We start from the raw sequence: 67290 nt of genomic DNA, 5'->3' as shown, positions 1-67290 counted from the left end.
CTAGCTCTGAACTCAATAAAACACTTTGGTTGTCAGTTCCCAGCTAGTTACTTAACTTGCTAGTTAGCTAACTTTAGCCAGCGTAAACCACACATAGCAAGGCACAAACCAAGACATCAGATACTTTGTTTCACTAAGGTAGCTACTGTAGCATAGTAGTTGGTTATTTCACCTGAAAAGTGTGTGAAAGATGCTGCAGGCAGCCTGGTGAAATTCTAGCGTTCACATTCTTCTCAAGTGGGACAACAATTATTATTTTGTTCTCCACTAGGCGGCGTCAAATTGCTGTTAAGTAAAAATTATGATTAGACTACAACTTTCTTCATATATAATCTTGCAATATCCTTCCTTTTAATGGAGCTATTTGAAGCTATTTATATATAATAATAAGTTAATATAATATTTGGATATATTTTTGCACTTTCAAGTGTAATGCAAATGCAATTCAATAAAACGTCGAGATATCTTTTTTATTTATTTTTATGTTATGGTAGTGAGGCTGACATAGAAAACATGTTACCCTGCTGTCACTGTTCAGGTCATTTCTTAACCTATTTCTTAACCTATTAGATGTCATAATAGGAAACATAAGTAATCAATAAAATGTAACTGGAACCTATACTTTCCTGTCTTACCAGTAACATTTCAGTCATGTACTGTACCTCTGAAATGGCAAGCAGTCACAATCACCTTCTGGTATGGGAACTCCTCATTCCAATCCCTGTGACTAGGTTTCCCCTTTCTTTGTCTCTATATTTTTATGACTCTCAAGACATTTATAAGGTCACTCAGTGCCTCCTCCTTCCATCTATGTTTCAGCCCTTTCTTCCACCTCTCTTCCTCTCTTACACCATGAGCATATGTCAATGTGACTGAGCAGTGTTCTGCTAATTAGAAGCTCCCATTGTGGAGGTTTCTCTTTTTAGTGCAGTTGGTCGTTGTTGTTATTGTGGTGGTGGAGTGGTGAGAGGACTTGCTGTGCAAGCAGAAGGTTTTTATAGGCCTCTTAATGAGTTCACCTGCGGGTGGTCTTGCCTGAAGATCTACCCTGTAGATGCTTGTTTGTTCTGTGCAGAAAACCTTATAGGCCATAAGGCCTTGTGATATCACCTCTTATCTTATCTGTCCTGAAAAAACAGGTGATGAGGGACCCTTGTAGAGTCCCATGCTGTAGCATACATTCATGTGACATATGGAATATGTAATAACTTTGCAAAATGTGATGGTTAAAAAGATTGGGTTGTTGTGGTTGGGACTGAGTTTAAAAATGTTGGCAGGATTCCTGCCAACATTTCTCAACCCTTGGGAGCAAAGCACGTGTTATGCATTCAAATCCAGTAAATAAGCAAGAATCTCAGTGATTCTCTGTGAAGAGGTCAGCCCTGCTCCGACACCTGCTCATGCTGGAAGAAGAAAGACAAGCCTCCCTGGGGGTTTGCCCTCTCGTACTCTGCACCTCCATAGGGTCAAAGGTTACAAAGTGACCAGTAGGGCTGTCTATTGACAATTCTGGTTCTCTCTGCTCGACCAGATCACAACCTGGAAGTGCTGCCCAGAGCCCCCAAGTTCTTCTGGAATGGTGTCAAATTTCTTTTCATCTTATTGTGTTAATTTTAGCCCCAACTTGAAGGTTTCTTTGAGAAAAAAACTGTGCCAGGAGGGATTTTGGAGAAAAAAATAAAATAGTATTTTGGATCAGATTATATCACTGGTCAGAGACTTGACACAATTGTAAATATATGGTATTAAGAAACATATTTAAATATATAATTTATTCTTTAACATATTAACTTACCAAGACCATGGTAAAATATATTACACAAAAACAAAGCAAGGTAATTATGTCTACTCTATCTCCAGACATACATATATATGTAAATGAGGACAATTGCAACAAATAAAAAAAACATTTATTTCTTTAAAAGTGTCAACTATGTTTTCCACTCTTAAGTTCAATAAAAGGCAGACAGCTGCTCACATAATATCAGCCAATTTACCTCTTAGTGCATAAGTATGGACTAATTTTCCTCACCCTCCATACATTATACATATACCATTAAGATGATTTGCATACAGATGCCAAGTTAGGCCTGTTGGTTGGATGTGAAAGGGGTGGGGGAGGGGTTTCAGCACCCCTAGTTACCAAGCTACGACAGCCTGCTGGCCCACTGGCCCAATGCCATGGAGATGAATGTTGAGTTGGAATGGCATGGATACTTTAGTGGGTGGGGCAGAGTAAAACCTAATCCAAGGTAAGGCATTGTAGGCTAGTAGTGGAACAGTCAAAGGTAAATGTATGTTTTTCATGCATTTTATAGCATTCCGCAGTGGTATTGTCATTGGAAAGGTAACTTGTCAAGAGTCCAGAAAATGTGTGCACTTAATTGGGGAGGTGTGAATAGAGATGAGAGGGGGGTTGGGGAAAGGGGGGAAAAAAGGGCAGGTGGCAAGGACGTCTAAAGGAGATGGCAAATTGTCTTAAAGGGAGGGGTGAGTGAGATGGGTGAATTAGTGGATAAGTTTAGGGATTATTGAATAGAGTTCTTTTGGCACACCCCCACAAACGCAAGTAAACCTATACTTTTGGACATCTGCTGGGCTAATTTGGCAGAATTTAATAACTTCTCCTCTTATATTTAACAAGGCTAGCTAACATAATTGTCACTAGTGAATATTTTGCTTGTGTGAATCATAAACCTCAAATTTTCAAACTGAATATTAGATCTATCTGTTGTCATTAAAGGTCATTGAGGCCACAATCTGTTTAAGGTCAACCATAGTCCTGTCAATTGGTTTGGGGCTGATGTTTGTTGTGCACCTACTACTACTAGTAACAAAAATAACCATAATAATAATAAGGATTATGATAAGAATAATGGGCATAATCGTGCATTTTATAAGTGAAACTTTTGTTTAAGTCAAGCTTTAGAGACTTTCTGTTTGTGCCAAAACCTTGGAATTGACTTGTATGACATTTTTTTATTAATCAGAGAGAAAATCACAAACAAATGATGAATTTGTAGCATGGCAGTGTTGTTCCTTTCACAGAAATGTGAAATAGAGTACTGATATTGCTCTCGAATGACAGCTGTGCCAAATACCCTTTTTCTCACTATTCACACAAATGCACACCAACACACACATTAAGACGCATGCACACACACACACACAGAGAGAAACACACTTATGGCCAGCACGGTCACATTCATGCCAGAGTCTGATTACAATAACAAAGGCTGCTCACACTTTTGGGGAGGAGCTAGCAGTATGATTTCCAGGCCATTGAACAAGAGGCTGCTTATTGTGTGTGTGTGTGTGTGTGTGTGTGTGTGTGTGCGTGTGTGTGTGTGTGTGTGTGCAATCCGATGAAACTTCACAAGTAGGCATCGAGCCCACACTCTCAGCTCCCATCTACAGTAGTTTGAAAAATATATGGGCAGCACAAAAGCAAATACATAAGCAAACAAAACTAATTGAACTTACAACATACATTTACTTTGCATTCAACATAACAATTATTGAGACACAAACAATTATGCACATAATTATATAGGTAATACAAATTATATTTTAGTTGGTATGTCTTTTAGAAGTAATGTGTGTTTACGATATGAAAATACACAAGGTATAATATCTAAAAGTGAAATGGTCATTGAAGTATAAAAACTTTATCAGAAAACCCCCCTCCCCCCAATACACACACATGCTCCCAGAGCCCCAGGCTTGCAGATGCCTGGACTACAATCAGAAACCCCCTCTAAAGGAGGTGGGGGCCGCAGTCATCATTATCTGCAGGACCATCTGTCATAGGGGTGTACAGGCGCACTCAGTCTCCAGACTTAGGCTGGGAAGAAGTACAAAGTCAGGACATATGCTGCCCTGCAAAGTTTCAGAGCACTCAGACAGAGAGGAGGGGAGTGTGAGACAGATAGACAGACAGGCCACCACGCAAACTGAGTGCAGAAAGGAGAGGACATCGTTTTTATTAATAAGGCAAAATAAAATAGGGAAAAAATGTTGTATTTATAAATATAGATTTATAGATGTAAAGTCCTTGGCATGGTTTTTGTTTTGTTTTGCCCATTTTTGTCAAATGGGCAACATTGCACAAATGAGATACTGTGGGGTCGAATAAAATAAGCTTTTTATATGTCAATATTCAACATGAAATATCCTTTGGGGTGCAATATGAACATCAGATGGGTTTGCAACTAAGTTTAAAAAATAAGTGAAATGTATAGTGAATCTGTGTTTCATTATTTAGAAGGAATCTTGATTTTAATGTTGGCCTGTTAACTGCTGATAGGTTTCTGGAGAATTAACCTTTTCATTGGTTATCTGTTAAATTCTCAAGGATCTTGAGGAGTCCCAGTCAATGAAATGAGAGAAAGAAGGAAAAGTTGGATTTTGCCATGTGACCACTGGGGATACCCCGACCCTTTTGTGTTCGTTTTCAATGGGCATTGTTTTGGAAAGCTGACTGTGTACGCCACTCTCATTGGCTAGATTTGGGGACAATGAGAAAGCTACTTGAATCTGATTGGTTTAATTTCACAGCTGCTCTGCAGCCGTACCCCAACTAATAAGTTTCTCTCTCAAACTTTCTTCAGTATGAAGTAAAGTTCCAAGCGCTTTAAATCGGAGTGGTGAACGAAAAATCACAGCCAACATGAAGCTGTGTAAAACTTTTCTGGGTGAGTTAACTTGCTTCTCTCAACTCTTTCTTAGCAGTTAAGAGCTGAACATGAGCACCTCGCACTTGTAGAACGTTTACTTTGACATATCGTCTTATTTACGATTGTTTTGTATTTTTTGAGACATTAACTAAAGTCTAAAAACAACTACTAGTCTAAAAACAACTGTAGCCTACATATCTGACGAAGATGTGTGTCTACGATTGTATAGTGTTGGATGAGGAGTTATTAATGTAATATAAGGTTATGTAGGCTATCCATGTTATCATAATTTGGTTTGTGATAGCCTGCAAACGGGCTATTTCATATGATTTGCATCGAAAACGAGTTTCTTGAACTGGGTAAAACAAACTATACTAAATGATATTTCTGCAGTGTTGTTAAACATTAGGCTATACAAAGGTAAAAACTACTTTTCAAATCAAGTGACATCTGTGGATTTTTTTTATTCCACTTGTTTTCATTATATTTTTTTTACTTAATAATTTTATAATACACACAAAAAGACCCAAAACAGAGAAACAACATAGGTTTGACAAAATAGGCTTGCCCACAAAAGGTCACTTTTCCGAACTCATACCCTTAACGGACAGTTTTTAGACAAAGGAAAGTTTTGTCTCCTCGAGGATTAGTGTTTAGCCTACGTCAGACTGCAGGCGTATTAAAAAAGTTCTGTTCATGTGGGGTGGGGGTGTCTGTCAGATTGGCCCATCTGTTTCTGCGACGAGAGTGCCTAGCCCGCAACCATGTAATATTTATAGGCTACAGCCCATCTTCGTCACAGCACACCCGGCGCTAATTGTATTCAAGAGCTACAGGGCTGTCCATCTGCACTCGTGCTATACAAGAAGTGACTGTAGAGACCCCAGCTGTTAACCGTAGAAGAGTGGAGACTCTTTAGATGTACAAAACTTTTATTCGAAGCACACTTGGAGGGCCAAACTTTTTTTGCTTTTAGTCAGTGGACTAAGTAGGCTAAGTATCATAAACCATGTAGACACCGTTATCTAAATATTCATTTGTTGACCATCCTGTCTGCACCAAGGCTATGGGTTACTGACGTATGGACCATTCATGACATTGCATTACCACGCCGGGCCTATGTCAATAAAATACACAAAAAGATTAAGTGGTGAAGTCCTAGCCTATTATTTGGTCCCCGAGGCCTAAAATGAAAACAGTGTACACGAAATAAAAGTAGTAGTAAACTCAGATGTTACCTTCAAAAGGCCTTGCTTACGTCTTTCATATGCTTATAATAGCCTATTATATAAAAGTGTCTTAAAGGGGCATTGGCTGACTTTATAGGGTATTTCACACTGTTCCTTAAGGTCTCCGAATAGGGTATGTAACATTGGTTGGGCTGACAATGGCCCGGGATTATATTCATATTTTGTGAGGATTACTGCATGTTAAAATTGATCATTGCGCAAGAAAAACTAGATCCTCTGAAGGCTAAATAGTTTTTAAACAAAATGATTTGCATGAATATCAACGAGTTTTGCTTGTTTCCAAACTGTAATCTTTGAAACATCTGATAGACCAAACCAATCACAATGCATGTCGAAAGAGAAAACTATTTCTCCAGTGAGTTAAAACTGGCTTCTCTTTAATGTGAATTTATAATCTTTGTGACAGGAGAACACAACCCTCCCGGTCAAATTTCACCAGAAAGGAAGTGCTACTGTCCATGGTACTGAAACTCACATTCGTGCGCAAGAGTGACGCTGTCCTGAGTGCTGAAATAGTTTCAACAAAACCCTCTCTTACAATGCTTAGATCCTGACTTTAATGGTAATCAAATTTATTTTTGAATGTTGTGGTCGTTGACTACAATACAAATTTACAAGGAATGGGTTAGCCGAAGCCCTGCCCCTACTATGTTGTAAGGCTTGCTTTGGTGATGTCACGGCATTGGGGGAGGGGTGAACAATGGTCCATGAGCGAAAGGTAAGGGAATATTTGTAGCTGACAAAGGCAAACGATAAATTACAGTGAATTCCGAATATACTGTTTACTTTTTAAACTGTTACAATGTTTATTTGGGGAATATAAGTGGTGTCCAAATAGCACTCACGTGCGGATTGTGTTGGATATCTGTAACAGTCAATGAAGGAGATGCAAGAATATCGTGGACCTAGACTGTTCACCGCTGAGTAGAAGTTATTGCAAAAGGGACCAAGAGGCCTATATTACGTGAGATTGAAGCTACTGAGACATTTCTTTATGGTGTATTTGCTCAAGGTGCTGTTGTAGGTCTGCTGTTTAATCATATGCAGTCAATTTACGTTTACGCTTTAGGTTGCGTTTATGCGAGCTTTCATTTCCTTCGAGTTCCATTATGGACGGTGTCTAATTCCTAAAGAAGCGGTCAGGATTTTTTTATATGTATAAATATGATTACGCCTATGCAGCATCATATATTTTATCTATGCACTTTTGTAATTCATGTAAACCGGCCTATAGGCCCGAATGCGTCTTGCTCACACAACGATCATAATATTAAGCGAATGAAGTGTGCGGTAGCAGTAAAGTGTCTGGTTTTAGGCATAATCTGCTAGGTTTATAAAATAACAATTCCTTTCTGAAAAACAACAATTATGCATACTTTTTATTGGTTACATGGATACAACTCAAATTTGATAGCCTAACATACAGCTGTTGAGAAGTTTGAAAGGTGGATATCCTGCTATGCTAAGCTGTGTGGCTTTGTAGTAGACCATTTTCGGGATATTTTCATTCTAGGATATTGTTTGTTCCGCACATCCATTCAAACACCAAAGAATCACCTGATTATGGCTGTGCGACACTACATCGGTTTGCTTTTCAAACAATAGGCCTTCAGTTATCCGGAACCTACCGTTTTATCACGACTATTGTCTTACCTTACTGGCCTATTATTTCTGTTTTTATGTGTCGCCATTGCATGTATTCATTGTATAAGTTAGCCCCATAGAAAATTGTACACGCAGTCGGCCTATAACATTGTTTCAATTAGTGGATTTGCTCTTCGAGGCCTGGTTTACTGCGCTCGCATGGGTTTGTGTGTCAAGTCACTGCTCGGAAGTCGGTGGGACATAATGGATGAAATTTCCGAATACCCATTCACCCTCATCTGTCTTATCTCCTGAGGCTATGTGCTTAAAGTGGTATTAAACAATCTTATTAATATAGTATTGATAGACACATTAAACGAAAAAGGTCTGCACTATAACCGGGTTAAAAATAAAGTGTGGGCTACTGCGTTTACTTGAATAAAGTGTGTCAGTATAGCAGGTTTTTGCATTTTCTTTTTATATCCAAGCACAAGCAATTCCATAAAGTCGCAGCACTAAAATGGAAGTGTGCCAAATTTGTGTTCCATACTTTTCTGCCGTTGGGTAGCCTACAATGTGCTTATTTGACTCTTTAAATCTGTTTCAAACCCAATTTGGCTGCACTTTACCAATAGGAATATCAGAGTATTGTCATAGACATAGAAATAATACTTACATTCTGTCTTTAAAAGCAGAACTTGTACTTTTACTAGGTAGTATAATGTTTAGCTTTGTAAACACAAGCTACTGCATTGTAAGCTGTATTGTAGTATTTTTCCTCTATATTTCTCTTGGGGAATCTTACCCACAGTCATTGTGTTTGGGGAGCACTGAGGCACCAGGTGCCCTCATGACGCAATTGCTTTCGATGAAGTGAGAGAGTAGTACTTAAACAGATGGGTCAAACAAAATGAAGACACATTTATTGATAAAATCATGGGGTATTTTACACTTAAAAGTGACTAAATTAACTTGTAGCTATATTTCAAAACACAATTTATAGAGTATTTCTGGTGTAAAAAAAAAAGGTGTAAAACATTACTTTAACGCTTTTGTGTATGTTTTGCCCAATAGAAAATGAGTTCAGAGGGCAGCTGCTGAATCAGAGGTGGACAAGAGGAGACAGAATCAGCAGCTGGGAGACCAAGAGGAGCCTTCGAATCAAAGTGAGAAGTGTGCATGTGTGCCTGTGTTATAAATGTCTCTTCATATTATCCCCTCTCTCATCCAATATAAGATGATAACATGTATGATTTTGTATTGGTGGTTCGTGGCAAGCTCTCACTTTTGTTATATATAGTAGCAGTTTCAGAATTTAGTAAATTAAAGGGATAGATGAACTGTAACTCCTTACTCTGGGTTTCAGATGAGTCAGGACATAGCAGAAACACGTACACGGACCCGCTCAAAAGGGATCCGAGGTAAGTACACACACGCATGCACGCACACACACACACACACACACACACACACACACACACACACACACACACACACACACACATAGTGACAGTAAGAGTTATGTTATGGATGTGGCTAATGAACCTCATTCTCATCTTTATTTCTATGCCCAGTTCCCTTGGAAGTTGTAGGACCAGATTTGAGGTGAGAGGACTGTATGTTGCAGTTATATTTGCAGTAACGTCTTTCATGTATTCAGATTGGTAAGAAAAAAGAAAGAGATCTAACGGAAAGCAAATGAACTTACGGTTCCTTAATGTTTGTATCCTCAAGCAGCTGCCCCACTCCTGGCTGTGATGGCTCAGGCCATGTCAGTGGAAGATACTCTCGACACAGAAGGTATGTAATCATAAATAGTAATACAAGATTCTTGATTCTTGTTTTATGTTTTAAATAATGGAATGGACAGTGTTTTGTGAACTGTACTTTTTAGTCTGTGCTGTCATTGACAAAATATATTCAATTGACTATTGAAATACCACCTTCCCTTGCCCATACAGTGTACTGGGATGTCCAATTATTAAGAAGAGAAAATTGGAAGCAGAAGCAGAGGAGAATCAACCTTCCCCCAAGAAGAGGGCCCAGCCTTTAAAAATGGCCATGGATGAAGGCTTCAATGCAGACAGTGATGCTAGCAGTGAAGCCGAGCAAAAGGAAGGGGAGGAGTCAGAGTCTGAAGAGGTCAAAGAAAAAGACAAGAACAAAAAAACTTCTCAAGATTCAACAAAAGGTAAGTTCTGGAAATAACAAATAGATGAAAGAATGCTGTAGCTTGGACTTTCAAACACAGGAAATAATATGCTCTGATGATTAGATCATACTGTATAGTGTCCCTTACAATCCAGTTGAATGTCCGTAGTGAGTATAAATGTACAAACCTTTTGTTCAGCAGATTGCTCATCAGTGGTATCTGAGGTACTAGACATTATAGACAACGCTTCTAACACCGCTGCCCCACCTGAAGTCGAGAGTCCAGAGGAAGACACTGAAAAAGCCACCACAGCCCCGCAGATTCATATAGAAACAGAGACTGAAACAGAGGTAGACAAACGCAAAGAGGGGGTAAATGTAGTAGCAGAGATAGAAGCTATTGAAAAGAAGGAAGAGGTAGTGAAAGAAACGGACAAGACAGCAGAAGAGGAGAGGACAACAGAGCAGTCTAAAGTAAACGCTGAATCAGGGAGGGTGGTGGTTGAGGAGGGGAAGGAGGGAGCTGAGGAGGTAGGGGTAGAGGAGGAAGAGGAGGGAGAGGAAGCAGAGGATAGTCAGTGTGTCACCCAGGAGAACTCTGATCACCCATACTCCAGTGGGGACTACAACACACATTTGGCCAAAGAGCACAAAGGAGAAACAGAAGAGGAGGAAGAAGAGGAGGAGGAAGAGGAGGAAGGGAGCGATGAGCATGTGACAGAGGACCATGTGGAGCCCGATGTGCATCCTATGTCAAGCCCTCTTGTTAAGGAACCAGAAGTACAGGAGACACACAACGAGGTTAAGATTTCCTCCTTGACAGATGAGGAAGAGGAGGATGAGGTAGAAGAGGACGGGGAGGACAGGGAGGCAGGCGAAGTGAGGGAAGAGGATTCTCACAAAGCCTCCCCCACTGTACTGGTGATCGAGGTCCAGTCAGAGGAGGAGTACGAGGAGGAAGAGGAGGAGGCAGACGAAGGGGAAGAAGAAGAGGAGGAAGAGGACCGTCTCTCAGAGGGCTCAGAAGTGACAGATGATTCTGAGAACTGGGATATGACGCGGGGGAACCTAGGGCTTCTGGAGCAAGCTATCGCCCTGAAGGCGGAGCAGGTCAGGGGTCCTCATGAAGAGGACGAGTCCCCCGAGTACCAACATTACCACAGTCCCAGCGACAGGGCTTCAGTCCACAGTCTGGATGCTGCTTCAGCTGTGCGCAGGGGAGGACACTATAGCAAAGGTATGACCAATACAAGTATACAAAACAATGGTGATAGTATTCCTTTGACATACCTAACCTCGAGACTTGTACATATCAGCCTTAATACCTGTGGTTAGTTCATTGTTGTTTTGTATTTTGCAAAGCCTTTAATCATGTGAGTTCCAGCAAAAACAAACTTCATAAGCTAAACCCCCCTCACTCTTACAGATAAGAAGGAGGTTAAATGCCCTACCCCTGGGTGTGATGGGACAGGCCATGTGACTGGGCTGTATCCTCACCATCGCAGTCTCTCTGGGTGCCCTCACAAAGACAGGATCCCGCCTGAGAGTGAGTACTTTATAAAAACATATGTAGGACTGACAAAAGGCAAAAAGAGCCACACACATTCCATTTTGATCAAAATGTAACATGTAGAGAATAATGTAGTCTCTCTCTCACTCTCTCCCTCTCTCTCTCTCTCTCTCTCTCTCTTTCTCTCTCTTTCTCTGTCCAGTCCTGGCTATGCATGAGAACGTGCTGAAGTGTCCAACTCCTGGGTGCACAGGCCAGGGTCATGTCAACAGCAATCGCAACACACATCGCAGGTACACACTGCCCAAAAAGTAAAACTCTACAATTCTAGTAAGCGGTGCGACACAAGCTATTTTTAAAATGTATTCCTTTGTTTTGGGTTCATCAATGTTGTGGGTTCCCTTTTTATCAATACCTCCTACTTTTTCCTTGACAGTTTGTCGGGCTGTCCCATTGCAGCAGCAGAGAAGCTCTCCAAGAGCCATGAAAAACCAGTTTACCCTCAGTCCTCAGTCAGTGAGCCTGCTGGAAGCCCCCACTCAGACAGAGTGCTCAGGTGAGCACTCTCCTGTCCTTCTCTTTTAAACCTCACCCTTTAATCTATTCAATTTGTATCCTTAATTCTCCTCTCCCCCTTTTCCCCTCTGTCCTCTTTTCCTCCTTTCCTGTTATCATATAATCCACCCCTTTCTGGCTTATGTTTTACGAATCAATTTTTCATTTTCTTTACAACAAGTATTTACTCAACGTGTTTCTTTTCCCCTTGTTTGTCTCTAGGCCCATGTGTTTTGTCAAGCAGCTGGAGATCCCTCAGTACGGCAGCTACAGACCCAACATGGTTCCCGCCACGCCTCGTGCCAACCTGGCCAAAGAGCTGGAGAAGTACTCCAAGGTGTCCTTCGACTATGCAAGCTTTGACGTCCAGGTGTTTGGCAAGCCTATGCTTGTTCCAAAGATGCCCACCAGCGATACTTCACCCAAAGCCTTCAAATGTAAGAACATTATAAAAGTTTTGAATGGTTTAAAGATTTAGAATCTATGAGATATGATCAAAGTGAAAAAGAATCTGGACCATGTTCCGACAGCCAAACCATTCCCCAAGGCTTCATCCCCGAGCCACAGCCTGTCCGGAGGGTATGCCAAAAGCAGCTCCTCCTCTTCCTCCAGCGGGTATGATTACACCCACGATGCTGAGGCAGCTCACATGGCGGCCACGGCCATTCTGAACTTATCCACACGCTGCTGGGAGAGGCCGGAGAACCTCAGCACCAAGCAGGGAGACCCAGACAGCAAGGTAAAGGTTCAAACCATCGCTATGGCCGGCAAAGGGTCTCATACCTCCAAATGAACTGATCTTATCTTTATAGTTATTTAGTGCTGGACCAAAATTTCAAGCCACCTTTAGAAAATGTTAGAACTGGGTCAATCCTGCTGGTATAAACAGGTTTTACAGCCTGATGGAAATAGTACTATTACAAACAATAGAACATGTCTCTCATGGCTCCTCAGGATCCAGATATTGAAGTGGATGAGAACGGCACACTGGACCTGAGTATGAAGAAGCCTATCAAGAGCGAAGGGATGCAATCACCAGTCCCATCTTCTTCCTCCTCCTCTTCCTCTCAGAATCTGGGAGGAAGGACCTCCACTCAGAGCCACACACAGGCAGAGTGGGAGGGACCTCTGGACTTTACCAAGCCAAGTGGCCAGAAGGAGGAGGAGCAAGATGAGGTGACCATTTGTCAGTTGCAACAAAAAAACACTAAAAGAATTTCAAGTTTGAGCTGTACTAAACTGCATAACTAACTCATCTCTAGATGGAGTACGTGGCTCATTCTTACACCTCATCTGACGTTGAGGATGATGAACTCAATCAAGAGGGTATGGAAGACAGGAAGTACCCAGGGGAAGTCACCACTTCCAGCTTCAAGGTCAAATTCCAGCCCAAGGACTGCAAAAAAGAAGTTCTACTGTAAGTCTGTTCAAAGATTCTCGCAATGCCAACATATTCCACAGCTAGAAAACATGAACAGTCCATGAGCACAGACACATTTATAGTTCTCATCCAGCATGTCATTCCCTCCACTAGTTGTCCTACCCCAGGTTGTGACGGCAGTGGGCATATAACTGGAAACTATGCGTCACACAGAAGGTGAGTCAGAAAACCAAATCTTTTAGACACGCTACCTTTTAGTTTTTGGTGATGCACGTGGAAACTAATCACCAAATCTGGATTACACGATTCGATGCTGACATAATTGTCACTACCGTCTGTTCACTCTAACGCTACACTAAAATAAATCCTGGAAACAATACTTATTATGGGGTGGGTACTAATTTAGTCCTTCCTTTATTCTGCTTTAACTAAGATCTCAACACATCCTTCTCCCTCTTTCTCTTTGCTCTCCTCTATCTTATCTTAACCTTCCTCCCTGTCTGTCTCTTTCTCTCTGTCTCTCCAAATGTCTCTCTGGTTTTCATATCCTCCAGTCTGTCAGGCTGTCCTCTTGCTGATAAATCTCTTCGGACCCTCATGGCTGCCCACACTGCTGAACTAAAGTATGTCTGCGCTTAGGTTCTTTTTTCCTTCTAAACTAAACTTACTGAACTTATTTACCCACTTTGTATGTTGTCTGTCTCGGAATTTATTTCATGGATCTGGTACCATATTTACTGGCAACATACTGCTCTGTTCATTCTGGCCATAAACAACCCCTAGTCGACACTCTTGACCCTTGCAGTTCTGAATGGAAAAGATTAACGAAACATCTCTTTGTAAACCCATCTTTCAGGTGATGGGCAAAGGATTTGCTTTCAGACAAGTCAATTATTTTTAGAACAAAAGAGTGGCACTTAAAAGATCTTCAATTTACATATTAGGGATATAAAGTAAGTCGGTTGAGAAATGGGGTTAAGAGCAGAATACTATGTTCAGTCATTTCAGCTGTGCTGCCTTGTGCTATGATTTGCAGTGGCAGACTGCAGTCTCATGCAAAACGATGCTGTCATGTAATAGTCTAATCTCTGTCTTTGCTGTCCTTCAGATGTCCCACCCCAGGCTGTGATGGATCAGGACACATAACAGGGAATTATGCCTCCCATAGAAGGTAGATCAAATGTGTTCATTTTTTTTGTTTCATGGTCAGGATTCCATTTGAAACATCTTCCCATGTTGCAGCTACATGCTCATGAGATTTTGGGTCTGGGTCTATTTCTTTGCTGTCATCTGTCTATTTAAGTTGCTGAGCTAGCAATAATATTCAGTTTCTTACTCTCTGACAGTCTGTCTGGATGCCCTCGTGCCAAGAAGGGAGGGGTGAAATTAACACCCACCAAAGATGACAAGGAGGACTCTGAGCTACTGAGGTTGGTATCAATGAGATAACATTAGCTCAAAACACCTTTTACACAATTAGTCCTTTGTACTATTGGCCTGACAACAGATAGGACATGTCACTAATGCATATAACCGTCCTCAGTAGATGCCCAGTGCCCGGCTGTGACAGCCTGGGCCACATCAGTGGAAAGTATGCCACCCACCGCAGTGCCTATGGGTGCCCCCTGGCAGCACGTCGCCAGAAGGAGGGGCTTCTGAATGGCTCGCCGTTCTCCTGGAAGGCCTTTAAGACGGAGGGTCCCACCTGCCCAACTCCTGGGTGTGATGGCTCAGGTCATGCCAACGGAAGCTTCCTCACACACCGCAGGTTGGGCGCCCACTATCTCTTTTAATTGCAAGTCTAGGAAATTGCATTACAACTTTAGAGTAATTTCATGGTTTGTTGATTCTGGGGATGTATTTCTCTTAACAAAATGATACTAGACTATTTTCTTTACACACTATATTTTACAACTTTAGTCTATGAAGTTTCATTTTAAAATTATTGCATTGAGCTGGTATTACAATTGCAAGTTTTGTAACAATCTATTTAGATTGTACCGCACAAGCCTGACCTCCCTTTCTCCTTCTTCTACCTCAGTCTCTCAGGTTGTCCCAGAGCGTCAGCTAATAAGAAAAGAACCCGTTTCCCGGGAGACGAGTACATCACAGCTAAATTCAGGGCCAGTGATGGTGAGTTTGGGCAAAACACATTCCGCCTCACAGATGTGTTATATTAAACACAGGTGCTTAAGCTTAAACTCCAAGTCATAGTAAAGTTTTGAAAGAAGTTTGTTATCCATAACAACTCTGTTGATAAAATGGAGCCTTTCTGTGGTCAGACAATTTACAAAACAATTGTATTGCTTTTCCTCTCAGTTCTGGACAATGATGAAGATATCAAACAGCTCAACCAGGAGATTAGTGAGCTGAGTGAGTCCAACACAGAGATGGAGGCAGACATGATGAACCTACACACCCAGGTCAGTATGGCACGTCAGAAATAACTTAGACTTGAAGGCATCTTTAAATACCAATAAAGCTGTTTAACAGTCAGGCCACATAGGCAGGTCTTGAGAAAATGCTGAATATTTTCTGTTGCTGTGCTCTAGATTTCATCAATGGAGAAGAACCTGAAGAGTATGGAGGAGGAGAACAAGCAGATTGAGGAGAGAAATGAAGCCTTGTTTGTGGAACTTTCTGGCCTGAGCCAGGCTCTTATTCGTAGCCTATCTAACATTCGCCTGCCACACATGGTGAGTTACACACATGAAGGGAAATCAGACACACACGTTTTTCAATGTGCATCATTAGCTAATTTTCTGTTGTGTTAATTACAGCAGGAACCAATCACAGAGCAGAACTTTGATACCTATGTGGACACCCTGACTCATATGTTCTCCAACAAAGATTGCTACCAGAACCCAGAGAACAGGGCTCTTTTGGAGTCCATCAACCAGGCTGTGAAAGGCATCGAGGTTTAATCTAAGTAGAGCGTAAAAAAGAATGTGAAAATGAGAGAGCATTGAAAGCAGAGAATGAGAAGACAGGGTGCCGTATGGACACCAATCCCACCTATATTCATCCCTATTTTAAAGCGCTTTTGGAGTATATGTTTGATAATTATCTTTTCTTTTTTTTTTGCTTTGGTGCAAATATGTTGTCTGTCTTAAGTCCCCCCTCCCCCCTCTTTTTGCATGTTGGTTTATGAGGATCAAAGGACAGACTTGTGTATGGATCAATATGGATGTGTCCATTGAATATTTAAGTGTCTGAGATTGAACTGGAGTAAAACTGTGTTGGTGTGAAGGAAATATTGATGGGTACAGTATATATTTCAAATAGGCCTAACCATCCCCGTACTATAATGGTACAGAACAGATGTAGAATGCAGTATATTGCCCATAAACCACACCATACCAGATTCTCTTAGGTAGAGTATGTATCCCGATCCCATTGAGTAATGTTGATAGTATTTATGACCATAGTTGTTGCACTTCCAGGACTAGTTTGTAGTTTCATGTTGTGTAACTATTTGAGTCTCTGAAATGACTGTTTAATATATTATTTATTAATGCTGTTGTATTAGTTTTGCTTATTTATTCTGCATCTATTTATTGATTTTTTTTTACTAAACAAAATGCTACTGAAGACGTTTTTAAACGACTGAGAGGAGGGATTTTTCCTCAGCATTGTTGAAAAAGAGGAAATATTTTAAAATATCAACTATAAATTCTTTTATATATCTTATTATTTATTTGAAATACTGGGATCTTTTTAAGTGCAAATATTTTGTAACCGACGAGTTTTGATAATTTTTTAAAAGATTATGCTTTTGTTAATATTATTTCTTTTTATTTCCATAAAAGTATTTTGAGACACTTGAACTGAAAATAATGTGATGTACGTATTTAATATTTATTTGGTGATGAAGAACAAAGTGAATGGAGATGGGTGTATATTTATTTTGTATTGTCTATGTGTTAATGATGGCCGTGTATGGATTAGTCTTTACCCACATGTTGCTGATGAAATAAAGGATACCCTTGCAGCAGTTTAAACACTGTATTATGTTTTATGTATTGTAGTATTATGAGTAACCTTTACTGGCCTCAGTTACTAAAGCATATGTGCATTATGTTCGTAGATGACACCTGTCGGTCATTTCATGTAACGTTGGGAAAAAAATACAGTGTTGCCAATCTGAGCTCGAATGGTTTCGCGTTGCAGGTTCTGTATTTCAGTGTTTAGTTCAAAACAGTTGTAATTACAGCCGGAAAGTTAAACTTTCAGTTTCGTCTAGTATCATTAGAATGAATGTACTCTATATTAGACCGATTACCGCTGTGAACATCGGAACAATCCGATGAGAGTTATGCGTTGAGCGGCGGTGCAACTCCACCTCAGCGCACATTTTGCTGTGTTTGTGTGCATGACGTCAAACTGTCAGCTGGTCAATGTTTACATCCAGAATTTAGGTGACATGTATTGAGTGCTTCTGGGGCAATACTTCGCACGACTGGTACTTTTAACATCTTTTTACCAACTAGACATTTGGAGAAACGTCGATAAAACACTCCGTATACGGTAGGCCTACAAGCAACATTGTGATTTCTTTGTCTGGTGCGGCTTGACCACATTTGCCCTTCCTTGTTGTGCACTGCGTTCTTTGCACTCGACAAATCATCAAAGACAAAGGTGATCATAGCCTATTTGTTCGTCTCATATTGCTATGGCGGATTGTAATTTTGTCACGTTAGCAAGAATTGGAAACTGTTGTCTTCACTGTTACAAAGAATGCTTGCTAAAGCTAGTTTGGCAGTGCAATAGACAGCATAAAGCAGCAGTAGTTTTGTAAACACTGGACATTTTTGGCCTTTACCACACAAAACGCTTTTTAACTCAGTGGCGCAGCTGTATTTTATGTGTGCGTTGATTGGTGGGAATATGCCTCTGCAGTTACCAAGGAATTGTCATTGGGGGAACTTATAAGCAGCTGCAGTGCCACCGCTCGGTTACTCATGCATTATTAGAACGCTGCATAAAAGACGAGAGTCTACTGTCACCGATAAATGTTTCATTTGGTCAGAATTGCTTCGGCCATGAAAACACGATTACACATTTACTCCCTGAATATTGGTCAATACATTCAAAGTGGGTCTTCTTCTATCAACTGGCTCTATTTACCACTGCCTACAGAGAGCACATTAAATACTTGCTCTCCATAGGTAGGCCTACTGGTATGTGCTTGTCAAATTCAATATGGCCTCACGTGGTTAAATTAGCCTAATAATTTAGTAGGCAATCTTTGTCTAAGAAAACCTTTATACAAGGTGTGTCTGATGTCTTGCACCCTACTACTGGCATAAGCCGTGAGTAACTCTTCAGCAAACTTCCACCCCCATTACTCCATCCCCTCCATTCACTCCCTTCTGATGTGATAGCCTGCGGATGTAAGCTACTGTACCAGAAACCCTCTTCCGGGCAGTATGGTTGTCATCACATAAGATGGATTCCCAGACAAGTGACGGTTAGGGTTTCTGGTTTGGCTCTAGTGAGCAGCGTCAACTAGGAGGTGCTGGTTTTATCCCTTTAAGACAGAATTCTGGATGTCCACTTCCCATCTAAACTGAGGGCATTCTTTCCTGTAAAACTGTAAGAAAAGTTAAAGTTATAGTAAGATTTTCTTTTCTTTTTCCGTGTATGAAAGAACAAAGCATATTTTACTCAGATATATCTACAGAGAAATCGTTTTCAAAACCTATAATTCATGGTTATCTTGGTATCAAAATAAACATAGAGATGAGACTGTGTCTCATCTAATGTAATTGTAATGGTCTGATAATGTAATTGTCTGAAAATACTGGTTTATTACATCAATTGTGTTTGTCTTTCTCTCTGTGCTAGTGCAGTGCAAAGATGGGAGGGGCAGTGAGTGCGGGGGAAGACAATGATGAGTTGATTGACAACCTGAAGGAGGCTCAGTACATCCGTTCAGAGTTGGTAGAGAGTGCATTCAGGGCCATTGATCGAGCTGACTACTACCTAGAGGAGTTCAGGGACAGCGCCTATAAAGACCTAGCCTGGCGACATGGCAACATTCACCTCTCCGCCCCATGTATCTACTCTGAGGTGATGGAGGCCTTAGACTTACAACCTGGATTGTCCTTCCTTAATCTGGGCAGTGGCACAGGCTATCTCAGCACAATGGTGGGCCTTATACTGGGTGAGTTCCCCACAACTCTAAAGCAAGTGTTGTCAGTACTAAGTGTTGATATATGGGTGAGTTTCTCTTCTGGTTTCTGACGCCATCTGCAGGTCCATTTGGAGTAAACCATGGGGTTGAGCTGCATACAGATGTCATTGAGTATGCATATCAGAAACTGGAGTTCTTCATTAAGACAAGTGACAGCTTTGACAGGTATTTTAAATACACATAATTCAAACAGTGAGACACGTACTGTTTTCTGTGGTACACTATGTACATATTTGAGTATCTGTTGCAGTTTACATGTCAGGGTATACCTTGTTGTAACATCGCTTGCTGTTTTTTACACAAGGAAACTAATATGAATAAATAAAGAGAGCAAAGAAGATAGGGCACATAAATATTATACAAATATACACGTGCTATTTACACTGTTACTAGTAAATTCATACAGTTCTGATTTATCAACCTTACTGTTTAGTATTTATCCTTTTTTTTATGTGTGTGTTTGAAGGTTTGAGTTCTGCGAGCCATGCTTTGTGGCAGGAAATTGTTTGGAGATTGCCCCTGAGAGCCGTCAGTATGACAGGGTGTACTGTGGAGCCGGTGTCCAGAAGGAACATGAGGACTACATGAAAAATCTTTTGAAAATAGGTGGAATCCTTGTCCTACCCCTTGAGGAGAAGGTCACTTTGCAAAACTCTACACTTTCATTTTACACTTACAGTTTTAAGACAGAAAACATCTTCAGTTTATCCTATATTTGAACTACACATTTGCCGTGCTTACCTTTTAGTTGACCAAGATTACACGGACAAGCTACAATAGCTGGGACACCAAGAAGATCATAGCAGTGTCTTTTGCCCCCCTGGTGCTGCCCAAACATAGAGACAACAGTAAACCAAGAGCAGTGCCTTTACGTAAGTACTCTACTGTAATGATTAGGGCATAGTGAAAGGTGATGGGTGTTGTATTTTGGATGTCAGCTTCAAACCATGATTTTCAGGTCTGTAAAGTACGTCCTCTTGAATGCAAATGCTAGGTTAAGATTGACAACTTTAATAGTACATTGGTAATTTATCAACATTTCTTCTCCAGCCGCCATGTTTGAGGTGAGGAATCTGCAGGACTTGGCTCGTATCTCCATCCGTCATACCCTGAAGCAGACAGTGGTGGGTGTAGGGGCGGGGCCTCTGCCCAGGAGGAGGTTAACACGTGGTGGTGGGGAAAGGCTCAGAAAGAGGCGGGCTCACCAGCGTGGTTCCACCTTACTTTCCAACCGCTACGTCTTTATGAGCCGTCTGATCCCTGAGCCCATGGATGACAACAACAACTTCTCTGACAGCGAAGAGGAGGGAGAGGACTGCAGGGCCATAGCAGAGCCCAAGGAAGAGGAGGAGCTCGATCAAGACGAAGAAGAGGAAGAGAGAAGGGAGGATGGGGCTCTCTTGATTGAAGCTCCAGTTAACCAGCTGAGAGAGAAGATCTTGGGTCTGCCTCTCCCTGAGCCACTAAAGATGTATCTGTTGCACTACAGAGAAAAGTAATGCAGGGCTCAAAGGCTATGCATTGCTGTTCCCTTACTCGTTCCCGTGCCCCGTCTGGATTTGTTGTGGGAAATGCAGATCAAATAGACTAGTAATACTGAGTGGCTATGAGTGTAAACCATTTACCAGAGACAGTTCTCTTTCAATTTGGAAGATGAAGTGGGTTAGAAAATTGGACAGCACCTTGAACTATCCCCAGGCCTACAGCCCTTCCTTCCCCCTGAACACTGGAGTCCTCCCTCATGTCACGGCACCAGCCACGTACGCTTCCCATTCCCCTTGTTGTCTGACACAAGAGAAACTGCTCTCATCTAGGTCCTATTTCTTTTTGTGTTTAGAGAATTTGAATTTTTCCTAAATGTTTAATTGTGGTATCATTTCACCTTAAAATGGACATAGTATGAATATGGTTGATTTTGACTTGTTTGAATCCTGGAAAGGGTGTATATTGTCTTTCTTCATGTTTATAATGTCTTCTTCTTTCTGTCTGTCCTAAATGCTTATCAAAGCAATTTTGCCGAAGGGGCCAATTCTATACAAAAAGCACGCTACCAAATAACCTTAAACACAAGGTTGCAGTAAAACAATTTTGGCATTGCCTGAGTTTCATTTTTTTTTGCATTGCCTTGACCCATAGACTGTAGTCGTGCTATTCATGAAAACGAGGTTGGCGACAAAAAAAGAAACAAGTATTTTACTCCAAGTATTGAAAAACATCAAGATTGTATTATTAGTACTTTCTTGCACTCATAGGTTTACTGTATGTGAATATTTGATCAATACATCGATCAATGCCCTGCACTTTTGTCAAACTTGTATCCCTTTTGAAACTGCCACCATTACACCCCCAACATCCTGTACCCAAGTGCTTGTAGTTTATCTAATGCAGGACAGAATTATTTTGCCATGTTGCAAATGTGAGCTTGTCAGTTTGTAAGTGAGAGCTTAAGGGAAGAATAAAATTCAACTTTTTCAACTCTCAAAAGTCTGGGGATGGGCATTAGATGTGCTAATGTGCACTCTTTTATTATGCATATATCATGCTGTTTTGTGGGAATTGCTTCCTCTTCCAGCAAAAGTAGTTGTGCTGTTGAACTTGTGTTTTTTTGCAAATGTAAATGTCTATGTGAGGGACTTGTTATTGTCCTATTGATGTTGTATTTTCTAATGTCTGATGCATCGGTGCCAAAAGATCTCTAGCACTGGATGGGTTCAAATCTTTCTTCACTTAGTGTTAAGTTCTACAGTGTGTTGATTAGTCCTGCAAATGTATGACGATCACTATTGTGATACAAGACTTTACTTTGGGGGAAAAAATAAAAATGCCTTGATTGCTGTTGATATCAAATACATTGAACTGACATACATTTTGCAAGTTATGGGTCCACTAAATGGCCAGAAATATTGTCTGTACCCAAACACTGTATTAATGAGGTAGGAATCCTGAAATGTATTTCTTGGTGATATATTTTAATTTTATCAGGAAAAGGGGCCAATACACATCTCTATTACTACGATCTGCAAAACGAATGCCATTTTTAAACAACAGACTGCTCATTCTTTGTTTTATTGGTACAGAATACTGTGCTTAACTGCAAGTTAACTGCAAGAACAGACATAACTTTGGAAGAAAAACTAAATGACAAAGCACATACAAAAAAGGAAACAATGCCATTGGCTTTAATGGTTAAAAAAATATTTCTTTGCGAAAAGAGACAAGAACAACAAGTTTCTCGAAGCCCTATGTGCCAGCTAGGAGAGAACGGAAAAACAGCCATCATTTTCACGCAATTGATGATGGGTGTGTAAAGATAAGATGAGGTAAATGTTTCAGAGAAAAAAAAGGCACAACCAACCATGCCCTGTAAATTCACATATTAAACAACAATAATAATAATAATAATAATTATAACATCAGAACGGCATTAGAAAAAAATGTGCAACAAAAAATACAGACCAATTTTATAATACAAGGCAAGCTCCTGTCCCTGTGCCTCCCCACTCTACCCTCATCAGGGTTTTGTACACGTCACACCAAACACCCTCTTCAGTCCTATTCATAAGTTCTGGGTGTTTAATACTTGAATATGTTAAATTGGTGTGTAAAGGTATACCCACAGTAGTGTAGACTGGTAGAAACACGCTTATCTGACCACCAGACAAGACACACATAGTTTGGAGGGGCCGATGCAATCGTCGTGGCAGAAGGCGCCACAGCCCTGGCACATGATCATGGCCTTGAGGCGACACGAGCACTTCAGTGCCACCTCCTCTGCAGCACTGTCGGCAAAGGCCTGGATGCTGAGAGTAGCACTCTGGGCAGAGCCATGTCGTGGGCGCAGCTGTAGGACCCCATCGGCGATGCTTCTTGAAAACCCACTGCCATCCATAACAGAGACATTGGCGGTGTAGCTAAAGCCAGGCGCATTGCCTCCACCGCCACTCCCTCCAACACCTCCACCTTGCTTGGGCAGCTTCCCATACAACTGAAAGGGAAGGGAGGAGGCAGACGAGGCGGATGATGGAGAGGAGGAGGAGGAAGGGGAGGCAGAGGAGTAGGAAGATTTGTTATGTTCCTTCTTGGCCATCCTGGCTAATGACATCTCCATGTTGAGCAGTCCCTCCATAGCGCCTCCACCCAGATAACCGTCCACTGAGTTCAGAGGCTCTTTTTTGGTAACAACCATCGGTGCCCCACTACCTATTGGAGCAGAAGGGGAGGTTTTGGCAAGAGATTGGCAAGAGGGCCGCGAGGTGACCTCATTCTTCACGCTAGGTGCAGGTGAGTGTTGCTGTTGGTGGGGGTGGGTCTGAGTGGGCAGGGCTTTAGAGGGGTGCCAGTTGATCTTGATGGTGGGCACCACTTCGGTGGGGCAGAGGTCGCCGTGAGGAGGTGAAGGGGCATCCGGAGTAGTCCGGTAGGGGGACTGCTGAACACCAGCTGGCCTATCTGGAGTGGCACCCCGCGAGGCCTGAGGCAGAGACGACTCTCTGATAACAGCCGACTCAAAGGCTGCTGTACTCTGGGAGTTGAAGTCTGAGCTGCGTCTCGAGGAGGACGACGAGGAGGACGAGGAGGAAGAAAGGGAGGTTATGACAGGCACTGCCCCCGGTGGCACAGCACCACCTGGCTGTTGCGAGAGGTACTGCTGCATGGCTGTGGCGCGGGATGAGGCCTCCTCCATTAGGCAGGCCATGCGAGATGGGGAGGGCCCGAAGCAGCGGCCCGCCCCTGGGGAGCCGCGGCCTGCAGGGGTCTTCTGCTGGCTCTGAGAGAAGGACGACAACTCTGGAGAGGGGGACTCCCCTGTAGCTTCAGGTTGGCCCCGGAGTCGAGGGCCTGGGTTCCTAGGTGGAGGACCCCTTGGCTGGGGGCCAGATAGGGGTGCACCAGGCAGCCGGTTGATCTCCAGCTTGCTGGCTGAGTGGGATTGGGGAAGGACCTTCTCCAGGGATAAACTGCCCTGTAGCAGCTGAGTGACCAGGGGATTGTTAGCCTCCACAGTGGAAACAGGTCTGCTGGAGTTGGGGAGCCTCTTAGAGCCTGTAGTAGTAGCAGCAATGGGGGGCGTCTGAGAGGGTTTGAGCCCCCCCCTACAGTCATCCTCAGGAGTGCCCCTGCTGCCTACCTTAGAGTCATCATTGGTTTCTGTTTTGGCAAACATGTTTCCACTTCCATCCATCAGTCTGTGGCCCCGTTGAGATTGCGACTGGTTTGGAGGGTGACCTTGGTGGTCTAGAGGTTGGAGGTGAGAACGTCCAGCCAGCTGTTGCTGCTTCTGAGGATGTGCTTGACTGGGCAGACCGTTGGGGAAGCGGGGTTGGATGACTGTCTGCCCGTGGCGGCTCGACACGTGGGCCTGGATGACCGGCTGCTGGTTCTGAGGGGGAGGACTGTGGATAACTGGCAGGCTGTGCAGCGGCAAGGAGCCTCTGTGTAAGTGCGTAGTACCATTGCGCTGGGCGCTGGCGAGGTGATGGTGCCAATCACTGAGGGGATTGTCTTCCTGGCTCTCATTCTCACAATCAGACGCAGTCTCAGTGGAGTCACTATGAGCCCCGGATTCGTCGACCCTCTCTCTTATCGAGACGGGAAGTTGTGTGAGGGGTGGGGTGTCTGCTTGCTGTCTTTCAGCCTGGTTACGAGCCTCTCTGCCTGAAGCAGGAGGGGCTTCCTGGGGCCCTACGTGGTGGGAGCCGTGCTGGATGACCCCGCCTCCTCCGGCCCCAGACCCTCTGTGTTCAGCTCGAGCCTGCTCTCCTTCCCACAGCTGACAGGGGGCTGCCAAGCTCCTAATCACATCCACACCCTGGGCCCCAAACCTGGGTAAAGAGTCTGGGATGGAGGTAGGAGCCAGAGACGGACTTCCACCCGGTCCATCTGTCCTCTCGGAGGCAGCACAGTTGGCTACAGCCTCAGGCTCCAGAGCTGGGGAAGCTGCCGTCTTGTCCAGAGGTCCGTTGGAGATGCTTTGGGACACTGCTGCAGTCCCTTCCTCTCCACTAAGCTCTTCCGCCTTGTCCTCTCTAGTGGGTGAAGGAGGAGTAGGGGTTTGCGGGGGCTCGGAAGACAAGGAGGTAGAAGTGGTGGACAGGGAGGGTGATGGTGCAGGCTGAGGGGTGTTTGCCGTGGTCCTCTCTGAGGGCTCTACAGTGGAAGACTGTAGTTGTGCTCCAGACGAATTAGAGTCCGCAGGCGATCCCTGCTCTTCCAAGCTACCTCCCCCTGCTCTTCCTCCTCCTCCTCCGGGCTCGACAGGTCCTGGGTGCTCTCGCGCTCGTCGTCCACTGCTGCGATCCGATAGCCCAGTACCAGTCCGCAACCCACCCCCGCCCGGCCCTGCCCCGTCGCCAGTGGCTGCAACAGCAGCAGCGGCCTCGCGCTGGGCCCTGGCTTGTTGGGCCCGGGCTTTGATGTCTGCCAGGGTGCGCGCCCCCGTGCCCGACCGCCGCGAGCCCTCGCCGGGGGGGACGATGCGGGGACAGATCTGGTAGGTGGGCGGCCCTTTGACCCAGGGCGGTTTGATCCTGGAGAGTTGAATCTGCAGAAACATAAGACAACAGAAACATGTCACACCTCAGAATGATACCTTAACATGGACTTAATCATCATGCTAATTAATGGCTTATGTCTACCCCCACAATATAGTTCTATCAAGTATTGGTCATACCCGGATAGGTGGGACCTTGGGTTCCTCGGTTGTCGGCTGTGGCTTTTCCGAGTGGACACTGTCGATTGTGGTACGAAAGGACTGACGGTCGTCAAGCCGGGGCCTTTTCTCGGGAAAGCTGGAGAAGGCCTGGGGCTCATCTGGCCTCCTCTTCTGATCCTTGAGCTGGGCGGAGGAGGGGGCAGGCGCTGGGCTGGCGGCAGGGCTGCTCTCACGGCTGCTGGTGGCAGTGCCACCGGTGACGGACGTGACCACGGAGGCGCCGTCATCCAACGGGTCGACAGCGGCTGCAGCGGTGGAGGAGGCAGACGAGGACGAGGAGGACGAGTCCAGGCCGGCAGCAAAGACCCCCGGCCTGTCGGAGGAGGGGGAGGAGGGAGAGGAGGAGGGGGAGGACGAGGAGGAGGAAGAAGAGGAAGAGGAGGATGGAGATGATGTCGAGGCCATGGCAGGTGTGGGTTCTTCAGGGAGTAGACGCGCCGTGACCTCAGGCTCCTCGTTGGCACTGATGGAAGCTGGGCTGGGGCTCGGACTGGGCACCGAACTGGGCACCGAACTGGGCACCGAACTGGGCACCGAACTGGGCACCGAACTGGGCCCTGGCACGGTGGAGGAAACAGGGGCAGGGGAAGGCACTGGGGCAGGGGAGGCACACTCCGAAGGGACCTCCAACCCAGATTCAGCCTGCAGGACCACCTCTCCTTGGACCACAGTGGCCTCAGCCATGGGCGAGCAAACAGAGACGGAAACGGCATCTAGGGGGGGAGTGCCCTCGGCCTGCTCCGGAGACTGAAGCGTTGGGGTGGTGGCCTTGCAAAGGGTGCGTCGTGCTCTGCGCCTCAGGTCAGCCCGCGTGCGCCTCCTCATCCTGCCGTCTCGCCGTCTGCGGCCTACGCTCCGACGCTTGGGTGTCCCAGCTGCCGCGGCGGCCACCTCGCTGTCTAAAACACTGGTGGCGACACTGCCATCTGCAGCTTCGCTCATTGTCAACTTCAAAGACTCCTCTCGTGTCAGGCCAGATCTATGGGAGAATATACAGAGAATATGCATAAATGCTAAATGCCAAATGCAACCAAAACCAGCTCATTGAATGTCAAAGCATATAAAAGCTGGATTAAAACTAGTTGTGTTCATGTACTTTTGGCCATGGTACTCTTCAAAGAATTTCTCCTTCCACGCCTCCACTTTCTTCTCCTTTTCCATCTCCTGTCGGAAGCGCACTTGCATCTCGTGAGTGAACTCACCTGAAAATGTCAAAAGAATGAACACAAAAAAACAGTATATTGTTTTAGTACAGTAATTCAATAGTTGAGAACATGTTCATTTACTTGGCTGCTCTTGTGCACTATGGCAAGAGCAGAGCCAGTTAGCTTTAGGTCATCATTAGGGTGCCCACTGCTCCTTTTGAGGCTTTTGTATCTATTGGATGTCCATGAAAGAGAGCTAAATGCACATGTGTGCTGTGACTTGGATGTAGGTGATACATCCTCTAAGATGTTCCATGACTGAGGACATCATCAACCCCCACCATCTGACAGGCTCATCATGCTCACCTTCTGCTAGCCTTTCTTTCCAGCTCTGGGAGGCATGAGTGAAAAACTCATTATTAAGAGCCGAGCTACTGAGACGGGCCAGACTGTCCGGTCCAGCCTGGGAGGAGGAGAGACGCAAACAAAACACAGTCAGGTCATTTAGATCACCTGGATAGGTAGAGTCCTTATTAACCACATAGATTGGATCTTGATTTGAATCCAAGTCAGTGATAATGAGAGAGGAGACACCAGGTATGTGTGATGACCTGGGGGAGGGGGGGGGGGGGTCGCAGGTCACACATGCACACACTGACCTGACGATCCACCTCGGGGAGGAGCTGCAGGAGCTGCTGTTGGGAGTGTGGCGGGAAGGCTGCGAAGGTCCGCATGTTGATGAGGGCCCGGATGTTTGTGTTGACCAGGATGGATCCCGGGGTCTCAAAGTCCACTTCTACCCCTCCTCGGCTCCTCTTCATCGGACCTGTATACACAGACAACCCTTAAGCTCAGCAACTTCAAACACACACAATGGCTTTTTATTGAATGATGCAAGTCATGTGCAATGTTTTTCCTTTGCCAGAAAATATGACGTATTTGGTTAACCAGCGGCACAACCAGGCATTTTAGTTCAGCAACTAACAGCATCAAAATAGCACTCAAAATTGAAGGTGGTTTAGTTCAGAGTTAGGCTGACTTGAAGGACCAAACACCAACCGGCTAATCCTTGTCACGTTCATTGAGCATTTTATTAATAACCAATACTGGTCTTAAAGTACCAACATCTTAGGGGTCTTTATGGTAGTCTAAATGTAATTGAGGCAACACAAAGATTAGCAAATTATACATCAACTTCAGTTCACTGTTTCAAAATGTATTTCTCAGAAGGACAAAAACAGTCTTGATTGTTGTGTAGACTAAGTCTAAATCCATCCCCATATAAACTCAGAGGATTCCTCACGTGTCCATTGTCAGTCATGAAATTAGGACAGTGATTAATTAATCGGGTGAAGCCAAGGAGTAGTTTGGGAGTGGTGTTTTAGGGGTTACTGTGGGGAGATTGAGTGGGGTGGTGGAAGTTGGGGTTTCTCGGCTCTAAGCCTTGTACCTGAGCGGTGGGCACGCATGCTCTTGAAGTGCTGGGGGCGCTTCCAGCCCAGCTCAGGGCGGGTGCGCAGTGTGGGGCCTGGACCCCCCCTAGAGCCTTCCCTGCGCCTCCCTTCTGCTCCTAAGGGGGAGAGGTGGGAGGAGGAGGGGCCAGTGAGACACTCAGGTCATGTGGAAGAAAGGAGGCTGGGAGTGATGCAGGGGCGGGTTGGCAGGTTGGCCAAGCAAGACGGGCCATAGGGGTAGCAAAGCCCTGATAACAAGGGCGAGAGTCAGGAGTCGGCAGGTGTGCAGAGTGCACACACACAAAGCAAGGGAAGAAGGTGAGTTACCCAGACCCACAGACACAGATAAAGGAAAAGAGGATGAGTTTGGGTGGGAATGGGAAAGGGGGGGAGGGGTCACACATCCAAGCTGAGCATCTGGGGCAGAGCTTCAGGACGCTTGAGCCCAAAGCATGAAAACACAGAGCAGCTGAGTGTCTCTCAGACATACGGCAGGTGGGGGGGCTGATATTCCAGGTGCACACACAAGCAGAAGGGGCGACAGACATCTCAGGTGCATAGAATGGTAAGGAGAAGTATCCTGCACACATAAAAACTGACAGACAACTAGCCACAAGGAGGGGAAAGTTCCAGGGTACTGCCAGGCATAGGAAGGCTGATTAGCACACGAGTGCAGAGAAAACCAAATAATTTGCTGGAAAGGTTTTGACGGTGTATTTGGTTTAATGGTCTAATTGTACCCATAGGAACACAACGGATTAAGGACTCTCTACAACCACAGTTCATCCAATGAACATAACGATTGGAAAAAGTGAGTTGAAGGCAGAAAATCTATTTGAAGCACATACAGGAGTGTTTTCCTGTTAACGGTTACTGTGGATTTTAAAGGAAGTCTTAGCTATCACCTTCTTATTGAAAAACATAGACAAGATCAAATATGTCGACTACCACTCTCTGACTCTACCCCATCTTCTTTGCAGATTTCATTTCCAATTTGTCGATGACGCTGAGAAGAAAGTTGGCAATGGTTATCCTGATATTGTCTTACTTTGTCTACAGTCGTAGAAGGTGTGATCCAGACATTTTCTAGTGCAACATGACACTCTGTGTGTGAGTGTGTGTACTAGGAGAGGGAGAGAGCGAGTCTGGGGCAGAGTCGGCTGGTAGAGAATAGTACATACCTGAGGGGACGTGTTCACCGTTGACCTTGAGCGGCGTGAGGACAACACGTGGCATCATCACTGCCTTCTTCCTCTGTCTCCCAGACTGCAGCAGTGACCGAGAGAGAGAGAGATCAACAGAGGAAGAACATCTCATTAAAAACTAAAGAGGAAAACACAGCAGCCATGTCAAATGTTGGAATTTCAATGATCAAACCGCATGTCATAATTTGTTATATTATTAATACTAATTCAATCTAATCTGTGTAAACTGTTCAGCAATTAGAGAGACAGTGGTTACTCAAGGGAACATTTGCATTAATCAATTATGTTTTCCCAAATTCAGTCTTGGGTTTACATTGCAGGTTTCCGTCTGACTGGATGGATAAGCCACAGAGACAAAGCTGCATTGGTTACTTGGTTAGCTAGTAGTTTAGTGTAATAGTATTAACGTCTCCAAATATATTTGTAATTAAAAAGGAAATCTCCCTTACACATCAAACTACAATGTATGCAGAGACAAAACTCCAAACACAATCGTATTGTCCATGTACACATGACTAACTCATCCCTCGTCCATGTAATCCTTATGAGAGTTTCAGATAAAGACGATGGGAGCCCGGAGGTGGGGTGGGCTCGTGCAGTGCGTACCTGTCTGGAGCGACTGAGCCTGGTCTGGGCATGCTGGGGCGGGGTGTGCTGGGTCTGGGCGTCGGAGCGTGCCTGTCCTGCTCTGCTCAGCCGGGTCTGGGGCTGGTTCTGGGGCGGGGGGTCTGTAGAGCATGAGGCACTCGAGGAGGTCTCATCTACTGACGCTGTAGGGGAGGACAGAGCTGGGTTACACAGTATACATTCATATACTGTCTTTTAAATCCTGCCTCCATCCAAACTGTATGACTTTGTTAGATAAGATGAACGGAGGGAAGGAAACTCAAGTGGGAAGAATGACTTGTGCTTGTGTTGTTTAAAAGGGGTTTGATGTATTTTGTTTTAGACATGACTGATCAAAAAAAGGCCCACACAAAAGACAAGGAATGCTCTTTGTCTTAAAATACAATACTGATAAGCAGGTTGTTTAAATGGCCGTTTATTCAAATAAACATGCCCATCACTTTTCCCATGGCTTTGTTTATGGAAATGTAACTAACTGAAAGGGACATGTTGGTGGATCCCAATCATGCACACACATTCACTAAACATATGTGATCTAGGCCACAGCTAACAGTGTCGTGCAACCATGGCAACAAACACATCTAGGGCTCCCCCCCAAAAAAACAGGCCTCTCTGGTTTGCTTTATTGCTCAAGTTCAAGCTCAAGACAGAAATTAATTTTCCCCAAGTCCAATTAGCCAGGTTAATGCAGAGTGCTTTCGAGAATGAGGAAGACCTTTTTGTTACGAATAGTTACCACCATTCTAGTTGTTTAAATGTAATGCTAATAAACTGATTTACATCTTCATCATCACAGAAGTGTGATGTTCAATACCCCTCAGTGTGAACTGGTTATAACTACCATCGTTCTCTCCACTGGCAGCAGTAGTCTCTGTGGAGTCACAGCTCTCCTGCTCGTCTGCGGGGGCAGCTGTTGCTGTGCTGGTGGTGGAGGCTGGGGTAGTGGTGGAGGCGGATTCCACTGTATCTGACTCTGTAGCACTCTTGGTCCACTGCAGGGCGTTTTTCTACAATGACAGAACTTTGTTGAGAAACACTCCTGCAAATTCGTATGTGTGTGTATGTTTACATGAGTGTATTTGAAGGGATTTGTATTTCCATACCTTTAATGTGAAGAGGCTCATCCTGCCAGGCAGCTTGAAGAAGATGCTGTTTTTGACTCGGTCTCCTCTTACTTGGGAGTGCAGCATGGTCACCAGACATGCTAGGGGTGCCGTGCCACTAACGGTCATTAAAAAGAAAGGACAGAGAAATTAGTGTCGAGTATTAACATGGTGAAATGCAAAGTGACTAATGTATGCACTGTGTGCAAAAATTTAAAAACGATCTCACCTTCTATTTCAGCAGTGGAATGCAGATCAAGAAGAAGATGGAGAAAGAAAAAAAGTTCAATTGTATCATTATTATTTATTTTAACTTTTGAATTTCTACAACGGCATCTTAGAAAGACTTGATATTACTTATATATACACTTATTTGAGGAGGCATAAGAAAGTGTGGTGCTAGACAGTTACCTCATCTCTTTGAGTCCCTTCGTCTGTATAACATGTAAGATCTGTTTTGGTGTCATTGGAGCATCAGAGAAGTTCTCAAGGACCTGAAAAACATTGGCAATAATAAATGATTAAAAATAACAAATGAATGGATTGAAAAAGAGTTACAATAGTTCTACCCTTTATGTAAAAGACTCAAAGGCAGTTACAAAAGTATCTGTTCATTAAAACGCTTCAAAACATTTAACCTAACCGCACCAAATTCACCAGCAGAAACCATGTGACTAATCTCTCCAGTACTGTATCAACAAACTGACTAGCACACATATATAAACCCAGAACTATCAACTGACGTCTAGGGGAAAACAACCAATTTAACAATGATGCAGCATAAAAACCCAATATGATTTTCTATGTTACCCTGTAATAAAAACATATATTTTACATTTTTACACAAAGGTCTACAATCAAGCCCTCCTGAATGTAGCTGTAACAGGATATAATAGAGTACTGTGATGAGAGAGATTACAATACAGCATGCATACATACTGGGAATAGCACTGCTTTAAACAAACCTACTGACTTGCAGGAAATGGGACTAAGCGGAAGGGTAGGCCTAAATCAGCCAGACACAAGCACAGAAAGCTCATGCATCTACACACACTAGTGCACACGCGCACGAAAGGCACAAAAGACAGAGTAACATGAATGTGATCATTTATACTGCAGAGAAGTTAATGTCGTACAAGAGCTCCTAGTACCAGAAGCTGGATGTGTCCTATGTTAGCACTCTTTAAACTATGGAGACGATGGCCTAACCCATCTCATCAATGAAGAAAACCCAGTGCACAGAAAGCTCTATAAAAACCTCAAGTATCAAAGCCTAGTTCAGATCTACGTTATATTTTACCAAAGTAGAAATGCTGGTGGCAAAAACTATTTAAAGTGGGCAAAGATCTTGAGTGAGTGAAGAATTTGGCTTCTCTTAAAATGACAATAAAGTGATTATAAAAATCCAATGCAATCAGACAAAAAGTCTGCCATTAACTCGAAAAGCTGTTGCTTCTTGTCGTATGTCCGGTTTCCCAATAACGATGGTCCTAAGATTTATGTAAGGCTATATGTGCCTTTCTAACGATGGAGGTAGGCCTACATCTGTTTTCCAAGTGCATAAACAATATTTATAAAGTGCATTGTAACAAAGTCGTTAAGAGGGCTGTCCAAGGTGCTGAATGGAATATTATTCAACCATCCATAGCTCAATACTATATTTGCATAATGAATCTTCAAATTCGTAGTTCAGCATTTGTCTGCTAGAGTGAGCTTGTTAATGTATATTAAATATACCTTATATAAAATATATTCATATATCAATTAAGAGAACTGCGTTTCTCGTTAAGCATATTAATTCCAGAACCTAATTTGTATACACTGCTCATGAGGTTGAAGGCGGTCACAAAATCTTCAAATTATCTAAAAAGTTGAACAACCTTATCAATTTCGGATCCTTTTGATCCAAAGTAGACTATGTTGTGCATAGCCTACTTTGCCACACAACTGAACTCCTAGCTGTTGTCACGAAAAATGTGACACCTCACTTCCTTGCATTTAATAATTGGATACCCAAATGTTTAAAAATGTATATAAAAACATTATTTTGCTTAGAGTATTGTCTGAGAATAAAAAATAAAAACATGAGTCCAAGGCTACGTAATTAGCAGATTTAGAAATATAACAACTTTTGGCTTAACAATTGTGTACAGATTTTGGACTGGTTCCAAATATCTCAAATGTAACCCTATGTCATAGAAGAAGTAAGCATGCATAAGCAAGCATGTCTCTACAAGACCATGCAGATTTGTAAAATCTAGGATATGTGAGTTAGTCTCACAATGAGCACTCCCTCAGATGGACAAATGATGATCATGTTATACAAGTCTACATAAGCACACAAAGTCAATGCTCATGTTATTCTGACGTTGATTAATAGGATTAGGCTTTCTTATTGTTTTGATGATATGAAGTTATATTAAGGTAGTAACAAGTAAAAGGCTAGCTGTCAAATGAGACCAAAAGTAGAGCTTGAGATTGTAACCTATTGTGCCAACATCCAAGACTCAAAGAGATTTTGGCTACCACAAAAGCTTCAAAGTCCCAACACAAGGCTTTGCTGCAACACATGGGCCCTGTTTATAAATACATGCAGAGGGCCACAGCCTAACCCCAAAAAGGCAAAGGGCTTTGTTGCACTGCAATGCATAGATGAGACTGACGTTGATAAGAAGCATTAAATGTAGGCTCTGGCAAATGAACTCAGACACGCTATGTCTTTTAGGAATGTGTTATCTTATTCTACACATTTCTAACATATATGACTCGACAGCAGACAACTTCAACTAAACTAATCAAATTGGGCATTGGTTGATGGGTGATACATGATGAAAGGTCTAAACAAGGTTGTATTGCTTCTTATAGAATAGCCAGTCCTGCATGAAAAGAACTCATGTAAGTGTTTCAACATAAGATAATCAAGACAGTGGCAAAAATATATTAGTTCAGCCATTCATACCTGCCTGATTTATTGTACTTCAAAGTAAGTAGGCCTCCTTTGGAAAGGGCATGCATCACAGCAAACTATGGAACTAATCAACTAGCCTTGAGCTTGACATCAACTCAACTGATAGAGATGGATGATAATTAAAAATAGAGACCACGATGATTAGATGACTAGCAAGCTAGTTGGATAGTGGAAGAGTAACTTGGTATATAACTAATGTTAGACATCAACTCAACTGATACAGATCAATGATAATTGACATTTCTCTGACAAGTGTCTCCGACCTTTCCTGACCCATTTCGGTCGAGATATTTATCATTGACTGAATATGAATCAATGTAGCTAGCAATTTTTCACTCGTAGATTAATATATCTATAGCTATCTACAGCCGCTGAAAAGCTAGGCAAATAGCACGACGCAACTGCCTAGTACAGCTAGTTTCCATCAATGTGAAACAATTTCTGGAAAGGTTAATTATTGAGAGGCATTTTCTCATGCTCGCCAGAATACCTAGCATAAGCTAAACAAAGGGGGCAAACATTAGCACATAGCTAGCAAGATATATTAGCTAGCGGTTTGCTGGCTAACCTTGTACGCTGGCAAAGTATGTACTGTCAACAATAAGTGTTAGCTAACGAGTAATTACTAATCGCTAAATATATGTATGTTGTTCGAGGATGTGCTTGTGGTTTAATTGTCAACCTTACTGTGTAGCCATTGACTCATAGTGAATTATATAATAGCCTTCTTTGCTAGCAAGGTAGAGTAGCTACCCTAACCTTAGTCAATATAGCTATATTGGTAACGAACATACAATAATAGCTAGCTAGCTAACCGCAGCGCATAGACTGAGCTCTGTGGCTGACAATCTAGCCATACATGGGGGCTGTTGTTCGTCTATGCTGGCGCATACGGGCTGTCATTACCTTACCTTAGATTCAAAAAAATAAGATCGATTATATATTTTACCATGCGAGCAGCCTCTGCCCACGTGCGCTCCTTCTTTCTCTTCTGTTTGTCCTTCATTTCCTTCTCTCTGAAAGCTTGGTACACTACTCCCTGTAGGGCTGCGTCTATCTTCAGCTGCCACAAAGCAAGCTAAATACGGTCGGTGGGTCAGAAAACCGTGCGCGCTAACTGGTTAGCTTTTTAGCAAGCTAGCTAGAGCTACCTAGCAAGACACCCGTTTTGCTAGGCTACCAACAACTGACTTGTTTTTCTCGCTCGTATTGTATTCCCTAGCCAGTTACCTAGCCAGACGTATTCATAATTTGTTGTATTCTAATGTACTCTGTAATGTTGGCTACAAAGGTTGGTGGCTGGCTAGCTGGCTAGCAGTAGTAAATACAAATGGGGCGCAAAGCGAGCGAGCCCTAGCTGCGAGCGCCTCTGGTGTACTGCAGGAAACCCTCACTTTGGAATGCAAGGCGGAGACAACACAACAACGAGGTCAAAGGTCAGACACACTGCAGGAATGCAACACAAAACAACTATCGTTTCCCCACCCCCTCTCTCAGTCGGACTACAAAGTGCTACGACGGCAGTTGAAGTGAAACCACACAAAAACACTGGAAAACGCTGTAGCGTACTTGTATTTTAAAAGGGAATTTGCGCCGCCTTCATTTCACGTAAATATATTAATATGCCTAACAGCAAAAAGCAGAACCGATGAAAAATATTCACTCAATTTCAAGACATGGTGGATGAGCTATGGCTACTCTTTTAAATTAAACTCCAACTCCTTTCTTTCCGTTTGGAAATCCTATAGTAAAATGGATTGCATACTGAAGAACCTCTGCCTTCTAACAAATTGGAACGCTTACCAAACCCTATGACCAGAAAACACAGAACATAACAAACATAAGAGAAGGTTGCAACATGCATAATAGGGCGTGGAAGCAAATGTGATTTAGGAGTGAATCCCTGGGTTAGGCAGCACTCAAAGTTTGGTTTGGCCATCGGTGGGTTCTTGAGAAAAGTAGCCTATTACTTTTTATTCCCCTTAATGTCAAATGAATAATGAAAGCAACATTTCAAAGCTAAAAAACAAGCAACATGCCAAATGGGAGTGAACAAGTACAAACATACAGAAATGAATTGCTTGCAACAGCTTAGACTGTTTGTAAGGTGATTGTAAGGTGTCTTAGAAAAGGTTACTTATCATGTGGGGTACTATTTGGGTCCAATTCCAACAGGTAAGTCAACACTAAAGGGAAAAAGTAAAAAGGGAAAGTGAAAGATATAGCGCATGTTAGCTTCAGGGTTTAAACAGTAAAGCAAGGTCATATCTGGATTCAGTTGAGTTCCATGTAAGAGGCCTCAAAAACCCAGCCAAAGACAGTGGCATAGCGTTGTCTGTAAGATTCTGCTTCTATTCAACAGCATTCATTGTTTTCTCCTCTCCGTTATTGGCCACACGCTTTATCATCGGATGCCTGTTTGGAAGATAGGATAAGATTGAGAGTAATCATTCATTTTAGGTTGTTTAAGGAAAAGATCACATTGATCTTGACTTCTATATAGAGATGTGTATTCATGTTGTTTTTACCTTTATTTGCTCAGCCTAGTTGCTTAACTTTATATCTTCTTCTGTGTAAGTATGTTGAGAGCAATGTAAAAACCTGAGTCATATTCCTTGTACATATTCTTGGCCAATAAATCATATTCTGATTCAAAAACATTTTCCATTATGCATTTGGAGCCTTGATGCTTTCTAACAGAGGGTCCTAAACTCATATTTGAACAGATGTACAATATCAACCAACTCGTGTGCAAGGATTTGTTACATCCTTCCATTTCAGTATTTTCTGTTAAGCAGACATGTAGCCAAACAGAGGATGTGTCAATATTGTAATAAGTACTTTATGTCAGTGTGCACTACACTGTGTACATTTATTATGAGGAAAAGGTTGAAACAGATTGCACATTTTGCAGATATGGCTATTTCAATTAAAAATACATTTAGAATTTTACTTCTACATCCAACTGACAGATGTTTTTGACTAAGGTGGTGTGTCTGCTCAGAATTATGAGAATTGCAAAAGTTTGTCAAAGTGGTGTGTCTGACGTCACGCTCCCACAATGCACGCGCTCTACAACTCTAGCGCCGCACAGAAGGGTCCAGGCCCTAAAAATAATAAATGTAAAATAAATTGGGAAAAATATTTAACTTAAGAGTTGAATGAAAATGGCGTAGAGAGTCAACGTGAATGTTTTGAAGGTAAGTTTTTGCTATGGTTGGAGTTACAGGTTTCAAACAGTCGGCTTCTAGATTAATACAAAAGTCGACCCATGCCGACTTGAAACTCGGTGTCATAGCCTAAACTTGTTGAATAGTCGGAATTTTGCCGATTTTGTATGTATTATCTGCGAATGAAATCGTTTCCATTACCGAAATACATTGTTTTAATTCTGCCGCACATCATTTTTCAAATAATGGTGGTTAACAACGATTTTGCGTAATGATGTTTTGACACTGGATGTTGCCTCGTGAATAGCTTAGCTTATATCATTCGTATGAGTTGGAGCCTAAGAAATGTTACGTGAATTTGGTTGTTTGGATCTTATGCCCTTGCGGAATTATTCATAAAATGCAACACGAATTGCAACGTTTGGGATTGTTTCTCTATCGTACAGGTTGAATTTTTTACTTTATGAATTAGCTAGCAAAACCTCATTACAGTGGTAATTTGACTGTCATTTCCTACTTATTTGCCAAGTTTAGCCTACAATAATATTATCATACTCCTATACAGCTACACAATTCAATATGTTTAAAAACAAATCTTGTATTTTGAAACATCATAAAAATAATCAAGTTCACGAAGTCTCGTACTTCATCCATTTTGGCTCCCACAAGATGGCACTGTATCCCTTTGGCGATTCTCAATAGAATACTTAGAGCGTGTTAATATAAGTTGAAAGTATCATTGAGCCCCGTAACAATAATGACAACACATGTAGGTAATTTAGCTTTATCCAAAGCAACTTGCAGTTTAGTAGATTTATTGCGATAATGTATTATTTGTCTGGATGAAGCATGTGATGCACACGAGACACTTACAAGCAATTGAGTGCAATATTGTCCAGCAGGCCACAGAAAGTTAAGGCATTTGGGTTAATGGATAGAGCATAGACAGATGTTGAAGCCCTCATGTCAATTAATAACATAGACATAACAATCAAGTGTTGCTTGGGAGGTGGGATTTGCTACTAAAGTGTTTAGTTTCAGTTGGTTTGAATGCTATGGTGTATGTTAGTTGTAGCTGTACACATTAAGTGTACAATAATTATATTTAAATATTGCATGAGTTGAGGTGGTTTGCAGTTGGATCACATACCTTGCTCAATTCAAATGTTAGACTACGCCAATGTATTATTTATTTATTTTCCCAACAGGGCTGTGATAAGGAAACACTGGTTCTCTCAATCAACAAGTGTGACTGGGTGAGGGGAACTCTTATACAAGGGATCCCATTTGGAAAAAAACGCACACAAACTCAGTCACCACTTCAGCCCTTTTGGGTTGCTATGGCAGCTGCTTCCACTGGTAAGGGAGGACAGACTACGTATCGCCTGGAGAGGACACGGAACACTAAAGAAGCAACACTCAGCACTCTTTCCACATCTTTCCAATAACAGTACGGCAAAGGAAGGTCTTCGGTTGATGGTTAATCTGAAAGTACCCCATGAGTGTTCTTTTTGTATGGTCAGGCTTATGGCCAGTATCCCTCTGCAGAAGACCCAGTGCTGTTCCCTCTGGTAGAGGATGTTCCAACAGCAAGACCACCTGAAGAGCCACCTGCAGACCCATGACTCTAACAGGCAGGTGTTCCAGTGTGAGGAGTGTGGTAAGCAGTACAACACCCAGCTTGGATATAGACGTCACTTAGTGGCTGCCCACACCCCTGCTGCTTCCCTTCCAAGTGAGCTCCCCTGCCAAGATGGGGCACCCTCTCTTCTAGAGCAGCTGGGGAGTCACAATGACAGGCCTCCTCCATTGGAGGGTGCCACAAACCCTGCTGTAGCAGTCCGAGAGAGGAAGTACTCTTGTGAGCGCTGTGACCGACGTTTCTACACCCGCAAAGATGTGCGGCGCCATGCTGTTGTTCACACTGGACGCCGCGACTTCCTCTGCCCACGTTGTGCCCAGCGCTTTGGCCGTCGAGACCACCTAACCCGCCACCTGAAGAAGAGCCACAGCCAGGAGGCAGCCCCTACACCCTCGGGCACACCCACTACTCCCACAGCTCCTCCTACTCCCATAACCCCATGTCCGGTCAAGGAGGAGCCTAGTCCTGTGGCATGTGACATGGGTCCTGCCTCCAAGGAACCCCCAGAAGCCTTCTCTATGGACATGTACAACTCCTACTCCATGCCCAACATGGCCAACCCTGGAATGGGCCATCATCACTCCCTAATGCAGGGCTCCCTTTCCACAGCCATTGGCGTGGGTCGTCACATGCCTCCTCCATCCCCTCACCCTCACCACCACCTCCAACCCCAGCAGCAGCACCAGCAGGCCTATGGTCATATGCCCAGGTACCAGCATGGATCTACCTCATACCCTCGAAGTGACATGGAGAGCTTCCTCATGGACCTGCAGAGTGGATTGCCCCCACACCTTACAGCTGCCCCTTCTTCCACTTCCTCCTCTGCCTCTCCCCAGAGGGACGTTCTTTCTGAGGCCCAGGGTGGACCTGGGGACCCCCACCTCCTGTCTAGGAGCCCTGCTCTTTCCACAGCCGAGCTCTCCTGTGCTGCTAACATGGACCTGGGTCCTCTGCTGGGATTCCTGCCCCTTGGTTTACCACCCTACAGTGCCCATATGAGTATGGGAGGGCTTGTGATGGGCTATCCTTCTACCTCCACCTCTGCTGCCTCCTCTTCAGCGTCTACCCCGCCCCTGTCCTCTCAGACCCCAGGGCCCTTTACCATCCTGCAGCCTCCACAAGCCCAGGTATCCCAAGGCCCTGGACCCCACCACAACCAGCTACCTCAGGGGTTCAGCAGCCCTGCTATGAGCACTTCCAACTCCCTACCTCGCTATTACCAGGCCTTCCAACAGTGACAAACTTGATCCAGGACACATACTAAACCATCATGAAGAACAGCATAGGAAAAGAGTCTTTCTGCAATGACTTGAATATATGAGTGACAAGTATTGACTTCCAATGTGCTGAAGTTTATTTTGAAATGGGCAAAAAAATGGGAATTGTACTTTGCATGAGCCTTCTTGCTAATTTAGCTTGTTTTGCTAATGTTGCTAATCATAGCCAGTTTGCTTCTTTTTCATACCTTTTTTTTTTTTTTTTTTTTAGAACACAACAAATCACCTCGTCAGTATTACCTCATCAGATAAATATTTGAGAGGAAGGAGATCATAGGGTATCTTACTGCAACCAAAAATGTTTTTATCAAAACTTGTTACAAACAATGGTTGCACTTATTGAAGTGAAGAATGGCTATAAATGGCTTTAAAGCCTTATGTTCCCCAAAATAACTATGTGCGGTACAAAATTGAAAGGAAAAAAAAACTTATTTTCAATAACGTACTGAATGAGTTACTGAGTTCCCTTCGCTCAGTGACAGTATTCACACACTTCCAAGACCAGTTTGCCATGCAAGTTTAATGATGTGTCATGATTAGTTGTTTATACAAGTACTAGCAAAGCTGTATTTACTCTACATAATTGATCTTATAATAGACAATTCATCAAAGACCCAAAACACCAACATATTAACGTATGTCAGAATATTGTCTCTTTAAAAATTGGCTTTCCTCAATGGATACTCAAGTTTGTAGGGGTACATTTAGCCTGAATATTGTTGCTGTGACAAGTTGAAGGTGGCAACTTTGTGTGACAATGTAATCTTGATGAGTTTACCTTACAATAATTTGTTACTGAAAGGGGTTTTACCTTATCTTTTATCCCTACTTGCATTTTAGTGTATCATTTATTATAGGCTTTTACCTAAGCATTGTCATGAGCCTTGTAATGTTGCAACTTATGTCTTAAACTGCTACTGTTGTGCCTCTCTAGGGTGACCTAGCCTCTAGACCAGGTTTAAGCACTTATGACATTATTAAATAAAATAATTGATCTCTTATGAAATGTAATTTACCTCAACAAACATGCGCTCCCTCTGAGAAGAATAGGTTATGATCTTAGTTGTATTTTCTTTCCTAGTTATTTTGGCTTTTATTTGTGCCATTAGGTTTAAAGTGAAATGGTAGATTTTAAGAATCTAAGTGTTCTTTTTTTTATTAGCTAAAATAGACACTATTGACCCATAACATGCTACCTCTGTCTTATTCTGTTTAAGAGCATGGTTTAACAGCCACAAGTGTAACAATTTAGAAGTCTGAAAATATAGGGTATTGAATTGTGGGAATGGGAAACAATCTTCTTGATCATTGTTGTGTGTGTGCTCCTTCACTAATAGTTGTATATCCTCATTCATAGATATGTTAATCCATGCTCATTAAGCATTTGTCCTTGTTGACTACCTCATCGAAAAGTGACAGGTTACTCTCCATCTGTCTGTATAGTTTATTTTTGTCAGTGGAACAAACGCACATAATGTGTAGATATAGCTTTGTATTTAGATTAGCATAGAACATGGAGAAAGTAAGTGTAAGTGGAGTACAAGTAATGTTCCAATGAAACTGTAATGAGTAATTCATATAAAAATGTATTATTCTGATACCGACATTAGATTTAGCATGGAGCTATACTAATGTGCAGGTATCACCACAAACTTTTTTGAATTAGGACAATATTGGTCTAGTTGTTAATCAAATTATAGATTAGAGAAATATGAAAAGGTGAATGGTTAAACTGCTCTTACATATTACTTTGTAATTTGTTGTCAGAACATTAAACAATAAAGTATTCTTTAGATTTTGGTGATTTTTGTCTTGAAATATTTACTTTTCATATGTTTATCTAGTGTCATATGCCTGTTTCCATTCAGGTAAATACTTCAGGTAACAGTATATTTTTTGTTGCCTTGTCACAGGAAATAAGGGGGTGAGGATACAAAATGGATTGCATATATCTGCTTGCATTGGACAGTAGGCACACAATGGTGAATTTAATCTACTAAATGGAATAGGTGTTCTAGTCATCTCCTGTTACTCTTCTATACTGTCCGTTCTGTAGCAGCTCACGTGACCTATATACATTACACGGAGTGCTCTGTCGGCATTTTCTAGATATTCGACTGTGGAACATCAAAACTGCAATTCCATGCTTCAGAGACTTTGTGTCTCTTGGCATCATTTCAAAGGGATACAGGTTTTTCTGGCTATATGATCTGTGGATTTTCCTCCACCCTTATCAGAATTTGCAGTTGAGTGGCTAGTTTATACCGATACTGTAGCCACTCAATTGCAAATATTTGTGACAATGCAAGTCTATGCACAAGCAGTTTGTAGTTAACCTGTTCATTCTTTTAATTTGTTAAACATATGTTATATTTTGAATCATTCATATCACTGGAGTTCAATGTATAAATAAGTGGCCACAAAGAAAAACATATATGATTATTTATTTAAATATTGAGTCAAATCATAAGGTGCAGCAAATTACATCGGAAACAGGATCTCCAATGTAAGTTCTAACATTAACAAAAAAAAAGTCCGAGTCTATTCAAATATTTTTGCCTTTTTGCATGCTCATGACCTGGATACTTTGGATTTGGAAGGGGTCTTTCCCACCAATAGTTAATTGGTTTGTCCAGTTCCACAAAAAACTGTATTTCTGATCTTGTATGTTGAGTATCTTGCAGCTGGTGTGAGCAAGGACAGGTTTTAGAGCTCTGCCGTGGAGATCATCTATGACAGAGGCTTTATGCAGAGGCCTCAGTGATCACAGACTCAGAATCCCAGAGAGGTTAGAGAACCTGAACTGCTGATTTTCTTGAATCTGTTCGCTGCTGCTATTGCAATGTAGTTTTTCTGTAAAACACAACACATTTAATAACATATACAACAAGGAAGATGCAATACTGTATTTGTTTAATTGGGCAGATTTATCTTTGGTAAAAGGCATAATGTGAAACATGCACTGCAGCCTCACATCTGAAATCCAAGTGTATGTGTTCAGGTTTATGGTCGGGACATTGTCAGTGGTCTCACTGTGGAGCAGTATTCTGCGTGAAAGTGGTGCCAAAGCTGTTTTACTGACCCTCCACAACCTCTTGGCCATGTATTTCTTCAGCAGGACCTGGGATTTGAGTACTATGTTGTTGTGTTTAGCCTTCTCTGAGATGTTGTTGAGCCAGGGATGCTTGAGACATTTGGCAGCACTGAGTCTTCCCCTGACCAATCAGAATACATTTCCATTTAAAGGTATAACTGTGGAACACTGCACATTTCAAGGAAAAGATGCAGGCATTTGAGAACCCATGCAAGGAATAAGACTCAGTCACAGGCAATAGCATAAATATGGCAATGCAACACAAACTTGATTTATTTTACCCAATTTAAGCCTTTATAGTTATAGATGGGCATATTAGAATGGATATATCTCCATACTATCACATGGTAAAATACATGTTAATCTGACACCACATGGAAGGAGCATGAAACCCCCAAAAAGTATCACATGTTGATTTAGCTTCTCACCCCTTCTCACGGATAAGCAAGTTGGAGATAAAGTCCCTGGCCTCTGCTGAGATGTGCTCAAAAGCCTCTTCCTCAAAGTACCAGTTGACAGCCAGGACATTGTTGAGGGTTTGGCTCTCATCGTCACCCAGGAACGGTGACAGACCACTCAGGCTGCACAGGAACAGAGGAAAACATTGTACCAACGCACAATAGTGCTGAAAACTGCAAAATGCCATTCCATTTTCATGACAGGATAAGGTTTATAATGCATTTCATTATGTTGAAAGCTGAATCAATCAGTATAGAACTCACAGCATGTATGTGACAACTCCAAGGGTCCACATGTCAGTGGGGAAGGAGACAAAGTCAAAGTCCACTACCTCCGGGGCCAGAAACTCAGGTGTTCCGAAATTTACACGCATCTTTTCCCGTGGTTTGTATCTATTTTTCAGAAAGAAAGAGCCACGAGAGCCATGAAGAAATACAAAAACAAATATTCAAGGTAAACTCAATATATATGCAAGGCACTTGTACTTCTTTCAACTTTACAATTTAATGTTCAACCTTTTTAACCGAGAGAAGAGGGTTCTTTACCTTCTTGCTAAACCAAAGTCAATTATTTTCACCTGATGGCTGGTGCGATTCACACAAAGGATATTCTCGGGCTGTTGAAAGACAACACAAACTTTATGGAACATATTATTCCAAGACAAATTCACGTAGTACACACTGGTTCATGGAGACATGACACTGTTCAGTTGCACCTCACCTTCAAGTCAAGGTGGAGAACAAACATCTGGTGCATGTAGTGGATCCCCTCGCAGATCTGTTTTACAAACACCATGGCATCCACCTCTGTCAAAGGTGTGCTTTCATCTACGATCCTATCAAACAACTCTCCACCCTCAACACTGAACAACATATCCGCATGAACAAGTGAATCAATGAATTATTGGTTATACAGTGTTGGTTATCAAACACAATTCTTGAGAAAATGTCTGTTGTTTTCAAATAGTTAAAATATGGCAGAACAATAGTATAAAATAGTATGAAAATGGAAAAGGGATGACATTCAGCTTCTTACTATTCAAGGATTAACACCACTTGGTTCTTTGTCTCAAAGGCCTCATAAAGCTGGAGGATGTTTGCGTGATTTAACTGGTTCATCACCTGCACCTCGTTCATGGCCATTTCCTGTGAGTGGCGAACACCCCAGCATTGAAACCATAGATATACACACAAAAGATATACAAACATATATACAAGTCTTACCTTTTCTTTCGAATTTCGTGTGTTGATGACTTTGGCTGCCAGTTTTAGTACAGATAACTTCTCTGTACACCGGTGTACTTTTCCAAAGCGTCCACTAGATCAACAGAAGGTTATCTTTAGTCTATTACAGTACATGCATATCAGCTACAATACACATTCCTGATCAGAAGGTAGTGTTTCATAATCTTTTCCCCAATTCAGACACTGATTCAGCAACAGTACCAAACCCCCAGTACTAACAATCTAAGATGAATTAAAAGTGGCAGCGACTGGGGCACCTTGGTGGCTCACTGGGTAAGAGTGCATACTACTGAGACTAAGGCCTCAGCGCAGGGCCCGGGTTCAGTTCCAGCCCAGGCCATTTCCTGCATGTATTCCCCCAGAGCTCCCTTCTTTCCTTTTAGGAAGTTGTTTCCTATAAATAAAGTTGACAAAAAGGCTCCAAAACACACCTGGAGAGAACCATCATGCTTGTGATTCCACTAGCATGAGCAACACAAAGGAAAGGAACAAACATGACCAGTCAGTGTATCAATTAGGCTAAATCCAACCCATATCTAGTATTCCAAATACTTGTTCTGCATCCGATTTTTGCTCTGTTTGCTGGTCTACCCATAGTAGCTCACCCCCCAAGGATCTCTTTGCTGTGGACGATGAAGGCATCCGAAGGAGGGTTGGACCGTAATGCTACACAACGATGGAGGAAAGGAGCTGGCTGTGGAGGAACATCATCTGCCAGAGAGACAGAGAAAATTATATTCAGTATGTGAGCGATGCATGCACTTACACAGTCAGTACATGTTATTTTGAGTTGTCATTTACCTATGACTTTGTAACATGTTTTTGGTGGGGTCTTGGGTGTGGTCCTGTCTGGTGCAGCAGCATCAACTCTGATATGGATTCCACTGGCTGAGCATGAGCCTGAACCAGGACCAGTCCCTCTCACCGTACTGGAGCTCTTCTCCTGAGAAGTGCCAGGGGCTAAGAAGACAGGTGGAGGAACAGGCCCAGGGCACTGGAGTCTGTGACCATAGACAGAGTACTAACGTCAAATCTAACACATTTTATAATGCAGTAGAATCCCATAACATTTTTTCAACAACAGTTGAGTATGGGGTCATGCCACAGAAACTCAACACTTCCCATGATGTTGAGGAGTCTATGGTGGGAGTTTACCTTTGCAATGACTCTGGACAGCTGTGGACATGTCGAAGGGAAGAGCTCTCAGTGGTTGTTGGTGTTGGAACAGACAGTACGTACTTCTTTTGTGGCACAAGCTGTGAAACTACTGCAGTTGGTTTGATGACAGTCATGACAGTAGTTCCTGTCTTTGGAGGGACCTGCATTGACTGATTCGGGATGGCATCCACAACAGCCTCATCCTTTCCAGAGCTTCTTCGAGACTCTGCCTTTGATTGTCCCATCTGGGAGTTTTCAAGTATTTGGTGGTCTGAGGTGGAACCTCTGTCTCCTTTCTTTGGAGAAGCAGGTAGAGGATGTTGTTTTGTACCATGCTGTTGTATTACTAGATCATTTGTGGTGTCCGCCTGTATAAGAGGAGCCCAGCATCCGACAGAAAGATAACACTTTTAGTATTTGTTGAACTCAATACACAATTTGTCAAATATTAAAGGTGTGTATGGTCAGGGGACACCACAGCTACTGAATGACTTCTGACCTCCACAGATTTCCCTCCGGTGAAAACAGTTGGCCGTTCTGATGCAGATCCATTCTCTCCTTTCTTTGAATGAGCACTAGGGTGGGACTGTGTTCTAGCCTGTTTTATATCCAGCTTATTTGGGAAGAAACAATTAAACAATCAAAATTAATGAAATTAAAGTATTAAATGTAAAATCCCCAATACCTTAATATATGTATAAAATGAAAGAAATAGAACATGAGATGAGTACCTTTCCAGTTATTAAAGTGGGTGTGGTCTTATATGGTACTGTTGTTACAGCTGTTGTCACAGCCACTGGTTTGCATCTGACCTCTTGAAGATTCAATCTGATTGGTTGTTCTCCCATTGAGGACTCGTCTCCTTTCCCGGGAGGAATGGTGCCCGTTTGCTGTTTTTTACCCTGCTGTCCAATATCCAGTTGATTTGGAGTGTCACCCTGAGTGAAGGAGAAAGCACCACTGATAAGACACTTGCTTAGATAGCCAACACATTTTGCTTAAGACATATATGCATCATGTCTTTAGGATAGATTAATGGACAGAGAGTACCTTTGTAGTAATTGATGTTTTCTGGATCTTTTGAGAGACAACTGTTGATGGGACAACCACAGTAGCCATGACAGTTTCTGCTGTTCCCTTTCTCTCTTTTTTTCTTTTAGACTCTGCCATTGGTTGGACTCCAAGCTGTTGGAGGTTTCCTCCAATTGACTGCTTTTCTGTGGGATTTCCATCCTGGGCTCCAATTGACTGCTTTTTTGTGTGATCTCCATCCTGGGCTCCCATTGACTGCTTTTCTGTGGGATCTCCATCCTGGGCTCCAATTGACTGCTTTTCTGTGGGATCTCCTTCCTGGGATCGATCTTCCACCACCTTATCTACAGATCCCAAGAAAAAGGACATGGGTAAAGTTTGATGGTCCGGGTATCACCAACATAATTGAATACACAACATTCAAATATCCTGTATACACAGCATTCAAATATTCTGTATTTGAGAGGGACATCATGTACCTTTTACATGCCCATCTAGGGAATTATGCATCAAGTCAATTCTCTTCTCCAGTCTCTCCAGAAGCCTAGACTGGTCAGAAAGATGTCTCTCAGCTGCCTCCCATCTAGAGGTGTGCAGACTGCAGGTGGAGCAGATAGGGCAGCTTCCATTTCCTCTTGAGAAAAGCTGATCCAGCTTGTAAGAAAGGTTATCTACTTTGGCTTCCAAAGAAAGTAGGCTTAGAAAATGAGCTGGACTCTGTTCAGAACCCATCTTTATAGAGTCCAAAGTGCGCCACCACCAGCAGTCTTGAACAGAAATAGTCAGCAATCAGGGCCATGATCGAGAGGGGAAGTCCACATCAGGCTGTGACCCCCGGGCAGTTTATTGCTACTTGCAAATACATTCATTAATTTGTAAAATTTCTAGAACTTAAGGTGGTACGTACCTGTGGTTTTGAGGATCACTGAAGAGAAAATAGAGGATGTTTGTAAGACGCATTGGAAGTATTGTTCCCATGCAGAGGGGCAGAGAATGGCTGGCAACCACTTAAATCACTGCTCCAGCTTCAGGTCCAAAAATAGGCACCCAAGGGGAGTAGGGGGACTGGAGTGTATTACAGATAACCAAGGTATGCAGGACAAGCATTACACTGCTGAATGATCCAGGATGGGTTGCACTAGTCATTCAACATCCCTCCATAAGAATGTACTAATCTACTGGATTTATCAATAGGCTTCAAGATCAACTAAACATTGGTTTGGTTTAGTTACTGAAAGATGAAACCCATCTGTTGCAATAACAGATGGTGATGCAACAGCCCATGGACAGAGGTCAAGTCCAGTTTGAAAAAAAAAAAAAGCATTAGATTTCAAAATATGTTTATTAGACAAGTAACAAGAGGCAAAACTTTAATACGCATTAAGAATGGTAGCAAGAGTTCGAGAAGAACACCAAATTAAAAAGGCATTTATATATAAAAAGGTTCAGATGCACAGTAGTGGCAAATATATACAAGCAAGACACCTCTATTATATCACATGCGGAAACGGTCTGAGAAGTTGGGTGACTGGGGCACGGTCAGAGAAACATCACTCTTCTTTAATTCCACAGGCTTGTAATGCCTAATTGGCTGGGCCTTGTGAACCTGAAAAAAAACATCCACATAATAGTACACGTTATTCACAACACAAACCACATTTTGGGCCCATAATGATATCCAGTCCAAGATTCTCAGTCACCTGATCTTGGCGCATCGCCGCAATCTCCGCCTTCTGCCGCTCCTCCTGCTCCATACGGTGCTGCTCCTCCACACGTGCCCTCAGCGCCTCCTTCTCACAGATGATGCGGTCGAATTCCTGCCGCTCTTTGGCACGGCGCTCTGTGGAGAGCTGGACACCCTCTGGAACTACGGAACGGTTAATGTCTTCTACAGAGCCCAGCGAAAGCAAGCAGTTGGAGAAGGTGGCATAGGTAGGAATGAATTTAGTGGTGGAGGAAGAAGTCAAAGGTGGGAAGAAATACACAGAACAGTTAGGGGTGCACAACAAGCTGTAGGAAAGCATGTTAACCACACCAAGAAACCCTGAGCCAGCATGTGCACTGCAGTAGAAGCCAACTACATTTGTCTCCAAAGCTCAGGAGAATAATTTCCTTTAGCATGACATGTTCTTTTAACGTGCATAAAAGACCTTGCGAGACCTTGTCTAACCAGTGCATTTAGCTGGGAAGGGGGGGGAAGCAAAACTCTTGATAATTTCAGTGTCTTACTTACCCAGAACAGTGCGGTTCTCTTTTTTAGGGAGGAACGGCTCTTTGTGAGTCACTGTGTTTGGTCTAGCTTTGAAGGAGGCCGCCTCCATCTGATGCTTCTGCTCCTCTTTCAACTGAGGAAAGAGCACAATGCAAGAGTGAGCAGGTCGTCCTTTCATGTCTGTTGCCAAGGCCCCTGCGGTAATGTCTTACAGCCTGCTCCCAGCGGTCACTCTTGACAGCTCCTCTCTCATCAATGAGTAGCTTGAAGGGTTCAGGCTTGGTGGGCTCCACCACTTTCTTCTCTGGTAGGACCACTTCATGGAAGTCTGGCAGTGGTTGGGCTTTGAACTTGGGCACCTGGAAAATATGCAGCATGTCATTTCTCTTCCCATAATCCCATCTTGAAGGACACTATGAAACCACAGGTAAAACCCTGTGAACTCAAATGCCAGAAACCCCTAAACATACCTCTTCATGTCGTAGCTCTTCCAGTCTCTTTTCCTTCATAACTCTCCTCTCGCGCTCCCGTTCGTCAAAAGAGAAGGGGCATACATCCACTTGGCTCTTCTCTTGGAGTTTGGGAAGGAAGGGCAAGCCAAAGTGAGGTGCAGCATGGGCTTTGATAGGGGCTGGCACATTCACCTGGAACCAACAACATGCCAATTCAGCAAACTCCAATCACATTGAGAGCACTGTCCCATATGAAATATTTTAATTTGACAACATTGTTAGCCAGCCTACCTCCTCCACCTTCTTCTCTATGCGCACCCTGTTCTTCAGGGCAAATGCTGGGGACTCTGGAATAGTGGGGTGGATCACCTTCTTCTCTGGAACTCCCTGTCAACAAGTTGGTAAATTGTAAATCTACTAGGTTTGAGCCAGACCCAGGAGTGAGGAAAGTGGTGTTCTTACACTTTGAAACAAACAATGGTCTAGGAGCAGCACTCACCACAACCTCCTCAAGGATCCTGGTGGGCAGTGGGCGAGAGTGGAAGGAGTAGTGCTCCTCAGGTTCTTCTGGTTTCTTGCTGGCATGCTTCTCCTGGAGCCTCTTGTCCATCTGCAGATGGAATCCCTCTGGCTTGGTGGGCTCTTTCACTGCAGGCTTCTTGGGGTTCAGGGCTCCCTCCAGTATCTTTCTGTTCAGCTCCAATGCTTTGAACTTAAACCTGAGACAACACAAATGAGCTCTTAACAGTGATCCCAGACACGAGTCAATAGGAGTCTGTTAAAAGGGAGATTTTACTCACTGTTGAAGTTTCTGCAACTCTTCTTCCTCCAGCTCAGCACTGCTCTTGGTGAATGTAGGGCGGCTCCTTGTCCTAGTCATTAGCTGGGGGGTGTGAGGCTGGGTGATCCTCCGGTGCTCACTCTTCACAAGGGCTGGGCCTGCCATGGGTTTAGGGGGGCAGCGGAAAAGCTAACATTACAAATACTCATCTTGAATAGCTCTACAAACATTTTGAAATAGAAACATATTAGGTAGAAAATGTAAACGTGCATACCTCTCTCCTGACTCATACGGCTGCGCAGGTGGTAGCGAGCTGGGGTACGCTTCTGGAACTGTTCTATCTGCTCAGCTACGGACACATAGGGGGCAGGGTCCTCCCCCTTACGCTTGCTGCCCGTCGACAGGTTGAAAGGCTTTGGCACAGTGGTACCTCTTGGTCCCTTTGCCTTAAAGGAGACAAAAAGGTTAAATTGTGGTGGTCTGAAATGTACAAACAATATCTCTACTGGTCAAATACATTGTAACAGATGTTTTTATCCACACCAGTATACACAGTCAAACGTCCTTACAGGGGAGGAGGGGTGTTTGCGGAGCTGAGCATTGAAATCAATCTGCTTTTGGGAGTTGTCTGTTGATGAACTGCTGGGTTTAACTCGTCCATCGGTGCTGAAGCTGAACTCCTTGGGCACTGTAGTGGATAGCACCATCTTCCTTGGTGGCTGACCTGAATTAAAGAAGAAAGGTGAGGAACATTAAAAATGTATTGTAAATCATGCATGATGGTCTTAATTGATTTCATAGTTTGAGGGGTTCTCAGTCTGATATTCAGCGAGTTAACTTTCAGGTAGTGCTGTAAGGGATTCTTACTGCCTGCCATGGCGGCTCTGTAGCTAGCCTCGTTCCTCTTTCTCTGCTCAGCCACCTCTTTCTGTAGACTTTTGATGCGTTCCATCTCCTGCTGCTCAGAGCTCTTTTGCCTGGAAAACATGGATAGCTGGTCACGTTTAGGCATAGCTAGAGCACACCAAGTTGCCCAACTAGATAAGCTGCAGGCCAAACCACAGTTAACCCAATTTCTTGCTTTTACATTCCATAGGGTGGGGGCAAGACAGAAAATGCATTGTTTACTCAGAGCTGCCTAACCCTGTTCCTGGAGGTCCAACATCCTGCAAGTTCTCATTCCAACCCGTTTGACAAACAAGATTCAGCTCGTCAATCAGCTCAGACTTAAGTGCTAGGTCAAAAACAACTGACTGTCTGCCAATATGATATGCATATCTCTGAAAGTTAAGCTCCAATGTCTAAACTTGCCGCCCCCCCCCCCCCCCCCCCCCCCCCCCCCCCCCCCCCCCCCCCAAATGGTGTTCAGCAATGATGTTTGGTGTTGTGCACCTGGAACGTTTGGACGTTGGAAATTGACCTCAGACAAGTGGAACACGGCATTAGCATTGTCTGAACATACAAGCCATGCAATCAGGATGACTCACTGTGATTGTGTAGCTGTTGCAGCCTGAGCCTTGGTTTTCGTTCTAGACTCAAGGCGAACACTGGCACGGGCAGCACTCCTGCGTCTGGTAGCTATAGAACTGCTGCTCCTAAGGAACAGAACCAGCAAAGCCATTAAACATTTAATTTAGTAAACCCCCAACATTCAGATATATGGCTTGGACCCCTTTGTTATACTTCGCCCCCATGCATGCATTGTGACCAGAGCAATACATTTGACACCAAGTGAACTGTTGACACAAGATTTACCTTCGTTGGGGTTGAAATGATGTTACAGTATTGACATTTCTGTGAACATTGATACCATAATGAACATCTGATTGCCTTAACCAATAATTTCAGCAACAAATGCATATGGACCTGTGTCAACAGATAAGGACTAACCTTCGTTTCTTTGCAGCTGGTGAAACAGGAACAGTGGGTTCATTAATGGCTGCCTGATTGCGCTTTGAAACCCTTTTAGAAAGGAAGGCCGCTTGTGAACACAGCAAGTACATATAATGCTTGGTAGCTAAAATATCCTATAAACACCATTTTGACAGTGTCAGTGAAAAAGTTCACATTCCCACCAGATTAAGAATTGAAATCCAGTTATTTACAACATAATACCAATGCATTGAGTTAGTTAAAACGAGGTCATAAATCTGCAATCCTAGGTTATGGAGCCCAAACAGAAAACCATACCTGCGAGGCTGGACAACGGGTCCTTTCTTTTTGGGCTGGACAGTCTTCTGAACTGGCCTTGTGGGTCCCCAAGACGTGACAATGTTGGATACGGTTGCGACAGATGTGCTTTGGGCATCTGCAAATTGGCAATTTCACACAAGACTCAGCATAATCCATTCAGGGGTGACTGAGATAACATATGCAAACAAGAAATGCTCTAATGTGTGATGGTCTAAATAACAGATATTTATATGTAGTCATTTAGCAGACGCTCTTTTTTTGCACAGCTGGAAATCGAACCGGCAATCTTCTGATTACTAGCCCCATTCCTTAACCGCTCAGCCACCTGACCCCTGATGGAAGGTAAACAAGTTTCATAAATATAATTACACCAAGTAGTATTTGGAAGTCTCACCATAGCATGCATCCTCTTTCACTCTGGGAGAAATCACCGCAAGGGGAAGGCTTGCCTTGTCATTTCCACAGAAAGGAATATTATGCCTTGGTGGTGTAGCAAGGTTCAATCTGAACCCATCCTCTCCTGAACCTTGTTGTTCTGGAAATGTATCCTCACATTTATTATGCCGCAAGAAATCAAGTTTCAGCTACCAGCATACAGGCCATCGATAGAGGGCTACGACAGTTAATTTGCTACAGAAGTAATCAAAATGCCAATTTCACTACAAAGCAAAACAACTCACCAAACCAGTGGTCTACTTTGTCCTCGTGGTCCGGTGCTTCAAAATCGACGACATCAGACGGGGCATCGTATTCATAAAGATTAGCAGACTCACTTTGCGCCATATCTGAAAAATAAAACTAAACAGAACTAAACAATTTAAAACTTCTCAGAATTAGTTTAACTATGGTACTTTAAGATGCGTAACCGACATGTTTATTGACTGCACCCTCCTGCCACAGTAAATTCCGTGTTCGTGTAACATAGTTACAGTACATGGTGAATAAATTGAATTCTGATTCTGATGTACAGCCATCTATCAACACTTTCTGGGATGGACAGGGCTAACAAGCAAAAAGCTACTTCAAAACGCATTTTAATAGAAAAGGGTCGAAAATCAATCTTTGACGACAATGTCTAGCAACTACTGCTAGCCAACAATCTCCAAAAACCTTTTACAATGAGCTAACTACGGTACTAGTGCTAGTACTAGTCTAGCTTGCTTAGTGCTAGCTAGCTAGCTAACTAACTAGCTAGTATACACACAGCCAGGCTAGACAGTGCTAGTTCCATAGTTAATTTCCTGACGTTTGGGCTCACAAACTCCAATTTAGCCACTTAAGGAATACAGTACAGTTCATCTAAATTACTGCACAAATACAAATGATTGGTTAACATACCTTTACAAAGTTTTCAGTCGGGCCCGGTCACGAAGAGACAAAAGTGTCCACAACCGTCAATATAACTAAAATGAGGGAGGAGATTTGAATACCGTTTGAATTCCCTCCCTTTTAAACAAACCAATGACCCATCGGGTTAAGATTTCCCGGTAATTCATTGGTTCACTAAAACCTTTTCTGGTAAACAGGGAAGTCGTCATCTAAAAACATCAGCAGGCATTTGGGACTGAACTTTTTAGATATGTTTTAATCTATAAGTAGCCAACACTTTTAAAATTAATTGGATTAGATCATGTGTAATGCATCATTTGTGCAAATGATTTTTGATTGACTTTTGTAAGATTATTAACCAGAACTTTATTTTGGGTTTCTCAATGTTGCTTACGGATTTGTTCTTTATCACATTAATGAAGACAACACATTGTATTATTGCCACTTGTCAAATTTGACTATCATTAAAAGCTATTTTTGGGGGTTGAAAAAAGAGATCAAGCAATATATCCAAAGTATTTCACCTTAAAAAATCTCCTAAAACAATGAACCTGTAAAATGTTGGTAATACATTATATTTGTGTTTAATTAAGTGCTTCTTGCTTATATTTGTATGAGCTACTAAGTATGTACTAAGTATGTACATCTGTATTTTATATTTTTGTAGACCTTGGTGATAATAAAAAAAGACATTAACAGTCATTATTAAAAGTTACTTTGATTCACAGACAAATTGTTGAGCTTCAACAGTCGATTACATAATTTTGAATGACAACCTGTTAATACCATGGAGTGTTTATTCAACATTCAGTGAAAATAATTTAACAACATTTCACGTTAAGATATTCAACATGAGATAAAATACTAAAGGCAATCATTGTTTATTTTATAATTATCATAAAGACTACACCAATTAAAAACAAAAAAGATGTCTCAACAGTCATGCAGGGTTGCTTCAAGGGGTTGAGCTCAAACAAAAAAGGCAATTTGGCTGATATGAAAATGTTTTAAGTGAAGAAGTTGTCTTCAGATGGGTCCTACATTTTCTGGATCATAACTTGAAATTTACCTGTGGATAAATTAAACAGTGAAACAATACAATTCTTACCTCAGACATTATGCCTGTTTACAAGCTATTATTATTTGCACTTCTAGTTAGATGCTAAATGCTTTTCATTGGCTCTGTACTCTATACTGAGCACAATGACAGTACAGTCAAATCTAATCCAATAACTGTTATATCATGATACCATTTGTTGCACAACATTGAGACAAATTATGTTGAGCATGTTATTATTTGGATCAATGCAGCAGATTGAGACTCAACTTTGTCATATTGTGCTTAACTGTGGTGGTCTAAATATTCAAAAACTCTTACAGGCAGGCATGACAGAAACCTCAGCTGTGACGATACTCTTCACCCCAAGGTTTGAAAGCCCTCCTCGCACCAGGCCACACGTAAAAGCCAAATACTGTAAAGATGCATCCAATTATAGTTAGCACACACACAAAACCAATAAGATAGGAACTACTAGAACAAATTATTCTTCTTCCATTGCACTACTGGAATACTTTTTTTACATCGTCAATTTTACACTTTCCTCACCTTTGGTGCATGCTCTAAATGCTGTTTACCAGCTGACAGCTGTGTGAGTAGCCGGAACTTGTTATCCTGCAGAACATAAATACCCTGCAAAAGAAGACACATTCCTTTGTGTGTGATTATGCCTCAATTACTATAGTGGAAATGTGAATTTTAAATAGTTGTTGACTAAACAGGTTATTAAGTGTTTATCATAAGTCTTACTTGGTGATTTGTTCTGAGGTTGTCTATTTGCTTTTTGAAAACGCTGGTCCAAAAATCCTTGCAGATGAATTTCATGACATCTAGTTCATCTTTAAACCTAGCTGTGTCTTTGGTGAACCTTAATTTTTAAAAAGATCCACCGTTTTCACACTCATTTTTTCATTTCCTTTCATCAATATAATCCAAAGACATAGTCATGAGCATGGAACATTAGGGGACAAGGGATGTTTATTTATGTTTACAACATCATAAACATCATTGTCAGCACACAATAAAAGCTTAAAATATGATCAGTACCATCGACCTGTCAGGAAGAATATAAAACCAACCTTTCTATCAGTCCTTGGCCCACCCTGAAGCCCATGTTCTCCAGTTTGGTAATGCACCTTCCATTTTCCTAAAATTACAGGGTTGTCAAAAATGTCACACATAAAAACCACTATTGAAATGCACATCTTGTATACTCAAAATTCTCAAGTATTTCTATATAGGCTAATTAGAACAACATGCATATAGCTTACCATTTCTTCATTTTCATCAGATTTGTAAATGTACTGAATTACTTCGTTGTGTAAGAACTGAAACAGGGCTTCGTCTGCCATGTTTAAACAGATAGATTAAGGCAAGAACACCTAAAGTCAACAATACAGTCTAATCGTTTTAGGAAGTAGGCTAATATCGTATGCTTCCTCAATAGCAACTTGAAAGCTATTTGCGCATAACAGCAAACACAACATTTGAAAACAATGTAAGAAACCCGCTTTCATGAACATGTCACTGGCCTACGAAGAACATTTTCAATTATTTCAACCATTTAATTTCAGATCGGATACTATACAAACGGGGTCTTAAATTCATTCAAAAAGTAGCCCACACTCTGCCTGACAAAAAAAAACGAATCACAAAAATGTGTTCGCTCACTAGCGACTGATTAATTCGTGCCAAGTTTAAAATAACATTCAGTTAAGGGATTGTATAAATATATACATATAATCGCCGTCACAAATGTTTTAATACATTTTAGTGGTGTCAGTAGTGTGGACATAGGGTCCTTTCTACGCCATTGCCTCGTTCTCAACTCTATGCTCGTTCTTCGTGCGAAGTCTTGAGCATTCTTTTCAGAAATAATTTTCGGCACCAGGGGGCACACGCGATTAGCTTGGCAGAAAGATGAGAACAGCAACTTATGCATGGCATTTCCACGTTTGGCAATTTTAGGCCTTTATTTATATAAAAACGGTATGCTTCAGTATACATTAGGCAAATCCATTACTAGTGGGTACCATACGAATAATTACTGTGTGTAGTAGAGAAAGACAGCCATGCATATATTATTCTTTGTGCAGCTTCGATTTATTGATCCAAAAACCCAACTATCACACGATGTCTCATGACACAGAATTGTCATGACAGCAGCATGTCTTGGCACATTATATTTGCAAAAAAGTATCACTCATATCTAATACACACAGATTTGTCTTCTCAATATGTTCTTGTTCAGTACCTCACTAGATCGCATTGTGTTAGACGCTGTTAGACGCTAATGAATGTTCTGCCATGTTTGTAAATATTACACTAACTGTTAGGCTGAGAGTATATTTACAGTTACTTCCTTTTATGTTATTTAGAGTATGCAATTATGTTCAATAGTAAAGGAAAAGCCACTAATCATAAAGTGAAGACACACACGCACGCTCACATACTAAATCAAGTCAATATGCCTTTCTTAGTGTCCAGTGAAATATTGTAACATCCCTTGGATAACAAACAAATGAATACTGGCAAATTCTCTATTTCATTTGAGAAGAGAGTGGGTTATGGGCACATAAAGATGGTCACCCAATATAACATCCAATAACATAAACCATAACATTCACAAAATACATCTCTTATATACTGATACTTTATTGAGATTGTTCCCCTGGCTTATTATCTTAAAACACAATGATTTGTCAATAGTTTGACTTTTGGACATTAACACCTTTCCTGTTATTACATTGAGAAATCATAATAAATATATATTATTAATAGAAAAGTAGTAGAATAGCCCTTTAAAGAGACCAACACTTTCAAGTACTTTCAAGTATAAACTGTGAGTAATAATAAAATATATATTTACATATGCCTCTTTTGACTTAAAATCATTCAATCATTCCTAGTGTAATATCTATCACACCATAAGTAGTTGTGGTCCATCAGTGCAGCCGAACAGTTTAGTGTTTAGAGATGCTGGTGTATGTATGTGTGGTGAAGTTACTATATGAATAAGATGGGGTATTCAAAGCTCAGAATCTGCCCCCCCAAGCGTATTGAGCTCCTCAGGTGCAGAATACTTGTCCGCCCCCTGTCCTGCACTCTGGCGAAAGCCAGCTGAGATCTCGTCGAAGGTCCGTCCTTTAGTCTCAGGCACTTTGAAGAAGGTGAAGACGAAGAAGCCGAGTAACAGCACAGTGAAGATGATAAAGACATAAGGGCCGCACAGTTGCTGAAGAGAAATTTGTAGAAGTGAGTCAAGAGATCCTTTGACTAATGTATTATAATTATCATGTGACAAAAGCCCAGGAATTGACTAGGTGACTCCTTACCTCAACATACTGAAAGCACATGCCCACAAGGAAGTTTGAAGACCAGTTAGAAAAACCTGCTACAGCGAATGCTGAGGGCCGAGGACCTTGGCTGAAGAGTTCAGCCACAATAAACCAAGGGATGGGGCCAGGGCCAATCTCAAAAAAGGCCACAAAACTGAATATGGCCACAATACTGACATATGACATCCACTTCAACTGGTCCTGATGAAGAAAGGGAAACAAAAATGTGTTATGTGTTACTATACCGCATGGCTCATTGTATTTTCTTTAGGACACTCGTAAAGGAGAGGAATGAGATTATCTACATACCAACAATGCCATGGCGATGGTCATCAAGACTGCTGATCCGGCCATTCCCAGCAACCCAATGAGGTGGAGGGATCTTCTACCAGCACGCTCCACCACAAACAGCTATGAACAAATATGAAGGATAGAGACTTAAATGAGAATAAGTATGGTTATTATAGGGGGTTACATGAGCATTTGATTTAATCATACAGTCTGTACTGACTACTAGCTTGGGGAGTTATGCTGGAAGACAGATTCTGTAACTTACAGACACCACAGTGAAGGCCGTGTTGACAATCCCAGCTCCGATTGTGGCATAGACTGGCTGAGACACCCCAGCCTTCTCAAAAATCCTGGTGGAGTAGTAGAAAATCTGTGGCATCACACAATATGGAGAGATGTACTGTTATAAGTATTTGTGTATACATGCTCATCATGTACAAAATTGATGTGTGTGTGTCAGTGGATGCAAGATGTAGTATCTATGTAGAAGTGTGTTAATGTTGTTAAGGTGAGCAGGACTCACAGCATTGATGCCAGACAGCTGCTGGGAGAGCTGCAACATGATTGCAATGAAGATGGGCTGGCGGTATAGGGGAGAGCGGAACAGCTCAGCGATGGTCACCTTCTTCTCCCTCATCATTTGTCTACTCTCTTCTTTCATCTCATGCATGTCGGCGCTCACCTCATCTGTGCCTCGCAGTTTTTTCAAAACTGTGAAATTTCTCAAAAGGCTCAATACGACTTGCTCCAATCTTAGTCTTCAATGTAATAGTTTAGTAAAAGTTATAGTTTAGTAAAAGACAAGTGTTGTCTTACCACTCTTGGCCTTGTTTTCCTCATTGCGGTTGATGAGGAGGAAGCGGGGACTCTCTGGGCAGAAGGGCAGCAGGGAGCACTGCACTACGGCTGGAATGCAGGTGAAACCCAGCAGGAGGGGCCACAGCGAACTGTTCCCCATGATCGACTCAATTCCAAAGACCTGACCAGGTGGCAGCAATGCCATCAGGCATTACAATCCATTATACTCTATATTCACTCTAGAACTGTACTTCAGGAGTATACAAAGAATACCCAATGGTCTGTTCAGGTATGGTACTGATTACTACACTTGATTGGATCCATCAGCTAACACGTTTGTTAACTTACTTGTGCCATGAGGATGCCAATGACGATGCCCAGCTGATGTAGGGTGCCGAGAGCCCCACGGAGGGAGGTGGGCGAGATCTCCCCTACATACATGGGCACAAAACCAGTAGATAGTCCTGAGTACAGGCCCACAATGAAGCGACCAGTGATCAGCATCTCCCAGGAAGCTGCCATCTTAGAGAAACCCATGAAGGCAGCTGCAATGAAGGCCAACACGTTGGCTAGGAACATGGAGTTTTTCCTGTAAAGCAGGAGATGGACATATATGTAAGCTTTGTCACTCTTTTTTTTAATCAAAAATGTCTATCAGGTTTGACCAAACACTCGTATTGTACCTTCCTAGTCGATTGACAAACAGGCCTACAGAGAAGGAGCCAAACATTCCTCCCACAGAAAAGATGGCTACGGAGACGGACCACATTGTGGTCAGGGAGGTTTGGGGAATGTGTTCCGAATATCTGCTGTGCCATGTCTCATTGTAGAAGTTCTCAATGATCTGAAACACAATTCAACATGTAGGGTATCAATTGAAACTGGATGATTTAAACAAACTTTACAGATAAGCATGGAATATATGTCAAACAGCTACTTTCAAACTATCTAAAACCCCCTTGGAAAACTCAACAGAAGATCAATTTTTTTGCACACAATCATTTTATGTTAACAAATAAATGTTCGCCAGGCTGCAGTTGATAGGAGTCAGGCAGAGGGTGCAGTGTCCTCTAAAGGATGTGCCCTGAGACTGTGGCTATCTATACCCTGCTGATACACACAGTTTCCTAGCCTCCCCCCCCCCCCCCCACAGTGGGGACAATCAAGCTCGGTCTTATTCACCCACTTCCATCAATGCATGGTTGAAGCCAAAGGTAAGCTCCACTTGATTATGTATTTGGATAATGACATTGTGTGCAATAATAGTAATGATGCTATGTAGTTCTCACCACCGTTTTTTTATAATCCATGTCAATGATAGGTCTTTTACTTTACCGTGTAACGCACTGGTCCAGCTCATAATATCATAGAGCTTTCATTATGTTGTCAGTTTTCCACCTAACTCATAACTCGTGTTATGATGTAGTATTTAGTGCCTTGTTTTTGTCCGGTCCAATCCAATACTCACCTTCTGAGGAGCGTTGATGACCCCTGTGTTATAGCCAAACTGCAGGGAGCCAATTACAGCTGTCCCCACAGCCATCAATAGCTGGCCTGTCACTTGCTGTAACATGCAAAAAAAGAAGAACGTTTACAAATAAGCTCAAGAACGTTTTAAGTTTGGTTGGGTGAAAGAGGCAGGGAAAACATTTGATTAAATACAGATATTGAGGCTTAGCTAGCCTTCTAAATATTAATTATAACATAAGTCTGGTTTCTGTTCAAGCTTTACACTATGAGCTATTTTAAATACAGTATAAAGGCATATCACAACTTAACTGTGTGCACAAGATGTCAACACAGGCCACACACTTGAGACTTGCCTTAAGCCATTCCCTGACACTAAGCCTTTATGTAACGAGTACACCTAAACATAACCCTTTTTACATCTATTACTAAGTAACCTCTTGATGCAGATCTACAGCTGGCAAAACTCTGCGAGATTTGCTCACATAGTGATGATAACATAGTGGCGCACACTATCCCACTTGACTTCACAGAAGGTTGTATTCAACAGGTGCTTTCCAAGAGAACACACAATTATGTATCAAATTAACAAATGAAAAAGTTGAATTGCATACCATAAAATAATTGTAATTGCTTAGTAGAATAAATACATTGTAAATCACCATAGAAGACACCATAGAAGTCTATATTCCATTGGTTCAGGCTGGAGCAGGTTACGTCAGTGGTCTGTGAATAGTGTTTAATCTCTGGCTCCTGTCTTTTGATGACAGGGCTCTACAGCAAGTTGAAGGTTATTTCCAGTGAAGCAATTAGAAACCAGCCACCTCACAGCTTTCTAAGGATAATCTGTTGTGTGTATTGTTGTTCTAACGATACCCCCCCTCTAATGCTATGGAGAGCGATTCTATATATTTAACTATCCCTTTATGTCCTCCAAGATTTCATACTAGCATAACCAAGACTAAATCGATATCACTGTCCAGCATGATGGTTTGCTCAGTAAAAAAAGAAGGTGGTGATGATGCAGGACATTGGTTTGTTCAGTATAAGCAGGTGGGGATGTGTGCGGGAAATGTGTACTGTATGAGTGTGTGTTTGGGTGTGAGTGAGTGAGAGTGAGTCATCGTATGGCCTATCTTTATTACTGGATTAAATATATACGTAAGCATATTCATTTGAATCTGTCTTTAAGGGGAAGTCTATGCATGACTGTGTGCAAATGTAACAAACATCTCTTCAGAAAACCTGATAAATAATAGATAAAGGCATGGTCCATCCACAGTCCACACATTTTGCAATCAATACATACAACAACCCTTTGAGCAGGGACTAAAAACACATTGACCACACATTGAGGTGAACACACAAACACAAGACTGTAGCCATAGCATGTCACATGTCATAAAATGACGAGTATAGTGTGAGTATGGGACCTATCTACTTTTCCTCCATTGATGCTAGTATCCATATACCTGTATTTGTATACAAATACAGGGATGCATGCACAACCGCACGTCTACACACAGAGGCGGGTCAGATGGGGGGGGTGACATTTGAGATGGAGACACATTGTGTTACCAACCACTGGGTTTAGGTAAAATAAAATAAAAACTTACACCTGGCTTTTAACACAACTGCATGGTCCTCCTTCAGTGTTAAGTATTCAACAACTTGGCATTAAGGTTTATGGTTTAACATGAGCTTTAAGTTGTCAGGTCACACACAATCAACATACACAATCAGCATACATCCATATTGATCTCTTACCCTACTAGTGGGGGGGTGCTGGTGATGTTTTCTGATTGGCATCTAACTCTTTATAACTCGAACTATCATCGGCAGATATCTTCCCTCAGTATGTCTGCGCCTGGTCCATTAATTGTATGTAGCGGGACTTGTTCCTTACTTCTAAGCGTGATAAATGGTTGAAATGCGTGAGAAATACGTGTTGAGTGAGAGCGTGACTGAAAAAATGACTGAAATGCGTGAGAAAGTTGATATCAGACTAGACGTTATAAGTACCAAGACAGATACACAAATAGATATAATATAAATCCATGAAGTTAAATAAAATATTATAAATATAATAAAAAATATTTTTACCATTACCTTACTCTCGGATTCCATGGTATAAGTGATCGAAATGTTGTTGAGTCTTTCAGGATATCTTGCACCTGGCTTGTACGTGTGTAGATATTAGTGATTTTGAACAGGATACTTAAGTAAATGCGGAGGTCGATTTTTCTGATACAGGGTTTAAGAGTACACACTACATAAAAGTTGTCCTTTAGATACCACTTTAAAAAGAAAAAAAGAAATAAAATCAGTATGTCATTCAATGGCTACCATTATGCATTAATTTCTTCTGGTTCTTATTATTTCATTTGTTTATTGTCCCGTAACAGACTTCCATTGACTTGCAGGTAGAAGACCTAAACCGGTTAATATTATTAGATATAGCACTGTGATTGGCTAGCGTTTGCCTTGGGGCAAGGTGTGGGCGGTGTCTAACATGGCTGCAGCTAAAAGACGATAATAGACAGCCATGGATGACGCACTTCATTTCAGGGTGGAATTTACAGGATGAACGTTTACATTTAGTATATTGTTGTACTGAATTATTCCATATTTGTAATCAAGGATTATAAACAGTTCTTAAACAGTTAACATTTGTCCTGTCCATATAATGAATCATGGAGAATTTGTCTGAATTCAACACTTAGAATATGTTCAGTTTACTGTCAACAGACTAGCCCAAATGCTTACCTTGAGATCAATGTACAGATAAAAACGGTGATTGCATGCTTGAGTAAGGGTCACACTGCCGTGATAATAGGCCTAAGGGATTCTCAGCGGTCACCTTAGCATCCATGACCAGTTGGTCATGGATTACACACCAACCTACACACACTGTCAGCATGTATCACATGACTAAACTATCCATGATACACTGCAAATAAGAAGTTCAAAAGATAGTGAGACTAAGCAGTCATATTCACCATGAAGCCACAACAACATGATACATGGGTCAGAGAAAAGAAACCAGGTTCAGGTTGTATATCTCTTGCAGACTACATGTGCAGTATTTGTAACTACTGTTCATTAAAACAGGTATTTTACATAATTTAACTGAACCAAAAGTTCATGTTGCAATATATTCTAGCTCCCCACACTTGAGATTTACGAGCTAGCCAGTAGAAAGAGGACTCAGAAAGACTTTCCCAGCCATGTCCCCAGATGTCCTCAGCCACAAAACAGAGTTGAATAGGAAAGAGAGAGATTTTTTTTCAATACTATTTTGTGTCAAAGAGCCAGACTAGAGATAAGAGACTAAAAGAGCCCAGCATGGACATTAGCATTAACATCTTTATGGCATCACCTCTCACTGAAAAGGATCCAACTCCAAAATGTTGAGCTTTTTCAGTGAGATAGTTATGTTTTCAAAGAGTTGCTTGCAAGCCAAACAAAACACAAACATCTTTTTCAACTCGAGACAAAGCTTTCGGGCAGCATATAACAGTTCTTATGCCCAATGAAAGAGTTGATCTGTTCCTCTAAGATAGAGGAGACAAGGTCTGCTCTGTCTCATTGCCAGCAGGACAACATGTGTTGTGATCCCACCACTTGATATTTAGTCTTTGAACTTACAAGCAGCCTTACAAGTGATGTGTCATAGCTTGTTCAGAATAATCAATGCCATTGTCTGTCTATTTGTGTGTCTTTCTGATATTTGACTCACCTGTTGTGGCTAAGGATTTATTGTTTTCTGTCATACATGCTCAAGTGAGATAGCACTAATCTGGCCAGAAGTGTTCTGGCTCTTACTGTAATCCCCCAGAGTACAGCTGCTATTTTTAAGGAAGCATTTTGCAATTAGTAAAATCCACAATGGCTTGGATGCCAAAACATTTGACATGATGATGTTGCTCAATTTGTCCCAGCAGTCTGGGGCCTGACTTAATTCTACACAGCAATACACTGGGAGGAGACGGGTGAAACAATACTGTATGTGTAATCTTCTCCATTTCGATTGAGTCTTTTTAGATCCTATGCCCTTCTATCCACCTATCTATTTGTATCTATAAAACACTTGTATGTCCTATTGTTGTGTGGTCTGTGTTCATATCTTCTGGCCTCTGGCCAGCCTGACCTCCCCTGATAGAGGATGAGCTTGGTTAAGGACATGACACCTAATCCAGATAGTCATGTGACTCAAACTACAGACCAGCAATGTCCTACCTCTACTGTGAGTCACCCTCACATGACAGAAACCCGATCCCGCTCACCTGCTCTGACACCTGAAGCCTGCCCTGCTCCCCAAAGTAGCATCCAAGCTCAGCTCGGAGCAACCCCATAGTCGGTTTTCCTCAGCATATTAGATCTAATAATGTCTGTAGTTTGAACCTTATAAAACATTGAATACATTTTCACAACAAGGGACACCATGCGGTCTCCCTCAAATCTCACTTTTGGTAAAGTCATTAACATGCCTTGAGTTTTAATACAGTCAATAGGTGAGTTGATTTTAAACTGGAATATTAATTTATAAAACTAGACTTGATACGGCCATCAGCGTATGACCAATGTACCCTGAAATGTTACACATTTCCTTTCTCACCGCTCGCATCTTACCCATCAGTGCTGCCATTTTGAGATTGAGAACAATTTTTTCAGATGATTTGTGACACCCACATGAAAGGGGGGTGTTAGAAAAGAGCTTTCAGCTGAGTTGAAAGGATGACATTACTGTCCAATACAAGTATGCTCATGCAACAGATGTGTGTCCACTGGCAATGAGCCTTTTTTTCCCCCTATAGTAAAATACTGAAGTCCTCTTATTCACGCTGACCAATTACTGTACGAGATCCTGGCGTCTTTGCCTCTAGAATGAATAGGCGACCAGGCGGTCACTCTACACTTGACTAGTTATTAGATTTAATGAGTCATAGGGGGCTGGCAGAAGAAGTGGAAATTGACAGTGTTCATCAGTAAAGTCAGAGAGGGTGCTGAACAATCTAGTTCCAGTATTCCACTGTGTAGTCATACATAGTAAAATCCCTGTAGACACACCTGACTACTAAACTAATATTGTGGCTTCTTCACTTGGAAAAGGAAAGTTCCTAGCAAGCTTCAAAGGTTTTAGATCTGACCCCTACAATAGGCCAGGCCCCAGTAAAAAGCATAGAAAACTTTTGATTTAAGCTTTAGGTTTCCAGGTAGATGCCACCCTTCTGTGTAGTTTTGAGATAGTTTATGGTTTCATCAAGGTTTTGAAATTACTTGATCATGTCTGCGTTAATGATACCAATGATAAAGTGTGAATATACAGACATGTGTAAGAGTTTGATAACCTTCACCATACTGGCCTGTTATTTAACTAACATAAAGGTTTAAGTAAATAACCTGTAAATAATAGATCAAATAGCAATTGCCAATTCATAGTATTCATATATTTTCCTGGTTTAATCTAAAACTGTAAACATCAGCTACCTTTTGGGAAGATGTAAAATGTTTTCTTACTGCCATCTAGTGGAGGAGTAAGAAATAGGACAAGTGTGACATGCACGGTGTGCAATTCAGAGATCAGAGACAGATCACATGTTTAAAACTGTGCCATCATTGATGCAGCTTCAACCCCTTTAGGCAATTATTCATCACATCTGAATGCTAAAATAAGACTACATTAATCTTTCAACAACATTAAGCATCATTTGTCGTTAACTAAAAGATTGTCCAAAAACATCAAAAAGTGAGGATCTAATATGGGTCCAACTGTGAA

The 67290-nt window shown here is 42.3% G+C and overlaps 9 protein-coding genes across 17 annotated transcripts in view; 3 read left to right on the top strand and 6 right to left on the bottom strand.

Annotated features, from left to right (window-relative positions):
* LOC124481218 (protein-serine O-palmitoleoyltransferase porcupine-like) overlaps nucleotides 1-244 on the bottom strand; it is a 4689-nt gene extending 4445 nt beyond the window's left edge. The window contains exon 1 of the mRNA XM_047041102.1: nucleotides 173-244. The gene's annotated coding sequence lies outside the window, so the exon portion shown is untranslated. The remainder of the gene's footprint in view (nucleotides 1-172) is intronic.
* An 8344-nt stretch (nucleotides 245-8588) lies between these two features.
* On the top strand, nucleotides 8589-16641 carry myt1a (myelin transcription factor 1a). Its single transcript, XM_047041186.1, has 22 exons — nucleotides 8589-8676; nucleotides 8877-8931; nucleotides 9085-9115; nucleotides 9245-9310; nucleotides 9472-9701; nucleotides 9864-10898; nucleotides 11088-11207; nucleotides 11374-11464; nucleotides 11608-11727; nucleotides 11949-12163; nucleotides 12257-12465; nucleotides 12681-12902; nucleotides 12989-13143; nucleotides 13261-13323; nucleotides 13662-13730; nucleotides 14216-14278; nucleotides 14454-14537; nucleotides 14651-14875; nucleotides 15149-15240; nucleotides 15427-15530; nucleotides 15660-15803; nucleotides 15888-16641. The coding sequence occupies exons 2-22, from the start codon at nucleotides 8877-8879 to the stop codon at nucleotides 16029-16031; spliced, it is 3537 nt and encodes a 1178-aa protein (XP_046897142.1). The 5' UTR covers nucleotides 8589-8676; the 3' UTR covers nucleotides 16032-16641.
* A 587-nt stretch (nucleotides 16642-17228) lies between these two features.
* pcmtd2a (protein-L-isoaspartate (D-aspartate) O-methyltransferase domain containing 2a) lies at nucleotides 17229-22150 on the top strand. Of its 4 annotated transcripts, none has more exons than XM_047041135.1 (6): nucleotides 17229-17634; nucleotides 18960-19273; nucleotides 19366-19468; nucleotides 19770-19941; nucleotides 20052-20175; nucleotides 20354-22150. In XM_047041135.1, the coding sequence occupies exons 2-6, from the start codon at nucleotides 18967-18969 to the stop codon at nucleotides 20800-20802; spliced, it is 1155 nt and encodes a 384-aa protein (XP_046897091.1). In that variant the 5' UTR covers nucleotides 17229-17634; nucleotides 18960-18966; the 3' UTR covers nucleotides 20803-22150. The 4 variants fall into 4 exon arrangements, with proteins under 4 accessions (XP_046897091.1, XP_046897092.1, XP_046897090.1 ...); XM_047041136.1 differs by having other exon boundaries at nucleotides 18955-19273; XM_047041134.1 differs by having other exon boundaries at nucleotides 17229-17745.
* Nucleotides 22151-22454: 304 nt separating this feature from the next.
* asxl1 (ASXL transcriptional regulator 1) lies at nucleotides 22455-37031 on the bottom strand. Of its 3 annotated transcripts, XM_047041001.1 has the most exons (13): nucleotides 35467-35909; nucleotides 31961-32043; nucleotides 31779-31781; nucleotides 31550-31667; nucleotides 31288-31453; nucleotides 30426-30589; nucleotides 29796-29880; nucleotides 28611-28730; nucleotides 27820-27986; nucleotides 27527-27623; nucleotides 27112-27217; nucleotides 25974-26994; nucleotides 22455-25844 (listed from the first exon to the last, which is right to left on the bottom strand). In XM_047041001.1, the coding sequence occupies exons 1-13, from the start codon at nucleotides 35521-35523 to the stop codon at nucleotides 22947-22949; spliced, it is 5085 nt and encodes a 1694-aa protein (XP_046896957.1). In that variant the 5' UTR covers nucleotides 35524-35909; the 3' UTR covers nucleotides 22455-22946. The 3 variants fall into 3 exon arrangements, with proteins under 3 accessions (XP_046896957.1, XP_046896958.1, XP_046896959.1); XM_047041002.1 differs by lacking the exon at nucleotides 28611-28730; XM_047041003.1 differs by lacking the exons at nucleotides 22455-25844; nucleotides 25974-26994; nucleotides 27112-27217; nucleotides 27527-27623; nucleotides 27820-27986 and having other exon boundaries at nucleotides 28638-29620; nucleotides 35467-37031.
* A 547-nt stretch (nucleotides 37032-37578) lies between these two features.
* On the top strand, nucleotides 37579-40816 carry plagx (pleiomorphic adenoma gene X). Its single transcript, XM_047041108.1, has 2 exons — nucleotides 37579-37717; nucleotides 38896-40816. Exon 2 carries the CDS (start codon nucleotides 39266-39268, stop codon nucleotides 40565-40567), a length of 1302 nt encoding a protein of 433 aa, XP_046897064.1. The 5' UTR covers nucleotides 37579-37717; nucleotides 38896-39265; the 3' UTR covers nucleotides 40568-40816.
* Nucleotides 40817-43144: 2328 nt separating this feature from the next.
* Nucleotides 43145-48860, bottom strand: mylk2 (myosin light chain kinase 2). Of its 2 annotated transcripts, XM_047041043.1 has the most exons (16): nucleotides 48501-48860; nucleotides 48073-48360; nucleotides 47612-47937; nucleotides 47293-47499; nucleotides 47061-47174; nucleotides 46559-46929; nucleotides 46205-46404; nucleotides 46009-46114; nucleotides 45383-45476; nucleotides 45195-45304; nucleotides 44880-45021; nucleotides 44705-44775; nucleotides 44423-44551; nucleotides 44129-44281; nucleotides 43689-43821; nucleotides 43145-43459 (listed from the first exon to the last, which is right to left on the bottom strand). In XM_047041043.1, exons 2-16 carry the CDS (start codon nucleotides 48323-48325, stop codon nucleotides 43379-43381), a joined length of 2490 nt encoding a protein of 829 aa, XP_046896999.1. In that variant the 5' UTR covers nucleotides 48326-48360; nucleotides 48501-48860; the 3' UTR covers nucleotides 43145-43378. The 2 variants fall into 2 exon arrangements, with proteins under 2 accessions (XP_046896999.1, XP_046896998.1); XM_047041042.1 differs by having other exon boundaries at nucleotides 45195-45476.
* Nucleotides 48861-48916: 56 nt separating this feature from the next.
* On the bottom strand, nucleotides 48917-54667 carry tpx2 (TPX2 microtubule nucleation factor). Of its 3 annotated transcripts, none has more exons than XM_047041049.1 (18): nucleotides 54570-54667; nucleotides 53912-54029; nucleotides 53626-53766; nucleotides 53229-53346; nucleotides 52929-53000; nucleotides 52794-52832; nucleotides 52526-52633; nucleotides 51906-52015; nucleotides 51608-51762; nucleotides 51313-51484; nucleotides 51058-51196; nucleotides 50757-50976; nucleotides 50549-50644; nucleotides 50276-50449; nucleotides 50018-50164; nucleotides 49827-49938; nucleotides 49294-49481; nucleotides 48917-49199 (listed from the first exon to the last, which is right to left on the bottom strand). In XM_047041049.1, exons 2-18 carry the CDS (start codon nucleotides 54012-54014, stop codon nucleotides 49089-49091), a joined length of 2205 nt encoding a protein of 734 aa, XP_046897005.1. In that variant the 5' UTR covers nucleotides 54015-54029; nucleotides 54570-54667; the 3' UTR covers nucleotides 48917-49088. The 3 variants fall into 3 exon arrangements, with proteins under 3 accessions (XP_046897005.1, XP_046897007.1, XP_046897008.1); XM_047041051.1 differs by having other exon boundaries at nucleotides 49294-49460; XM_047041052.1 differs by lacking the exon at nucleotides 52794-52832.
* A 672-nt stretch (nucleotides 54668-55339) lies between these two features.
* Nucleotides 55340-57457, bottom strand: trappc6b (trafficking protein particle complex subunit 6B). Its single transcript, XM_047041176.1, has 6 exons — nucleotides 56889-57457; nucleotides 56697-56764; nucleotides 56368-56485; nucleotides 56167-56250; nucleotides 55939-56032; nucleotides 55340-55629 (listed from the first exon to the last, which is right to left on the bottom strand). Exons 1-6 carry the CDS (start codon nucleotides 56967-56969, stop codon nucleotides 55598-55600), a joined length of 477 nt encoding a protein of 158 aa, XP_046897132.1. The 5' UTR covers nucleotides 56970-57457; the 3' UTR covers nucleotides 55340-55597.
* A 250-nt stretch (nucleotides 57458-57707) lies between these two features.
* On the bottom strand, nucleotides 57708-63937 carry LOC124481211 (solute carrier family 2, facilitated glucose transporter member 1-like). The gene is made up of 10 exons (XM_047041091.1): nucleotides 63621-63937; nucleotides 61513-61608; nucleotides 60728-60888; nucleotides 60393-60633; nucleotides 60063-60225; nucleotides 59770-59957; nucleotides 59512-59616; nucleotides 59265-59366; nucleotides 58953-59156; nucleotides 57708-58852 (listed from the first exon to the last, which is right to left on the bottom strand). Exons 1-10 carry the CDS (start codon nucleotides 63636-63638, stop codon nucleotides 58646-58648), a joined length of 1485 nt encoding a protein of 494 aa, XP_046897047.1. The 5' UTR covers nucleotides 63639-63937; the 3' UTR covers nucleotides 57708-58645.
* Nucleotides 63938-67290: the final 3353 nt, after the last annotated feature.

This window comes from Hypomesus transpacificus, chromosome 18 (genome assembly GCF_021917145.1).
Source record: "Hypomesus transpacificus isolate Combined female chromosome 18, fHypTra1, whole genome shotgun sequence".
NCBI lineage: Eukaryota > Metazoa > Chordata > Actinopteri > Osmeriformes > Osmeridae > Hypomesus > Hypomesus transpacificus.
Note: the sequence above shows the minus strand (reverse complement) of the source record. Positions and strands in the feature narration are given on the sequence as shown.

Excerpts from the sequence above, each read along its gene's own strand:
- asxl1 (XM_047041001.1), bottom strand. The coding sequence starts at position 35,523 with ATGAAGGACAAACAGAAGAGAAAGAAGGAGCGCACGTGGGCAGAGGCT. Across the intron at positions 27,987-28,610 it reads CATGCGTGCCCACCGCTCAG|GTCCGATGAAGAGGAGCCGA; the intron begins GTACAAGGCTTA and ends CTGTGTATACAG. Across the intron at positions 25,845-25,973 it reads CCAAGGTCCCACCTATCCGG|ATTCAACTCTCCAGGATCAA; the intron begins GTATGACCAATA and ends ATGTTTCTGCAG.
- LOC124481211 (XM_047041091.1), bottom strand. Across the intron at positions 60,889-61,512 it reads TCATCAACGCTCCTCAGAAG|ATCATTGAGAACTTCTACAA; the intron begins GTGAGTATTGGA and ends ATTGTGTTTCAG. Across the intron at positions 58,853-58,952 it reads TGTGCTTTCAGTATGTTGAG|CAACTGTGCGGCCCTTATGT; the intron begins GTAAGGAGTCAC and ends ATTTCTCTTCAG.
- mylk2 (XM_047041042.1), bottom strand. The coding sequence starts at position 48,325 with ATGGGTTCTGAACAGAGTCCAGCTCATTTTCTAAGCCTACTTTCTTTG. Across the intron at positions 44,776-44,879 it reads TTCTCCACCTTGACTTGAAG|CCCGAGAATATCCTTTGTGT; the intron begins GTGAGGTGCAAC and ends GTCTTTCAACAG. Across the intron at positions 44,282-44,422 it reads GGAGTTGTCACATACATGCT|CCTGAGTGGTCTGTCACCGT; the intron begins GTGAGTTCTATA and ends GTTCCTGTGCAG.
- tpx2 (XM_047041049.1), bottom strand. The coding sequence starts at position 54,014 with ATGGCGCAAAGTGAGTCTGCTAATCTTTATGAATACGATGCCCCGTCT. Across the intron at positions 53,347-53,625 it reads GAAAGAGGATGCATGCTATG|ATGCCCAAAGCACATCTGTC; the intron begins GTGAGACTTCCA and ends GCCAATTTGCAG. Across the intron at positions 50,165-50,275 it reads AAGAGCTACGACATGAAGAG|GTGCCCAAGTTCAAAGCCCA; the intron begins GTATGTTTAGGG and ends CATATTTTCCAG.
- trappc6b (XM_047041176.1), bottom strand. The coding sequence starts at position 56,969 with ATGGCAGACGAAGCCCTGTTTCAGTTCTTACACAACGAAGTAATTCAG. Across the intron at positions 56,033-56,166 it reads ATTTAGAGCATGCACCAAAG|TATTTGGCTTTTACGTGTGG; the intron begins GTGAGGAAAGTG and ends GCATCTTTACAG. Across the intron at positions 55,630-55,938 it reads GGTTTCTGTCATGCCTGCCT|GTAAATTTCAAGTTATGATC; the intron begins GTAAGAGTTTTT and ends ATTTATCCACAG.
- myt1a (XM_047041186.1), top strand. The coding sequence starts at position 8,877 with ATGAGTCAGGACATAGCAGAAACACGTACACGGACCCGCTCAAAAGGG. Across the intron at positions 11,208-11,373 it reads AGACAGGATCCCGCCTGAGA|TCCTGGCTATGCATGAGAAC; the intron begins GTGAGTACTTTA and ends TTCTCTGTCCAG. Across the intron at positions 13,324-13,661 it reads AACTATGCGTCACACAGAAG|TCTGTCAGGCTGTCCTCTTG; the intron begins GTGAGTCAGAAA and ends CATATCCTCCAG.
- pcmtd2a (XM_047041135.1), top strand. The coding sequence starts at position 18,967 with ATGGGAGGGGCAGTGAGTGCGGGGGAAGACAATGATGAGTTGATTGAC. Across the intron at positions 19,274-19,365 it reads AATGGTGGGCCTTATACTGG|GTCCATTTGGAGTAAACCAT; the intron begins GTGAGTTCCCCA and ends CGCCATCTGCAG. Across the intron at positions 19,469-19,769 it reads ACAAGTGACAGCTTTGACAG|GTTTGAGTTCTGCGAGCCAT; the intron begins GTATTTTAAATA and ends GTGTGTTTGAAG.
- plagx (XM_047041108.1), top strand. The coding sequence starts at position 39,266 with ATGTTCCAACAGCAAGACCACCTGAAGAGCCACCTGCAGACCCATGAC.